The sequence below is a fragment of the Engraulis encrasicolus genome, chromosome 18 (genome assembly GCF_034702125.1).
Source record: "Engraulis encrasicolus isolate BLACKSEA-1 chromosome 18, IST_EnEncr_1.0, whole genome shotgun sequence".
NCBI classification, from domain to species: domain Eukaryota; kingdom Metazoa; phylum Chordata; class Actinopteri; order Clupeiformes; family Engraulidae; genus Engraulis; species Engraulis encrasicolus.
Genome location: NC_085874.1, coordinates 5,095,522 through 5,167,610, shown reverse-complemented (window position 1 = coordinate 5,167,610; position 72,089 = coordinate 5,095,522). Strand labels below are relative to the sequence as shown.

Below are 72,089 nucleotides of genomic sequence, written 5' to 3'. Positions count from 1 at the left end.
ATGGCATAGGCCTACACGCTCTCGTTGACATGGTTGTGTGCATGGTTGCATGGATTCGCAAGACTTTATTGCAATAACACAGTGAAAGCGTGGAAGGGCCGTTCACTTCCTATCTCGGTGTCCTTGACTGAAACAAGTTGCAAAACTCCACACTTCCGAAACCTTTGCGATCGGCACTACAGTGATTGTTATCAGAAGGCTTGTGCCTACGCATAGACATAGACCCTTAAATTACAAACATTAGCGAACATTGAAAAAAGATCAGACAACGACCGTCGGGTAGCATGCTCATGAAAGCGACAGGGGAGAGTGGAGAAGTTCCGCAAACATGTAGCCTAACGTAAGATACTGTGCGACAGTAGGCCTACAGCCACTATTTCATGACTGCATACACTTCTTCGTCATGGATAAATGGGCAACAATACTTTTTCCACCCAGGATTGCACTGAAGAGTAGGCTACTGCTGTTAAAAAAAAGGTCATGAGTGTGCCGCACCGACGCCTGCGTATGTGTGAGGGAGGGGAGGAGAGACGCGGAACAGCTGAGATGAGGGTCGCGACTTCCGAAATAGCAGGCAATTCTTACAATGTTTCAGTGACATAGGCTATTAACAAAAATGCTTCGTATTGGTTTTCGTCTCCGGTGGTAGGCCTATTGTAGTCACATTTTTATTTTTTTTGACGAAAATATAAATCAATAAACTCCACAGAATGTTGAAATTTTGCGGGGAAAATGCGGCGTTACAGGAATTAGGCTACGCGGCATCGTGAAATTATGCGGAATATCATTGAATTTGCATGAATCCACGCGATCGCTGAATCGCGAAAAACTGGAGGGACTGATTAGAATGTATTCATTTAGCTCTAACATACCCACATTGTTAATAAAAAACTCAAATCTCAAGAGCCTGAATGCAGCGCAGAAAACTGATAAATACCCTAAATAACATTAATTAATATTCTGAAACACCACATACATCCTTATATCTTTTCAGAAATAGCTACGTACAGATTTAATAGCCTACAAGTTAGCATACAATTTTTTTTCCAGGTAGGCTATATATGTAATATACAGAGGTGGAACGTAACTAAGTATTTTTACTTCGTTACTGTACTTAAGTAGTTTTTTCTGGAATTTGTACTTACTTGAGTAAAAATAAAAATGCAGACTTTTACTTTTACTCAATAAAATTTTTTGACAATTAGGCCTACTTGTACTTTCTACTCCTTACATTTCTAGAAGAAGACTTTGTTACTAGTTACATTTATCCTAGGTTTTCCTTTTGTGTTTCGTGGATATTTGAGTAGCCTCAGCTGCGGGCAGGGAGGCGGGACCAAGCCCCTCTTCCAAACTGACACCCAGACAAAAAAGATACTTTTAAAAACATTAACAGGACTCCATAGTCATGTTCAAATAGAACTGAAAACCGTTGCAGAAACGTTCTCCTATTGGATCAAGTAGGCAGACATGGAGAAAGACAGCCATTGCGCGAGTAGGCCTACTTGTATACTACTTGTGTACTCAAAAAGTACATTTAAAAGTTAGTACTTAGTACTTTTACTTAAGTACGTTTTTGGGAAACAACTTTTAGCCTACTTTCACTTGAGTAATTCTTTCGCAGGGTACTTCTACTTTTACTTAAGTACACAACGTCAGTACTTCTTCCACCTCTGGTAATATATATGTATGGGGTCCCTAGACATGTGGGATGTCAAAAGAGGGTCCCTGGCCAAAAAAGGTTGGGAACCACTGAACTTGTTTGTGACGAGGGCAACAGCAAGAGTTTATCTTGAGTTTGACAGAAAATATTTTGACAGCCAATACAAATGCAAAGACCAAAGATACAAAGGACAGGTGGGGTTGAGGAGGAGGGGTCTGTAATTTACACTGACAGATGGACCAGGTGTGGAAACACACACGCGCGCGCACACACGCACGCACACACACAATGCACACACACTAACGCACACGACACACACACACACACACACACACACACACACACACACACACACACACACACACACACACACACACACACACACACACACACACGACGCCTAAACACAAATACATGTATACACGACGCGTGCGCACACACACACACACACAGACACACACACATGACGCACGCACGCACACACACACTAACGCACATGACACACACACAACACGCGCACAGACACACACACACACACACGCACACGACTCACACACACATCACATACACACACACACACACACACACACACACTAACGCACATGACACACACACAACACGCGCACACACACACACACACACACACACACACACACACACACACACACACACACACACACACACACACACACAGGTTTTAGCACCTAGAGCAGTGCTTCCCAACTTTGGTGACACCCTTGTCTCATTTATGTTACATATTAATTACATTCAAATGATAAATCCCCTTACACCTAAGAGGGCTTCGCAGATTTAGTGCCATTAAATCTTTGGGAGCATTTAACAGTGTTGGGGACCTTTATTTTCTTTTTAGTTATTGTATGTTTGGTCCAGCACCTGTGCCACTGATGTGCGCGCATTCTTTGACTTTCTGGCTTTGCAGCCTCCCATAGATGTTTGGCAAACCCCCTTGTGGGGTCTCAACCCACAGGTTGGTAACCACAGACCTAAAGCATCCCCTTGATAAAGACAAAAAGTTCTCAGACAAAGTTCAGTGCTTACATGTCACACAACACACGACAAGATCAGATTTGCAAATGGGCAGCATTTATACAAAACAAAATAAAAAGAAGTTGCAAAATAGAAAGAAAGAAAGAGAGAAAGAAAGAAAGAAAGAAAGAAAGAAAGAAAGAAAGAAAGAAAGAAAGAAAGAAAGAAAGAAAGAAAGAAAGCAATCATCTCATTTTTGTTGTCTGTATTTAGCATTACATTCAAAATGCAAAACTCAACATTTATGAAGTTTCTGTCAACCAATGTCATGATAATGGGGCTCATCCTGAATGTTAAATATAAGTGGGTAATGCTTGATTATAGGCCTACTTTTCGGATCAATGTGTATAATAGCTTGTGACTTGCCCTAAAAGACGAAACAATTTACTATGCATGTGATGTGAGATCTTTCCCTTGCAAATCAAACTGGAACACATATAATGCAAAGACCAATACCACCCTCTAGTGGTAAAGTTTAGTCATTACCGACTACATGGTAGGGCCCATAGACATGTCTATGGTAGGGCCTACGTACAGTATATTACAAGAAAGAACTTCATGCCACAGTAAAAATAGGGTGTCAATGTTTCAGCGAAAAAAGTACAAATATACATCCAGATAGAGTATTTAAAGCCCTGTGAATCAATTTACTCGTGGAGTAAAAAGTCAGGGCAAATTTCTGCATGTGGATGGACAACTCATAGTTTACATTGTATTGAATAGAATATAGTGAAAATGTTACTCTGAAAATGTTACTCACACCATAGAGTAAAGTTAACACTAGTTTTGAGTGATTCCAAAAGTTACCTGAATGCAGTTACAGTAGCCTAATTCCAAATATTAAAGTTATATTAACACACTCTCAAATACAAATAGCCTATAGGCTTACTGAGTACCATAGGCTACCTATGGCATTGCTTGTCTGGGCAAAGGGCTTTACATTCTCTAGGTTACATAGGCCCTACTAATATTTTAATAGTAATGCTAAAATGTTAGATTTTTAATTAATTAAGCTCAACATTGTGCAGCTGGAATATGCCCATGTTTGACCGTTGCTGTATACAGCGTAACACGCTATAGCGTGTCCCAATCAGCACGTATTGTTTATACTGAGGGCCAATACCAATTGGCATGGGGACCATTGATGACTACACTATTATGATTTGTTTCTGTTCTTTTTGTTATGCTTAAAATATGACAAATCTGCAATGCAAGCTGTCCAATTTATCATCTGGATGTCTTTACAATGATGATGCCACCGTTGGAACATAGTACAGAATTCAATGTAGGGCCTACCCTTATTATGTCGCAACAATTGAAGGCTTCAAATGAATACACCTGAATAGAGCAAGAATGAACTATAAATTAATCCAAATTCTGAGCCAGCCACTCAGTACCTTAACCTTGACTTTTTTCAAATATCCTATGTCTTCTTCCTAATCAACCAATTTTGTTATTTATTTTGTTGTTGTTGTTCATCTAGCGCTTAAAGCACATTGAGTTATACAAAGTGATCAAAGTTATTGCTATAACATCACCCTCCTGTGTCTTGTCTTTAGTCTTGCAAGGAGGGAGACCATTATTTCCAAATGGAATGAAATATATAACTGCTTCATATCATTTGGCTCAGTCGTGGCTCAGTGGTTAGAGCACTGGGTAGGCAACCCAAGGGTTCCCGGTTCAATGCCCGACAGAACCACGGCTGAAGTGCCCTTGAGCAAGGCACCTAACCCCCACATTGCTCCCCGGGCGCCGCTCAGCAGGCAGCCCACTGCTACGGACTAGTGTGTGTACTTCATTGTGATTCACTAGTCCAAATGGGATAAATGCAGAGAAAGAATTTCCCCTACCTAGGGGACCAAAATTGGCTCCAATCCAAATTGGCTCCAATTGGCTTAATATCTCAGAAACTGTTAACTGTGTACTGGGTATTATTGTTGGATTCTAACCATTCTACTCAAAACCATAAAAATCATTAAAAAAACCAATTTTGCAAACTTATGTATTAGCAATCTGGTGAGTTATTTTAAAAGAGTCGGAGAGCTGGTGTCAAATTCTTGAATTTAGTTATATTTCGCCAAAGTGTCCAGCATATCATTGAATGAAATTACAAAATTATTAAGGCATTGCATAGCCTTTGTAGGCTTGACCTCACAGCAAACACAAGCAGAACTGTCCTCATTCTCCAAAAGCCTGTCTCTTTCTTTTAGGTGACTTGAGATGTCACCTCTTGGTCTTATAGGTCCATGCATGGGGCTTCCTGAGAGATTCTGTTGACCTTTTCAGTTCCTATGGATCCTTATCTATTTCCTGACGTCATTTGGTTTGAATAGTCACCCTTGTGACCCTATTGTTAGAGCAACCCCAATAACTCCAGAACCAAGAATTGATACCCGGTGAGCAGAATTAAGACAATAGAATGAATAGAATTAAGCTTTACTACAAGCCAACATTACTCATTGCTTCACATGAGAAGAATAGAACGTTCCATTAATCACATGAGAGTATACTTGCTATGATTTAAGGGTACCTTCGCATTTACAACAGCTTCAAATACATTCACAAGCACACAAGAGCTATAGATTCAATCAGGGTAGCTAAGCAAGTAATCCAATCAACATGATTACTTTGGACTTTGGTGTCCTACGTGTACACAAGAGGTGAGTAATATTCTTCATCCATGTACTGTACATAGTTTTCTGTATCAAGAATAAGTTATATTATTGTGTTATTCATTATGTGACCACTGCACACAAGGCAGTAAGGGAATTCCCAGGCCAATAAAATGTCCCTACTTTTTTTGGAACTGAGGGCGTTTGTGTAAACAGGCCTATTGGCCATTTGGTGGGTGCATACCAGGGCTTTACACTAACTTTTTCGCTTGCCTGCCATGTGGCTAGTGGTTTTCCTGAGTCACTAGCCATCCAGCTATTCTACTAGCCACAAATGTGAAATTATTTTTTTTCTTCATCATGACACTGTTCATCTTAGCTCAGAAGATGAGGTGTTAAAGCAAGCAGATGAGTGCATAGCTTTCTACATGGAAATAAATTAAACAAATAGAAACTGAGTGACTGATCTTTTTCTTGAACTCAAATAGAAACAACTGATGCACAAGACGTAAAATGCAGAATATATGCTATTCTGATATGTCAAGCTACCCGCCAAATTGGCTAGTGGCACTGTAATTGTTACTAGCCACAGCCAAGTTTTACTAGCATTTGGCTGGTTGGCAGGTGCCAGTGTCAAGCCCTGGTGCATACCAATGGGGGTTGACCATGTTAACAGTGGAGGAAAGAGTCTTCTCACTCACCTCCCAGGTCCACTTGTGGCCGCCAATCGATCACTCTTGAGTGAGGAGGAGTAAAAGCCCTTTGAAGTGGCATCTGTGAGCTTTCAGGCAAAATAATGACAACCATACAACACAAACCCGAAATATTACCAGAAAATGTTAATCATAAATTGCACCACTGCTTCGCTACAGTATATGTAATGTGATGAATCTCCACAAACAAGTCTACTGCATGTAAAGCGAAAAGTTTTCTTTTCCTTTCTTTTGCTATGTAATAGGTCTATGTAATACCATGTAATAACATATTATGTTGTGTTTACTGACATATAAGTGTCTAAGTAAACAAAGAATAACGGAGCGATCACTGATCTCAATCTCACTGATTTATTCACTGGTAAAATACTAGGAGTTCACAGAGTTTTTTTAACAGTAGCCTTTAAGCATATGGTGCAGAGGGAAGAAAAGAACAGACTTGGTTGTGTGGAGAACTGTGCAGAACTTGAAAGCCGGGGAAAGGTGAAATCGGAGATGGGGCAACCCTGGGATCCCATTCCTGGATTCCATGTTGGTGAAACCATAACCAAGTCTTTTGATGACAGCATCAAGCAAATATTTAATCCAGATCAAAACTCAACATTTGATCGCATCATAATCCTACATTCAGAATTCTAACACTTCCTACCAACAATTGTCAAAGTTATGATCAGTAAAGAAAAGCATTGCCTCTTACATATAGGCCTGGGATAGCACTTTTTTTTGCTATGAACATCCTCAAGTTTAAGTCAATAGAGTGTATTACAATTCCAGGTTGGAGAGCCAAGGCAACACTGCACATAAATGCAAGCAAGGCTTAAGTTTTAGTCGCCTGCTAAAGACTTGCTGCATTTTCCTGCAGAGATCCCTGGGCTGTGCAGGCTGACACTACTGCATTCACATGGGTTGCGTCACAGCCTTATGAGTACCCTGTGTTTTCAATTATTCATTTGTTGTTGTGCTGGAGCTGAGGGCACTGCCTTCGAGACAGCAGCTCGACTGTGAACACACACACACACACACACACACACACACACACACACACACACACACACACACACACACACACGCGCGCGCGCGCGCGCGCGCACACACACAGAGGTTGTGAAAACATATAACTACAATACAATACAACATGTCTCTGTATAGCGCAGTATCCCAATTAACTGAGTTGACAAACACACTCAAACACACACACGCGCGCCCGCACGCAAGTGCGCACACACGCACGAGAAAGCGCGCACGCACACGCACACGCACACGCACACACACACACACACACACACACACACACACACACACACACACACACACACACTACGAACTCCCACACCAGTTCTTAAGGCTGCCGCACGGCGCCGATTGTCCGGGGTTCATGCTAAAGACATTTTAGTCCAACTAAATGGTATTTAAAGACAAACACAAACTGAATGCACTAAACAAACAACCTCAAACTTTTAGGTAGCCCAGTTGTTTTGGTCACTAGGTTACAGTCTGTTTTATAGCCTCTAGGCGTTTCTAGTGCCGATAAGGCGCATGCGTGATGTGGCAACACTGCGGACGGAGTCCTCTGCCTGTGATGCTCCCCCGACTGGATTCTTGACCCAGGCGTCACCTCGCGCCCTGGACCTACACACTTTGCAAAGCTATGCAAAGCAAGAGATAACATACTTTCACACACGCTTTCTGGAAGTCCGCATTAATGGGTTTGAGAAATAGCCTTTGAACCAGGCTTGCGCATAGCCCATGGAATCTATTTAGGACTCGGTGTACTGTGTCCATCTGAGTAGTATCATGTCTGCCACGGCGTCGGCCCAGTCGGAGAGATCCCAAAGAGACGAGACGTGTAAGCAGCGCAAATTCTTGTCCTTTCTCTTCTATCAAGCCGTCCGAGACCTCAAGCCAGTATGGATGCTGGAGGACATGCGGACAATGGAAACGTTCTATTGGGAGGAGGATGCTAGCCACAGAACGTACACGCCGTCGGAGGCGCTACTCTATGCTATTGTGCATGACCACCAAGCTTATGCCCAGTATTTGCTTAGTCACTATTCGGACGAAGCCTTGGCGATGCCGGGCGAGCGCTTCTGTTGCTGCCCTTCATCTGCACCGCACTTGGCGATGGCTGTCAGATATGACAGGAGAGATATTTTGGGACTCATACTGCAGGTGGCGCATCGCCTTCCAAGTTTACGCTCGTACATGAACCGCGGAGGGTGTTTTCACTTGGAAGACGGCAAAACTCCACTCCACTTGGCCTGCGAGCTTTTGCGCTCCGAAGCGGTCATCTTGCTGCTCGGCAATGGCGCGTCGCCACAGGCCGAAGACCACAACGGCATGACGCCGCTCGACGTCATTCTGGAACAGCTGTGGGACTCGAAAGTGAACGCGGGGGCGAAAAAGACGTGTCTGGACAGCCTGCTGATGTTCATGCCTGGTATCCGTTTCAAAATGAAACCCTCTCTAGAAAAGGATCCCCTGCGTTGGTCCAAATTAATCGGAGAGGATAAATTCAACTACCTCGTCGGAAAGAATCCTGCTACACTTTTTCTCATTACTATGCAAACAATCTTACAGCAGTTGCCCCCAGAGCAATTTCCCAAGAGTCTAGATGACTTGCCCATCCCGTCGTCTCTGAAACCTCTCCCTGTAGCGTGCAAACAGCGGGGAAAGTTGAAAGTATTGTAGCTTTTAATAGGCTAGCCTATGTTTTATGAACCGACAAATAACCTAATTCGTGGTTTTTAGCATGATGTGTGTGTAGGTAAGCCTGTGTGTATTTATATTTGAATGTACAGTATGTGTGGGGCATGCTTCATGAAAAAGCGATGAATTGCATTAAATCCATGAAATGAGGAAAATATGTTTTAACTGTCCATCACACACTGCCCTGCTGCAGTAGCCTACTAACTGTATGTGCAGTGTGATTAACTTTTTGAATTGTCCAGTAATGAAATTATTTCAGAAGCCATACTGAGCAGAGTTAAAGGTAAAGTAGCCTAGAAGTAGGCCTACTCTTGCCGATGTAAGGGCAACACTAGTAGGCTATGGTAGGCTATAAAAAGTTGAAACCACGTTATATCATGCCACTGGTGGCGTTACATAGGCTGGTGAATTCAGGTAAATTGGGCCACTTTTTTTGCATAGCCTATAAGCAAATGGCCTAAAGTGGCTCAATTCACCTGAATTCACCACATGTAAGAGCAGGCCTACTTCTAGGCCTACTTCTACTTTATACAACTCTGATGCTTACTACAACAACTAAAAGTTGTTTAAAAACTGTTTTAATATAGGCCAGGGGTAGGGAACCTTTTTCATTCGAGGGGGCACATAAAATTCCTCCAAGGGCCATTCAAGTCCTCTGAGGGCCGTACTATGAACACAAACCAGGATATTCCCCTGTACTTTAGGCCTATAGTGAAGGCAGCCACCTTTAAAACATACATTCTCTAGGCCCCCTGAATATAACTTAATTGTATAGAAAATTTAATCAGTAAGATTCCTTTACAAAATATTTCATATTTCATGTGAATCTGCAACATTAAAACTAGGCTATATCGGGGGCCGGATAAAACGGCCTCAGGGGCCATAAATGGTCCTCGAGACATAGGTTCCCACCCCTGCTCTAGGCCTACTAACATGCACTGTAGCTACATTTGATCTAACCTCTCTTAGCTTAACAATTACCTCAAACCAATGTAATCTACTTAGCTGTGTAAATGTGAAATGTGAGCCATGGTGACTTCTGTGAATTTCTTTGAATGACATTTTTGTATTTTATATGTTTTATCTTTTTAAGCAACAAGCTTAGAATGGCCTACTCTAGCTTCTCTAGGCCTATAAATGAGACGTTTATGGTGGGACAAAACTCAGATACCCAGGACATAGAACGATTCTGCAATCGTCATTACGCAAAATTGCACATTTACAGTACATGTATTACGTGATTACAGATCAGGGCAGCATGCAACATTTGGTGCTAACCTGTAAATGTATGTTTTTTTTCCTCTGCAAAACTTTTAAAATGTCATTGTAGCATCCAATGATTTTGGGCTGTTTGGTTTGTGCTCTCTCAGCCACTGTCTGTTGTAAGTAAAGACGCCATGTGGGCTAAATCCAAAATTACCTGCTTAATGTTTGTTTTCTGATAACACATGATACTTTGTGCATGGATAAGTGGTAGGCAGCTGGGCTTGTAACCCATATTTTGCTGGTTTGATTCTCAACAATGCCAATGGGTGATGGGAGTGAACAACCATCTCTCTCCCAATGCTCCTCCATGACTGATGTATCCCGAGCAATATTACTGCTCCCTCAGGGTGCCTGGTAGCCTCGTCCCTACCAGACCTCTGTGTGTGTGTTCTGGAGCCCCCTGGTGGCACTCCAAACACACACTCACAAAGCTGTGCGGAACTACAGGTCGGGCAAGAGCCAAGCAAGTTGCCCCCCATGGGTGAGGTATTATTGGAATACCGCTGTGCACTGTGTGCTGTGTCACAATGGCATTGGGACTGTCCCTTCTTTCACTTCTACATCATGGAAAGCACTTTTATTTACCATTTTTTTTATTAGCCACCTTTAGACCCCAATGGCTGAAATATCAATGTTGGACTAATAACCACACAAATTAGTTTTGTATTCGTTTTTTATTTGGTGAACACAATTTCCCAGCTTCAGCTGCTGCAGCAAATTAATGCAGAACCAGATTGTTTTGCCAAGTGTTTCGTTCCAAACAGAGACAATATTTTAACATTTGGTGTCAATATTTTTTGGTTCCACCCTAAATTTGATGTTCCTGAACGGGTTAGAACAGAAAAAAACATTCCTGAACCAGGTAATTACATTCCTTGACTTTTTAAAAATTCTTTTATTATTATTTTTTAAACGCCTATTGCCTAGTGACTATTGGCTTCTTCTGCCAATAATTGCTACTTACTGTACTATAATTGCTATGGCCAGGAGAGTTGATTAACGTGAACAAATATATTCAGTTCATGTTTGAAAAAGTGAAAGTGAAAGCCTGTTGGGAGACTCCAACTCCCATTGTCATTGTGACACAGCACTCCACAGCACACAAGTGAACACTGCACACAACGAAATTGCATTTTATGCCTCACCCGTGCAAGGGGGCAGCCCTCAGTGGCGCCCCATGGGGAGCAGTGCGGTGGGACGGTACCATGCTCAGGGTACCTCAGTCATGGAGGAGGATGGAGGAGAGCACTGGTTGATTACTCCCCCCACCAACCTGGCGGGTCGGGAGTCGAACCGGCAACCTCTGGGATGCAAGTCTGACGCCCTAACCGCTCACCCATGACTGCCCATAAAACAAAAGACTTTAAAGATTCAACAGACTACACTATATTTACGTAGGCCTGCATGTTATGATTACGACTTGAAGACAGTAGACTTTCTGATTGTTTGGTATCAAACTCCAGCTCTATCCATGCATTGAGTGAAATAGCCTAAACAGGAAATAAACCTCAACAGGTCATCATACACAGAATAGCCACTTCAAATAAATGAACTTAAAATAAATGAATAACTTAAAGTGTTGGGTTGAATGGCTGTTATCAGTATGTGTGTTGCTGTATCATTTAATGATTCATGCTCACTTGTGAGACGTGATGACCTTAACGCGATAACTTCTAATTTTTTTCTGAACTGATTAGGATTAGAACTATTGACGTCAAAATTTACAGATATGCTTCACACAGATATTCACACACAAAACATAACATGTTCAATTAACTAATTTTAGCGCCACACCTGCAAAATAAAGCCTGTTGCCTGCCTAAGCCCTTTTTAGGAAAAGCCCTCTGCCTATTAAAATCTAAATATCTCAGGCAAGCATATAAAAACATGAAATCAGTTGCATTTAAAAGCTAGGACCCTCATCTTGTATTAGAATGTGTTTATTCAGCTTTAAAATACCCACATTTTTAATAAAAAAGCTCAAATCTCAAGAGCCTGAATGCATGTCGCTCCAGGTGCCTAAGGTGAAACAACATATACGCAGCATCTGCTTATTTTCAATATCGGCCCCTCTTGGACTACTGGAAAGCAGTGACCAACTGTGAGCTTTAACGGTGTAATTAGTTGCCAAGATAACTTGCAAAGTCACTTATTTTAAATGTGTTGCTTAATCCTCAGTAGAATTCTACAACAATAGAATTCTATGGGATCTCAAACCCGCTGGGGTTTTGACAGTTAAGTGGTTAAATAACCAGTAGGCCTAGGCTACTAGTTCATTTGATGGTGTAGGCCTACTTCAACTGAAAACACGTAGCCTACAACTATCCTCTGCCCCATGGGGCAGCTGTCATTCTGAATGATGTAAGGCGCAAGTACAGCCCTCCCGTCCCAGCCGAGGCGCCGTGGAACTATGAGTCCTGGTTCTGCATACCCTGCCTGGACACACCCTTTCCTCTGATTCCTGTTGCGCCTGTTGAGGCAGTTGTCTCCTGATCCATCCCACATAGCTCGGCCACCTGAATCTCTCGTAGCATCTTATGTTGTAAGATACTTCTGAACTGAGCAAAATGACTTTTGGAATGATTCTATTGTCCAGCCTAAGTGGGGTAGACTATTGACGTGTGGCAGTTTTGTTAATGTACCACATTTGCAATTACCACATTCTTTGATCAACCATTATATTTAACATTATATTTTATATAACTAAAATCAAGTATGGATATTTTATATAACTAAAATCAAGTTGGACTTGTACAGTGAGTCCAATATGTATTTGATCCCTTGCTGATTTTGCTGGTTTGCCCACTAATAAAGACATGATCAGTCTATAAATTTATGATAATATGTATTCAAACATGGAGAGACAAAATATAAAAAAGACATTCCAGAAAATAACTTAAAATAATATATTAATTTATTAATTAAATTAATTTAGGCAAATAAGTATTTGACCCCTCTAGCTAAAGAAGATAAAGTGTTTTGTGGCAATGCCCTAGTTGTCTAGCACTGAGGTCAGATGCTTCTTTTAGTTGATGACAATGTTTTTGCATATAGTAGAAAAGATGTTTGCCCATTTTCCTTTGCAGATTATCTCTAAAACATGAATAGTTTGTGGCTGTAGCTTGGCAAATTGGAAGTTCAGTTCCCTCCATAGAATTAATATAGGGTTAATATTTGGAGACTGTCCAGGCCACTTCACGACTTTAATATGCTTCTTTTTGAGCCACTCCTTCGTTGCTTTGACTGTATTTTGTGTATTATTGTCATGTTGGGAGATCCAAAAATGGCCCACATTCAGTGTAGTGGTGGAGGGAAGGACGTTTGCACTCAGGATTGCACATTACATGTCTCCCTCCATCCATTCGTTGACGATGTGAAGTTGTCCTGTGCCTTGGTCAGACAAACACCCTCAAACCATAGTGATACCACTTTCATGCATGATGGTGAGGAGGGTGTTCTTGGGATCATAGACAGCAGTTCTCTTTCTCAAAACACATTGAATTGTGTTAATGCCAAACAGCTTGATTTTAGTTTCATCTGACTACAGCACCTCCTTATCATATCCTAAACCAGTCTGATATCCGTTGGCAAACCTCAGGTGGGACTGCACAGGTTCCTTCTGAAGTAGAGGTACCATGTGTGCACTACATGATTTTAAACCTCTGTGGCATTAAGTGCTACCAGTAGTTTTCTCAGTGATTTTGGTCTCAGTAGCTTTGATATCATGGCCTAGTTCATCCCGTACAGGTCTAGGGTGCTTTCTTTCTGTTCTCATGATTATCAAATCCCTACAAAAGGTCAAATCTTGTATAGAACTCCAGACAGGCTGATGGATAGTCATTTTGTATTCCTCACATTTTGGAAGAAATGCATCAACAGTTGGGTCATTAATACCCAGTCTCTTTCTTGTGGCTTTGCAGCCCATTTAATCTTTGATCAGGTCTAAAATCTTGTCCCTGATATCATTTGACGGCTCTTTGGTCTTTCCCATGCTGGTGAGGTTGGAGTGTGACTGATTCACTCATACTATGGACTGATTCTGCTGATTCAATGTGTCATTTATGCATGTTAGTATGTACAGGTGTCTTTAATTCAGATGACAAGTTGATCGGAAGTGCCCAACTGGTCTGTGGGCCCGGAACTGTTATCAGTTGGCAGGGGATCACATACTTATTTTGCTTGATGAAATGGAAATAAATTAATATATATTCTCTTAAGTTAATTTCTGGATTTTCTTTTTGATATTCTGTCTCTCCATATTAGAATACATATTATCATAACATTTATTGACTGATCATGTCTTTGTTTGTTGGCAAACCAACAAAATAATCAAGGGATCAAATAATTATTGGACTCACTGTATATGTGGCAATGACACCTCACTTTGCTAAGTAGCCTACAAGGCTGGTTCAGGTTGAGGAGTTCAACAATAGTTATAATAACAATACTAATAATAGTAAGCATGGTTTGTCAGTCTTCTTATTGATCACACCCGGTCCTCTAGAGCTCTCCTCAAGTGATTACACCTAGTCACAAGTGTAACTTGTCAGAACTCATAAGCGAACTGCACTGAGACCACGTCAATAACGGTTCACTTCCAAGGGGTCTGGGTACACTTTGAAGCGTTTACTTATGCACAGAAAACGCAACACCTTTGGCCTTGCTTCTAGTCAGGCCAAGAGCAATGTGAATATAGTTTCTGATCTCCCGAAAAATTGGGAACTCCACCCACTTTGTCAGGACCCAATCAACCAGTTGCAAACTAAGGGAGGAAAGTCAACAATGCTGTTTGGGAAACGTTAATAGTTATGCTCTCGGTCAGCCCAAGTCTCAAAGAGATTTGAAAGTCGATGATAATCAGGCCAAAAACGGAGCCTTTGGGACATTATTTCAGCTTGGTACCTGTCAGATTCTGAAAGATACAAAATCAGGTGTCATAAAAATAAAGCCAATGGTGCGTGTGGACCCATATTGCCTTAGACTATAGGTGTGAACAAAATATCATTTTTTTTTAGGGTTCAAACTTTTTTTTTTCCGAATCTGAATCTAGCAGCGTCTTTCAGCTCAATCAATCTGTGTACTCTCTGCCAACCAATCTCTGTCATAGGGCTGTGCAATATATTGAATTTATATCATGATATCATTTGTCATTTGTCTATACTGCCGAAAGGTAATTACTCTAAGCGCAATACATTCCCCTCCACTAGAGCCATTGCAAGCACAGAGCAGATGTGCTACAGAACTCATGCAGAACACCACTGTGTGTTTCTCTATGGCTCTCCACTCACACTGCTGAAGGGAAGAAAGATTGTGTAGGCTATTGTTTAGCACAATTATTTGCCTTAGAAATATCGTCCAAAAAAAATGTGATATCAATATTGATTGAAATAATCCTGAAATTGATTTTTCTCCTAATCGAGCAGCCCACTCTGTCAACAGTATAACCCTTGAGGGTAGACTACCAACCACATAGCCAGGGCCGTATTAAGGACTGGGTCAGCTGCCCAGGGGCCCAAGAGTCCAGAAATCAGAGGGCCAGTGGTCCATAGGGGGCCCTTTGCAAACTCCTGGCCCTGGGGCCCATACCCCCTATAACCCACCCTGACTAGAGCACAGAGACAAGTGACATAGCAGAAGTTGGCTATTTGGGCTGGTTGCTCCGGAAAGTCCTGTATTTCAGGTGGTGACAGACTGTATTAGAGCAGAGTGACTTGAGGCGGTGATATTCAAACACCACTCCTTGTATTTAAACTTTGGGAGCAGATGGGTGTTTAAACCCAGAGTCAAACAAGCAGTTTTGATGAGGCAGGAAAGCATATGTAGGCCTACCTTTTGCAGTACAGGCTAAGTCACCGTACTCTTGAAGTTTTTCTGGTCAGCCAGTCCACGGCAAAGTCGGCAGAGACAAATATGATGTCCATGCCACTATCTCCTATTAAGGTAAGGCAAATTCTGGTTAAAAAGGTACACCAGGTAAAATGGGCAAGAGAAATATTTTCATTCTTGCCAATCACCATGAGTGTGTTTTAATTACAGGAAGACCTATTGTATTTACGTTATTTATTTGGATGTCCAAATGTTTCTGTGTGAACGCTGAACAGACAATAACAGAAGAAACTAAATGCTAAGTGTTGTAAAAATAAGAACTTCACAAAGAAAAGATGATCATTATGTCTAGGAATGGTAATTCAGAATAGTAGATTTACCAGGAGAATGACAACCCCCGGCAACAGTCAGCTATTCGTAATGTAATTCTATTCTATTGTGAATTCAAAGATGCAAGGATTCAAATTCAAAGCATCCTTATTGTTTAACATGCCATGATTGAAAATTGTCTTTGATTGAAGGCTGTGTGTGTCTGAGAGGGGGTTATTATGTGTGTGACTTGTGTGGAATGCTGTTGATCTTGTGGAATGCTGTTGATCTTGATTGCCGGCTAGAAGACAATCCTGTTCAGTTTGTTTTTAATGGTAAGAAAGCTGATGTTATATTGCAAGCACTGATAGATGCCACAACAGACTGATGGGCCTTTGAGGTTAAATATGGTTGACTTTTGTTATGCTTGTTCAGGGGAGCAACATGAAATGGAGACGAAAAACAAAATTCAAAGTTAAGGTTATTTATTGAGAACTTACAATACAGACAGTCAAACAGTGTCATGGGGAAATCGTGGGTGTATGTAAGTAAATTATGTGTGTAAATTACAGTGCAAACTTTACCTCCAAGCTATAGCAATTAACATTGAATCCTATGAGACCAGCTGTTAGCAGCTACCTTGGATGCAGAATCTGCACTGCCGTACTCAGTGAATGGATGAAATTACAGGAGAAAGGTACAACTCAATCATTACCTCAAGGGGAGGTGTAAAATGAACTTCTTTCCAAAAATGGCACAATATGACTTTAACACTAAATAATACCAGTGCATTTTAAAGCTCTACAAAAATTTAGTGAATAATTTATTAACACGTAACCAGAGGATGTAGAAGTGTCTGGTAGGCAAGCTAGGTTGTATTGTTAGCCTTATCCAGCAAGAGGCGATTGATTCCCACTCGGCTGTGAAGGTGTAGGCCGTTTTTCTTATGTGTACATACAGTCTTTACTGATATTAACTTAGTATTCCTTAATAATTTACAAACACTTGTAATGTATCGCCATTATAATTATGTTACCTCTTCACTTATTTTACCTGGCCCCCGAACACCCAATGATTTTTTCCTATTTAACCCTCTTGGTACGGGTTGCAACCACCGATGGTACTGCAGTTGAATAGCAGAACTGGTGTTGATGCTCTCCTGTATGTGCCTCTTTCTACACCAGGCTGCACTGCTGCTTCTGTTGGTGACCGTCATCATTCACATAATACTCTTTCTGGGCTCAAGACGAGTAACCAGTGGCGCTTACTTGACCGAGGAGAATGGTAAGCTCAAAATCTTCAAACTTTTAGCTTTGCCAAAATGTAGACATCAGCAGTGCTTTTTCATAATATAAAATCCTTTTGTCCATAATGTAAACTCATTTTTCATAATCAATAACATTTTTATCTTGGTAAGCCAGACTATGAAGTAGAAAGTGAGGTCTGACACCACGTTTTTCAGAAAACTGCTGGCCGTGGGTGGGATCAAACCATTGTCATTCAAGCTGCCTTTGCACGCTATGACCTACAGTATGAGAACAATATGCGTGCACAGATAGGGACGAGGTCTAAAGCAGCTGCTCCTTTTCCCTATTAGACAAAAAATGCCCATTTTCTTACATCCTTTTTTTCACAATGTAGTCTACTGTGGTCCATGTTGACATAATCATCTTCTACAAATGCTTGATGATGAAAAGCATGTGACAACTAGAAATGCACTCAGAGAGTGCAGACCTTCGCCAAGGAAGTTGTTTGATAGAACATTTGACTATGTTTTACCCCATATTTTGCAAGTCTTTTTCAAGTTTCAAGTCTTTGTCAAAATTGTCCCTATACCGCAATGCCTGGATCCGGGTCACCACCAAAATTGAATAACTAATTCCTTTTGTCATTTCCAAAAATCCGTTCATAACTTCTTGAGGTATCCTGCTGACAGACAAACAGACAAACAGACAAATCAACGCGACCGAAAACATAACCTCCTTGGCAGAGGTAATAATGCTCAGATATGACAGATAGCCTCTGGGCCTATAGTCTTGTAAGGGGCCGCAAGCACCTGTCCCTCAAAATGTCTGTGCACGCCACTGAGAGCAATAGTGACGAACCTGCCACCCAACGGTCACTAACCTGTCCCAACAATTCAAACAGGGCAGAAAAAAACAACCTTGCGTTGTGATTGGGGGACGGGTTTGCCATATTTTGTGTCTGACCTCCAATGGTACTGGACACAGAGGTGGTCAAAGTAAAAGCAGAAGTAAATGTATGGTGTAAGTACAACACCAGCACATGATATTAGCTGTTACACCTGTTATTCCATTGTACCTCATGAGGTGGCTAGACTTTATTATCACTAAAAAGAAAACCGCCAAATCATTTGCATCGTTCTAGTAACTGTAGACCAGTTCCTGAGTGAAGTTACTTGTGTTGGAAGGAAACTATGGTGTGTTTTGTTTTTTACTTCTACTTGACGAACTCGCCAAGCAAACATATTTTCAGCTTGGTGGGTTTGTCTAGTTTACTGGGCTACTACTTGTATTTTGTTTTTTAAAATATATATTTTTAGGGGATTTTATGCCTTTATTTTGATAGGACAGTCTGAGATGGTGACAGGAAGCGAGTGGGACAGAGAGACGGGGTGGGATCAGGAAATGACCACGGCCGGACTCGAACCGGGGTCCCCGTGGGCATGCACGCCCAAATGTGGGGGGCTTAGCGCGCCGCGCCACAGCGCCCCCGCTACTACTTTTATAACAATGTATACCTGTACATGGCTCCTAGATGATGCTCTGCCTAATATATATACTGTACAATATAGGGACCCTGAAAAGACCATCCAGTGCACAAGGTTCTTCACATCGAGGTCGTCTCCAGCACTGCAAAAGTTCACGTGGCCATCGATGGAACCACTGTGAGTGACGTTTCTAAAATGTCCTCTTCTTGTCAGTGAAACTGTTGGCATGTTGTCATCTGTATGTTTTTTTTTGTCCATGTATGAGCAAAGCAAGCAGTTTAGTGTCTAAATTGTATTTTTTTTCCAAGGACCCCTTGGAGGGGATTGGGCCCGGCCCAGCCATGTACAATGACCAAACACAAAACATCACATGCATTTAGCATTGGCTCGAGGTCAAAGTTGCCATCATTTTATGTTTTTATGTTTTTTTTTAATTATTATTATGTTATGTTGTATGCTATATGTGAGTATTGTATGTAATGAAGTGGGTGAAGCCCAAGACAAATTTCCTCCTGGAAAAAAATATAGGTAGCCTACACTTTACTCTACTACTCTTCATCTTTGATTGCTCTTCTTTACTCTTCTTAGATTCATGAAGATGGGATGGTTGAGCATGGGAGAGGGATCCATGTGATCGTCCTGAACCAGGTCACAGTAAGTGCAAACTGAAAATTTGAGAGGATTTGAAGTGAAAATTGTGGAATCAATGTTGTGGGTTTATGCTGACAAACAAAAGTTGTATTCATATTTCTAGGTAAAACCACATGCAAAACTGCAGTTACGGCAGTTACAAGTACACCCAAAGACTTGATTGACCAACACAACAAGTGCAACGTAATATAAAATACCATGCTAATCTTGAAACAAGACATAGAGGTGACAAGAATGACATTTAATATGTAATATGGTGAAGGTGTTTTGTTTCACCAAAGTTCCCGTGCAGGGTTTAACCAAAGAAATCATCCAAGAGGCAAGTGATTCGTAGAACATTATATTTATTATTATTTATAGTAAATGTTAAAGGAAAGAAAGAAAGGAAAGACAAGTTGAGGCTTCTGGAAGTTTTACAGTTATTGTCTCAAAGTTAATGCAGTGGGCTTCACTTAAACACAAAAACTGTTTGACCCCCCCCAACCCTGTTCTAGCCAATAGTGAAGACACTGCACTGTACAAAACCCACATAGTAACCACACAGTGGCTTGCAGTACACCCAGTAACCCACAGCAAAACAAGTATGTGTTTTATGCACACATCAATACTTTGCAAGGACAAACATGAACCCTTGCTGTTGGCCAGAGCCTCCGTTCAAAGAAAGCAACGAAATAAAGGGACTTCACATAAACTTAGGCACACACTAAAATACGTCCTTTCACAAACGGTCACTTGGCTTGGAGGTGGGCTCTACGTAAGGGGATAACTCTACGACCAACTGAAAGGGAAAACTATAAGAAAAGTAAAAGCGAGAGGGGATAAAGCGGCACAACACTCATGCGCGCTAGTGCCGCTGCCACCGTGGAATCTTGATTAACGCTGTGGGTGCCTGGGAAGACAACCCGTTCAAGCAAGCAACCATTCAATTGAGATCAGAGAGTGCAGCCCAACCACCATGAACGGGGATGAGGGGGCATACATGCAGTCTCACACCTGGACCACCATCCTGAAGCCACAACTCTATCAGCAGGAGGTGTGACTAACCTGTCAATATTGACAGGAAGGTCACACCTCTATAACATCAGCTGTTTTAAAGCACGTCACACTTCAACATCCATGTGACCCTCTGATGAAGACAGACGTGTCACTGTCAAAATACAGTCACTTAAAAGATAAAAACTTGAAACTTGAAGAAGTGATGAATACAGTTGACGTATAGCCCTGTACATAACATAGTGTATGTGCGCTGTTTTGGTTTTGTTTCTTCGCAGGGTCATGTTATGGCTATACGGATGTTCGACACCTACATCCCCCATGAGGACGAAGGCATGGTCCACTTCCTCCAGAGTTTAATGCCTGGCCGGATCCTCATTTTCACCATCAAGGTCAGCATTAGTGATGGGATTTCTGTCTCTTTACACCCAGATCGTTCCTTTCAAAGAGCCGTACAAAAAATTGGCTCTTGGGAGTGTTAATATAGTGTTAATTAATAATAATTTATTCAGTGACAGCATTTTTGACTTCACCTCTAGGTCATTTGTTTCAGACAACAAATGATTATTTTCTCCTCCTTCTAAAGACTGTTTCTGCCACTCTCTGAGGCAGACATTTGTGTGTTTGTATCCCTTGTGTATATACTGTAAATGAGAGAGAGAGAGAGAGAGAGAGAGAGAGAGAGAGAGAGAGAGAGAGAGAGAGAGAGAGAGAGAGAGAGAGAGACTGGATAGCATCATGTCTGAAGGTATCCTGTCTCTCACAACTGTCCTGTCTTTTTAATAAAGGTGACAAAACTCCTAATCTAATCTAAAATCTAATTCCAAAAATTCAGTTTTTCAGATTCAAATCAGATTCAAATTCAAATCAAAGGGGCACAATGTAGGATGACGTCATTTGCGCGGTGCCTGTGGCATGCCTGTCTAAAAATCTACACAATCATGAAAAAATGCTGTTTAAATAAACACGCTGTGTTTTTCATCACAGAATGCCAGCAGTTGATACAAATATGAATACGGTATGTAAATCGATTTTTCGTATGAGAGGTGTTGCCACTACACTCGTAGGGGACTGTGCTGTCAAAAGTTTGGGGTTTTCTGACAGTGGACTGCGGAAGAGGTAGCTGACGGAACCGAAAGCAACGCTTCTCGAGCGTGGGTCATGCCAAGGCAAACACAACACACGTCATGTGTGTCAGCAGCTGTAATACCGAAGCTACAGCCCCATGGGCATGGACGGTCTTCCTGTGGAGGTCTGTTACGAGAAGCCTTACGTCCAGCCATCATATACACCACTGGTCTCCAACGGCCCGCGGGCAGCAAACTTGTGGCCCGCCATGAGGTCCTTAAAAATGAAACCATAAATGTGCCTAGGCCTATTTGTGGCCATGCGCGATTTGCGATCACAAAAACGTCAGTGATCTCTCCTAAGCATTCACATATAGTTAAATCTTATACTAACAGTCTCATGACAGACATTGACAATGAGGGAAAATGGTGAAGTGCAAATCTTTTGTCTGCTAGACATCTAGACTAGCCGTTATTTATCATTGCGTCGACATCGGACATCACACCATTCGCAATTGTGCGGTGTCGAAGCACCCTCCTCTCTTCAGGTTGAAAATGAGGACAATTCTCTCCTTCCCTATTTTCATGTATTTAGGAGGCCAGATACATTTTGGCTTTTGTTTACACACATTTATTTTAAGTTTGGATGACAATTATCCCGTATTTGGAGGTATCATTTATGCAAGGTGGCCTACATGTAGACTAGAGACGTTAACGCAACTCAAGCTCCAGAGAACAGTCGTGACCAAAAGAAGATTTGCTGAGTATTCCTGAAGGTCAACGTTGCCTGGTTGCAGCCTGCGCGCCGAGGTGAGCCGCGCCCTTTCTATTAAACCTGGAGAGTCATGAGGCGCAAAGCGCACAGTAATTTAGGCTAAGCCGAGTCGTCAGAGTTTTCTCAACTCTCTTCTGTTTGCCGATGCAAACGATTCTCCTTTGCTTCTATTGTATGTCTTTGTTATATCAGCTTTGCTCTGTCTTGTACTCGTGATATTCAAGGTCTGGCTGACCGTATCTGTATTGAGGAAGTCGCAGTATGCGAGGTAATTTATCTGAGAGCAACGCGCCACGCCCATCTGAGAACAGTAGGCTACCTTGCCCCACCCTACCCCTAACCCGAATTTCAATTGGTCTTTATTTACATTCCTTCCTGGCACTATAGTGCAACAGCTAATAATAATTATATTAATATTTCAACAGTGTATTAGTATTAGTAGGACTATTGTTATTTATTATTCATTTATTTTAGTTTTTCGTTTTTGGTGGGGGGGGGGAGGGGGGGGTCTGGCCCGCGGCCTCGCTTGCTCTACATTATTTGGCCCTTGGGAAAAGTTAATCGGAGACCACTGATATATACCGTTGAGGGATAGGTTGCTCAAGTGAACCTTTTATTGTAGTTTTATTGTAACAGTGACGAAGCGAAAACTACGGAGTTTGCCGCAGCTAGCACTGCCTCCGTTAGCTTTGCTAGGTTAGCCAATTTGCTGGGTAGCTAACGTAACCTTACCACAAGCGGATAGGCTTGGCGTTTCCTTCGACGGAAAACCCACAGGGGACAAGTATTTGAATTCGCTAGTTGGGCGAAATCCTTGTGTTAGTTCAGGGTAACCGAAGGGTATCCAAGTAGTAGTAGCAAACACGGGGGTGTATGTGGTCAAGGCTAAAGGGTGGTTTATGCCTCGAGATCAGCGTCCCTGCGTCGTGATGCAGTGAGCCGCGCAGTTAACGGAGTGAAGCCCCCCCCATCACGCAGGTACTCAGGGGCACCTCCCCAAAATTGTGTCTCGACGCAGGGAGCGACGGCGTGAAGGGCGAAAATTGGTCTCTGATTGGTCCTCTCGACCAGCCTGCTCTGTCCTCGAGTCGAGAGCTACTTCCTTGTTCTAACCTTCGTCGGTCTACGGACTGTGAGCTCTTCATTAAATAAGTTGCCCGTGCTTTGTCGTTTGATTTATTTACACGGACCAAAGACAACACGTGCGCTTGCAAGTTACCACGCTGAAGTTATTTGGACAGTTGAACAGTGGTTCCGAGGTCGAGGAAACATTCCGCTTCGTCCTCGACAAATGAGCCACTTCTTTGTTCCAAACTACCACGGTGGCTGCCAGTGCGATCAAACATGCACGTGATATAAAGATGTAATGTTTCATTTTCATTGTCGTCGAGTCTATGAAGCCACAAAAACAACCGACACGTCTAGGTTACTCTTTGTATTGAAGGCAGTTTGAGCGTGGAATAACATCGCGCAGACCGTGCTTCAAAACAGGGCATAAACCAAAATTAACTGCATCATGGCTGCGACAAGCTCACTCTGTGGCCCCAAGTAGGAAGCATAACCCACCCTTAAGGACACAATGAAGTGCCAACTGCTAGCCTTGTGAGGATAGCTAATAGCTTTGTCACGCTGAACCGATGTACGGCGACAATAGACTATTAACCTTTTTCTGCTGAAGCAAAAATAACCTCAGACCATTGACAGCCTTCGCTTTTCGTTTCAGATAAGCAAGTGTGGCCAGGAATTAAGAGACAGCACCAGACTACTCTTATTCCTAGCAGAGAAGAACGCTGGTCTTCGGTCCAGTCTTCAAACTTGCCTAATTCGCTGCTTTCGAAGATAGTCCAGGAGGTGAAGGCAAAAGTTTTACTTTGGTAATCCAGCGTCCTTAACTGTTACCACCCAGGCAAGGTTCTCGTCGGACAGTTAAAACGGAATTACGGGAGATAAAGTAAATCGTGTTGTCTCGTGAAAGCGCAGGATGGAAAGAGGATGTGCGCAGGTGCGCGCTGCCTTTTACAGCCCCAGAGGGCGGCGGGAAAGGCCAGCCTTTTTGCCTTCGGCGGTGATGGCAATTGTATCCGGTGGATTGTACTCAGTAGGATGAGTAAACCCGTAGGAGAGCAGTCAAACAAACAACTGAAAGAGACCCTGGAATCTTAGTCTTTTTTTCGGTTACATACCACCAGTCCGACATACTGTCATTCCGACATTGTATTTTTATTGCAAAAAACATTTTTCCAGCTTGCAGGAACTGTTTTCAGACCCTTCCTGTAAGGGCATTTGGACCGTGACAAAATTAGACAGTAAATTATACACTAATCCTGTAGCCTAGCGCAGCCAGACCCGTACAGCAAAAAGCTGTACCAGGGTCTAGGAGGGCTGGGCGGCAGTGTGGGCGGGATAAACGGTTGCTTCTGCACTCAACGTCATGCAATAGGATGGTGGAACAACCAATCCCCACACACTTCTGTCGAACGTCACAGCTGTCTTTCACAACGTACACGCGACACGCCCCTTTGTAGGTGTAGCGGCAACTTCGAGCCGTCGTAGCAGTGAATTTGTGTGATGACCACAGCCACAAACAAGTTTCCTAATAAATCGTGTTTTCACTTATACAGTTCAAAAATGCATCGTTTTCAACCACATGGCCCTCCTTGATCAATCAGCGAAATGTCGAGCAATGTGGGGCTTGTTAAATGGTTATATTTATGATTGTTGTCAACATGGCATGTTCGGTGTTAGCTAGCTAGCTGTATACCCATAACTAATACATGGCTAGCCGCTAGCTCGGTAGACTAGGTGTCATTCCCATCTATTTAGTAAGCGACTTACAGACTTTCAAAGCTCCCAAATGTCTTGTTTTTAATGACATGGATCTTATTAGAATTTGGGGCAGGCATATAATACAAGGCTGGATACCTAGCTCTGTTATTGACGACAGGTTAGCTAGCCACTAGCGAGGGCCTCTTTGTAGGTGAAGCGGCAACTTCCAGCCGTCGTAGCAGTGAAAGCGTGTGATGACCACAGCCACAAACAAGTTTCCTAATAAATCGTGTTTTCACTTATACAGTTCAAAAATGCCTCGTTTTCAACCACATGGCCCTCTTTGATCAATCAGTGAAATGTCGAGCAATTTGGGGCTTGTTAAATGGTTATATTTATGATTGTTGTCAACATGGCATGTTCGGTGTTAGCTAGCTAGCTGTATACCCATAACTTTCCCTGATTGTCGCTCCCAACGCAGGACGCTCCCCGGTCAGCTCGCTCCCACTAGCCAGACTATCGATCCCATCTATTTAGTAAGCTACTCAAAGACTTTCAAAGCTCCCAAATGTCTCGTTTTTAATGGCATGTATCTTATTAGAAATTGGGGCCGCAATTTTATTCTACACCTACAGTAGTGGTCTGATAATAGCGTGTGACTATCTGGTTCTGTAAAATGCTCAACTTAGCTTACCGAGCTAGTTTAAAACATCGAATGATCAAATGGTAATGTGTTGAGATCTATTTGTGTCCGATAAGTTCATGGTGTATTATTACATCAATCCATGTCAGCCACGAAATGTATTATCATCCAGGCTTTTTAAACTTTCGTGCTGTACGTAGCACGGACGGACACCATGCTTCTAAGTTTCCTGTTTACTAGGTAGCCCGGCCCCCCTCGCGATTTGATTGGCCCTGTCATCGGATAACTTTCAGCCTCGCAAAACGACCAGGGTCCGCTAGACTGCCCCCGGGAGCAAATTCAATTTGCGGTCGCTAGGGGCGTCTAGATTTCTAGGCAACTAATCCTGTAATTGCGCTGTCATTCTCTCCACTTCCGCTCATGTAGCAACATTGTTGCAAATGTCAATTGAGTTAGAACGTTGTTCATGCGCCTTAAAGTTTACGTACTTGTAACAATGTTCAAATGACTCGAAATGGCTCTGAATGACAATTAAACACTGTCGGAATGTCGGTTGCCCCCTCTTTTTTCTCTGCAAGTCTGGAAACAAATTGAATCATCTGGGGCCTTATGTTTGACACCCCGGCCTTGATGTACACCCAGAGGCGATTCTAGGGTCAGATGGGGCCCCAAGCGAAAATGCTAAATAATGAGCATTTGAACCAAAATCGCCACTACTGTGGTAAAGTGTGGGCTGTTATCTGCTATCTAGGGGCTTGGGGGCCCCAAGCGGCTGCCTGCCTTGCCTGATGGCAAGATGCGCCTCTGCCTGAGCCCAAAGGTTGGGAACCACTGTGCTAAGCAAAGTCAATGAGAGAAGTCAGCTGACGGAACCAGTGTGCAACGGGCCCCTTACCCTTTTTTTATTTGTAGGACGAGGGCGCGTTCCATCTCAAGAAGGCTGCAAAGACTCTTCTGAAAAACATGGGCAGTCAGGTTGCCATGGGCCTCGACTGGAGAGATTTGTGGGCCCTAGTTGTCAAGAAAGGAGGTGAAGTGCATCCACGCAGAATTGTATAAAGTAGAGATGTAATTACAACACTAGTACAGTATGGTGATATTACAAAGTTGAAACCATGTAATATCATACAAATGGTGTTATAATTACATTTGTACATGTGTGTTTTCTATTTTTTATTATGATTAGTATTATTAAGCCTATTATTTCCACACAGTACACATCAGTAAACAAACCATGTGAAAAACTGTGTCAGTTAGCCAAAATGGCTATTCCACATATTTTTTATCCATGGACTGTTGTGAGCAAAAATGGCTGTTATACATTGGTTGCCCATGGTGTTTGCAGGTCAGGGGGAAAAAAAACTAAATATTTTACATTAATACAAACAATTATAATACATTAGTCGCATGTCGTGCACATACAGTCCAGTTGTCATTCACTTACTCAGGGCTGAACTGGCAATCTGGCATACAGGGCACTTTCAGGGGCAGATGCGGTAACACTTTATATTATTGTCTGCTTATAAAGCATGAATAACACATAGTAAATAATGAAAAAATGATGAAGAAAGTATTAAAACATGACTGTAAATGACTTGTAAATGTGTGTAAATGACTATTAATGCTCTGTTAAAAGATTTGTGAAATCGTCAACATATTATTTGTAGATATTTTATAACGTATGAACAAAATGTCGCTGATAATAAAAACATTTATTAATGTTTTGTTCATCATTAGTTAATTGATTACTAAGTCTTTACAAGCAGACATTAATATAAAGTGTAGCCGCAGATGCTTTTGTTTTTTGTTTGCGTCTTTAGAGGGCACATGCGGCCCGCCTCCTCACTCAATGCGGCCCGTAGATAAAACAGTAGGCCTAATTAAGAAAATAATTACCATATTTTTTAAAACAACTACTGAATGAATCTTGTAATTATACTGTTGGCCAATGGAGTATTGAGTATAGAGTATTCTATTCCTTCCAAACAATATGGGCAGTCAGTGAGCAACCAACTAGCCTACACCTCCAACTCAGATGGGAGTCAGATCCGTGGTCATGTGGCCCTCCGATTGTGGCGATGAAAAAACGTGGCCCTCCTCATCAAAAAAGTTGCCCATCCCTGATTTAGATGGTGTGGCCCATCGGTCCATTCTTAATATACAGTGGACTGAGCAGATCATAATTGTAGTATGGTGGTGGAGCTGAAGGGCTGGTCTATGCCAAAAATGCACTGACTTGAATACAATCTTAAGCGCTTCTGTAATGTTGTTTTTGTGTATCTTGTGTGTTCAGGTCAGGTGTATGGAGAGACGCACTCTAAAGTTTCGGACGTGAACTGGAATGCCAAGACAGCGGCTGTGATCCTGAGGGCAAAGGTGCAGCTTGTAGCATCAGAAGGTACGCTAGTCAAAGTTGACCACAACCGTATTTGGGTATACCGTAACAGAAACAAAAACCACAACATGGCTGACAGATAGGGTTTTCACACCTGGTCCCTTTCGGCCATTTAAGTGACCTCAGACATGTGACTCAGCATTTTCTGTGCATATGTGAACGCTCCAAAGCAGTGGTCACCAACCTTTTTATGCCCGAGATCCCCAACCTCTGCCATAGTGGCAAGCAAGATCTACCTCTTGATGCGTTAACAGAAATAAAAATCCAGACAAGACTGTTTCAAGTTGAGGCTTTTTATTTAGCCTAATTTAACCTGAATGATATTGTTATTAATAAAAATATGCAAATAGCAATCACATTTTTACTTTTTTCCTCACATTTTGTTCTCTTTTTTTTGTAATATTTTTTTTCCTATTTTGATATTTATTTATTTTTTGGCAGTCAAGTCCTTCAGGTGAAAAATGAATAAAGTGCAAATATTGACAAATCTGCAATGTAAACATTAAGCAGGTATAGCACAGGCACAGGCACAGGTGCGCACAAACACGCACAAACACACACAGACACACACACACACACACACACACACACACACACACACACACACACACACACACACACACACATTTTGTTTATGAGCCATTGCCACTCTCTCACTCTCTCTCACTGGCTCGCTCTTTCACTCACACACACACACACACACACACACACACACACACACACACACACACACACACACACACACACACACACACCTGTATAGTGAGAATGCCTCATGTGCTGTCATGGGCACTAGCTTGCTGAAGATGTTTTTCTGGCAGTTAAGTCATTCAGCTGGAAAATGAAAAAAGTGCAAATACTGACAAATCTTCAATGTAAACATCAAGAAGGTATAGCACAAGCATATGTGCGTGCACACACACACACACACACACACACACACACACACACACACACACACACACACACACACTCTCTCTCTCTCTCTGTCTCTCTCTCTCTCTCTCTCTCTCTCTCTCACACTCACTCACACACACCTATATAGTGAGAATGCCTCATGTGCTGCCATGGGCACTAGCCTGCTGAAGATGTTTTTCTGGCAGTTAAGTCATTCAGGTGGAAAAAGAAAAGAAAAAAAAACGTGCAAAAATAAAAATGCAAAGAGGGAATGTAAATGTGGTGCACAATTGTGAGGTCCATGCATGCACAGGTTGGCTATGTTTGGGTTTGTCAGTAAGTAGGGCGTGCTATGGGAGTTAATGCGACGGCTGTGACTGAACACCTTCAGTGAGTGCCATATAGTTGGGCTCATAGGCACAGACAGCCAGTCTCAGGTAGTCAGTGAGGTGTCTGTCTGTCGACCCCTGTGCTTTCACTTTACTATTTTCATTTGTGAAAATGCCATTTCACACATATAGGTAGACTCAAAGTAGGCCTTCACTTTAAGTGCACATGCAGTGATGACAGGGAATTTCGCCTTTCCGCCGCGAGTTTGTCCAGGTGCACACAGTACTGCTCGGGGTGAAATTCAAAATTGCGTTTGATGGATTTGGACATTTTCTCCAGGTTGGGGAAGTGTGTCAGCATCCACTTCTGTAGCTGAGCGGTCCAGATGGTGAGTTTGGCCTTGAATGCCTTCACCGAGCTCAGCATGTGGAGCAGTTGCTTACCTTTCCCCTGTAATTCGCTGTTTAGTGAGTTCAGTTTAGCTGTCAAGTCATCCCAGATCCAGTAGCCATGCATCGTCGGAGAGTTCATTGCAAAGATCATTTCTAGTTGAGAGAAACATCTCGATCTCCGGCAGCAAGTCAACAAATCGCTGGAGCACTTTGCCACGATTCAGCCATCGCACATCAGCATGGAGAAGTAGGTCTCCGTACGCAGAGTCGAGCTCATCCAGTAACACCTTGAATAAGCGGTGTTGAAGGGCTTTCGCCCGAATTGAATTCACCACTTTCACCACCAGCGTCATCACATGTGAAAAGTCCACAACTTTCCAAAGTATACCCAGAACCCTCAGAAGTGAACCGTACTGAGACCTTTATTGACGTGGTCTCAGTACGGTTCGCTTATGAGTTCTGACAAGTTAAGTTACACTTGTGACTAGGTGAGTCACCTAAGCAGAGCTCTAGAAGACCATGTATGATCAAAAACAGGACTGGCACACCATGAAAGCCTAACAGGACTAGAAAGAGTAGCCAGTTCTTTTTGTAATACAGTACAATCACAATACTAACAAAAACAGAACTGATTCCTTTTGCTGTCTGTCACTTTTTGGTCCACTGGACTGAGTTTGGTTCACTACAGGGATCTAGGTGTGAAAATACCCATAACTGACAACTGTTGGTTGTTTCATTGCTGGCTTGTCTGTGTCAGCCTGCAGTTTAAGCTCACAATGTAGTAAAACTTGTCTTTAAAATAAAGTATAAATATACAAATATTTCTTTAATGTTTATTCTTGTGTTTTAAATCCAGAACAGATGTATGAGGTCAAATCGTGATGCACTCAATCTGGATCTGATTGGTAATCATCAGACCAGATCTAAAGAAGCTTTTAGGGTGAAAGTCAAATGTCTCCAAGTTCCAAAGAGACAGTCCTTAGCTTGTTCGACTGCCATGACCTAGATATGAATATTCACCGACATTCCACATGGGCCACTGTAATTTAAATTAGTTCCATTCTTCATAGATATTTGTTGGGAGCAGGGGCGGATTAAGAAATTATGGCCTTGGGCCAGCCACTGTCTTGGCCCCCCATACCCGCCCCCAAAAACACACCTTGACCCTGCTAATCAGACATGCTAAGAAAACTACACACAGTGCTCAAAGATAGCAGGTAATTGGACACTACGATACACATGCTATAGAACTATACTGTATGCGTGTATGGTGTGAAGGCAGAGGCACAGCAACACATTTTTGGCAGGGGGTGCTGTTGGTGGGTAGACAATTTGTGTAGGGGGGTGTGGGCGCATTCCCCCAGAATTTTTTTTATTTATTAGATGCATTTTCCTACATTCTAATCAATTTCAGGGCAAGGAATGACAAATCCCATCTGACTCACTCCCTCAGATTTGAGATGTTGATATGACAAAATTATTGTCATACGTCCACGCATGTGATGCTACGCTGATATTACTATTCATCAGTCATTATGACTGAAAGCCCAAAAACGCAACTTTAAAGGCTAAATCCACTAAACAGTAGGTAGGCCTACACACAAGTCATTGTAGCAACCACAATCAATGGTAGCAACTCATGAACTCAAATAATTGGAAAGATAATTATTGCAAAGGTGGTTTTGAAGACTGGATTGGGTCGTGGCCATGGGGCCAAGTTGGTCTGGCCTCTTGGGGTCTTGGCCCTTTGGCCCCCTTGAGTCCCCCCACACTTGGACCTGACTTGGCCTGTGGGACTATACCAGTTCATTGTACACTATATTGGCTGGCACATGAAGCATCTTGGAAAGATTATTATTGCAAAGGTGGTTTTGAAGACCGGTTTGGGTCGTGGCTGAGGGGCCATGTTGGCCTGGCCCCTTGGGGTCTCTGGCCCACTGTGGGTCGAGGCCATGGGGCCAAGTTGGCCTGGCCTTTTGGGGCCTTGGCCCTTTGGCCACCTTGGGCCCCCGGACCTGGCATTTTTTAGCAACCACAATCAATGGTAGCAACTCATGAACTCAAATAATTAGAAAGATTAGTATTGCAAATGTGGTTTTGAAGGTCGATTTGGGTCATGGCCGTGGGTCCAAGTTTACCTGGCCCCTTGGGGCCTCTGGACCCCTGGGCATGGGCCCGGTAGGCCTGTTCATTAATCCACCCCTGGTTGGGAGGTATAGCTTATGGCTTCTCATTGGGAACTTATTGGATTATTGAGTGGTAGGGACAATGGCGCTTCGGGGAAACGTCATGCTATCCATTTACTTTTGCCTGAATCTCTTCTTAGCTCACCTCCATGCTGTCTTCCTTTCAGAGGCCGAATGCCCTTGGCCAGACACAGAGGTGAACCGCAAGCGAAAAAAGTTCTGCAATCAGCTTGAGGGTTATGGTAACCTTTGCAGCTGCAACGATCCAGCACCCCTCGAGTTTATCCCTAACCCGGTAAGTTAGATTTAGAGTTACAACTACCGACACACCAGGACCTATCGTTTTGTGGAATATTTCAGAACATAAAGTACTCTGTTCTCGTTTTAATTATTGGGTCAAACTAATGTAATGCATGCATACCAAACTGGGGGAGTCATGGAGGTACTGCAAGAGGGTCTCAAAGAGAAGGGACTGAGTGCTTAAAACCTTGAATAAATGCTTTCATACTGTATGAAATAACAATTCCATAAATTGGTTAGTGACAGTATTCATTGACTTTCATGATCAATACTTTTCCTGTGAATTTCACATGATTAATTTGTGATAATTCATGATAATTCATATATTGTGAAATTTTGTTTTGTCTTTTCAGCTGCCTGTTAATCATGTTCACAATGTCCCAGTGGCAGTCATCGCTGGAAATCGGCCAAATTATTTGTATAGGTAGGTGGGTGACTTAAGGGGTTTTCACATCTGGTCCCTTTCAGCCATGTGAACTCAGACCTGTGACTCAGTATTTTCTGTGCATATGTGTACCGGTATGTATATGTATATGCTTCAAAGTGTACCCAGACCCCTTGAAAGTGAACCGTACTGAGACCTCTATTGACGGGGTCTCAGTACGGTTCGATTATGAGTTCTCTGACAAGTTACACTGTAACTGGGCGTAATCACTAAAGGAGGGCTCTAGAGGACCGGGTGTGATTAAAAAGAGGACTGACACACCATAAAAGCCTAACAGGACCAAAGATTATCCTTTTTGTAATACACTCATAATATGAACAAAACCAGAACTGAATCCTTTTGCTGGCACTTCACATTTTGCTCCATTTACAGAGGGCTGAGTTTGTTTCACTTAAAGAGGACTAGGTGTGAAAATGCCCTTATTTATTGCAGGGAATAAAGCGAACATTTCAGACAGGGCCTATTTGCTGTCAGTATTTAGCATCATCTAACCACACCGTCATGATTTCATTCAGGGGGTCTGGCACTGCCGAATTTAGAAACCTTTGCTGATGGGAAGGGAAAACTCGGTTGAAGTTTGAAACGTGTTTCACTAACATTTGGTCATGATATGAAGTCGGCTTACACAGGATACCGTACTGTTTTTGCAGGATGCTAAGTAAGCTGCTTTCGACTCCTGGAGTCAACCCTGAGATGATCTCCGTCTTCATAGATGGTCTCCATCAGGTACCTAAATGCATTTAGTTTGCAGTATGTATGTAGTAGTGTAAAAGTACCTGTACTCCAGGGATACATTGTTGATCCTGATGGAAATTAAGATGTGAGTAGTAACGGTAATAACCAGGCTTACTCGTATTTTCTGTAATAACTTTTAGGAAGCACTGAGAGCATGACTGGAGAGCAATGAGCTGGGAAAATGTTTGTTGTAACACTACTCACCTTTATTCTGTCCTGGCAACACGTCTGGGGTGTTGTTTTGACAGATAGCGAACAAAGTAAGACTCAAGGCGTGACTCCAGTTTGAATGCTTTAGTGAAGACATCTTGAATCATACAAATTTGTAAAACTGAAACAGAATGAAATACAGAGGATACATTAGGAAATAAAATGAATAAAATGCTCAGGTGGATACAATATGTTTTCCCTTCACAGGTACTAACCAAGGTAAGTATTTTCTAGGATAGGTTTTAGCTTTAGGTCAGGAAGTAGGCAGCACTGTACTTTAAAAGTTAAAGCAGACAGGCGAATTTTACCATTTAACATATTTCTTATCAAGGACAAAACACAGGCAAGTTAACAGTAACGTGTATCAAAATATAGTGACTAGGAAAGTTTACATGAAAAATACAAGGCACAACTGAACACAAACGAAGCAATACAAAGATTGAATGACTAGAGAATTTAGCTAAGAGGCATGCTAACGATCGTAATTAGCATATTTCACACCTTCAATAGCGATCTCAGTAGAAGATGAATTCAGCGTTTTTGTCACTACGGTTCACATAACAATGACTTTAAACAACGTCTACATAGATTTAGGTAACTTACTGTTAGTTCCATTCGTAGGATTTTAATGATTGAACTATCAGGTGAAGAACATGGCAACGGCTTTCCTCAGGTTGGTTAGAAAGGAAGTGTATCGCGTAGCAACAGGAAATCTGATCCTTTAGATGCAGTACCCAATGTTAACACCAGGGGGAACATTTACACCCAACAACTGACAAGACAGCACACTCCCCGCTTGGTATACAGTACTTGTATACCACTATTTACTCTTTCTGACGTGGCATTAGTAAACCACAAGGGTAATGGGAAATGGTTTAAAGGTACTCCTTGACTACCTTTTGGCTAAGACATTTTACTAAGTTGCTTAACTGTCCCGTATCAAACCATGCCACCTTACTGACGGCTGGGCTTCTCTGAAGTCCACCTCCCACGCAGTGGAAGTGCGGCCAGGTACCCCGAGAAGCAGCAGTAGGAGCCGGCTGGTGACAGTGCGCCGCAAGAGCAGGCGGAGTTGGCTGAAGACACCGCGGCACAGGAGTGGGAGTCGGCCGGTGAGACCAAGGAGCAGGAGCAGGAGCTGGCTGGTGACCCCGTAGAGCAGCAGCAGGCTGAAGACACCACAGCGCAGGAGCAGTAGATGGCTGGTGACCCCGTGGAGCTGGAACTGGCTGGAGACTGCGTGAAGCAGGGAGCAGAAGATGGCTGGTGACCCCGTGGAGCTGGAACTGGTTGGGGACAGCGTGGAGCAGGGGCAGGAGCTGGCAGGTCACACCATGTCGAAGGAGCAGGAGCTGGCAGGCGACACTGTGGCGCAGGAGCTGGCTGGAGGCCGGAACTGGAGGTGACACTGTGGAGCTGGAGCAGGTAGCTGACTGCATGGAGCAGGAGCTGGCCGGTGACCCCGTGGAGCAGTAGGTAACGGCGTGGAGCAGGAGCAGGCAGGTGACACCGTGGCGTAGGAGCAGGAGCTGGCTGGTGACACCGTGGAGCAGGAACTGGCTGGTGGCGTGTAACAGGAGCAGGAAGTTGACTGCGTGGAGCAGGAGCTGGCCGATGGCGCTGTGGAGCAGTGGGTAACGGCGTGGAGCGGGAGCTGGTGGCAATGATATCTTGGCGAGGGAGGAGGAGCTGGTAGATGACACCGTGGTGCAGGAGCTGACTGGTGACACCGTGGCACTGGAGCGGGAGAAGCTGGCTGGTGACACTGTGGAGCCGGAGCTGGCTAGTGACGCCGTGGCGCAGGAGAAGAAGCTGGCTGGTGACACAGTGACGCAGGAGGAGGGGCTGGCCAGTGACACCGTGACGCAGGAGGAGGGGCTGGCTGATGACACCGTAGCACAGGAGCTGGCAGGTGACACCGTCATGCAGGAGGAGGGGCTGGCTGATGACACCGTAGCACAGGAGCTGGCAGGTGACACCGTGACGCAGGAGGAGGGGCTGGCTGATGAAGCCGTAGCACAGGAGCTGGCAGGTGACACCGTCATGCAGGAGGAGGGGCTGGCTGATGACACCGTAGCACAGGAGCTGGCAGGTGACACCGTCATGCAGGAGGAGGAGCTGGCTGATGACACCGTAGCACAGGAGCTGGCAGGTGACACCGTCATGCAGGAGGAGGGGCTGGCTGATGACACCGTAGCACAGGAGCTGGCAGGTGACACCGTCATGCAGGAGGAGGGGCTGGCTGATGACACCGTAGCACAGGAGCTGGCAGGTGACACCGTCATGCAGGAGGAGGGGCTGGCTGATGACACCGTGGCGCAGAAGCTGGCTGGTGACACCGTCATGCAGGAGGAGGGGCTGGCTGATGACACCGTGGCGCAGAAGCTGGCTGGTGACACAGAGATGCAGGAGGAGGGGCTGGCTGGTGACACCATGGCGTAGGAGGAGGAGCTGGCTGATGACACCGTGGCGTAGGAGGAGCTGGCAGGTGACACCGTGGCGAAGGAGGAGGAGCTGGCTGATGACACCGTGGCGCAGAAGCTGGCTGGTGACACCGAGATGCAGGAGGAGGGGCTGGCTGATGACACCGTGGCGTAGGAGGAGCTGGCAGGTGACACCGTGACAAAGGAGGAGGGGCTAGCTGATGACACCGTGGCGCTGGCTGGTGACACCGTGGCGTAGGAGGAGGGGCTGGCTGATGACACTCTGGCGCGGGAGCTGGCAGATGACACCGTGACGAAGGAGGAGGAGCTGGCTGGTGACACCGTGGCGCAGGAGCTTGCTGGTGACACTGTGGCACAGGAGGAGGAGCCAGGGCTGTTGCAGGAACTGGAGCTGCTGCTCCAAGAACACGCGCTGCATCGCTGGTGTGCCCTTTCGCTGTCGCTACCTATCTCTGTAGACTTGGCAGTGCTTCAACACCAATCTCCCCGCTTTGCTCTCTTCCTTGCTCCCCGCTCTGGTCTTTCCCAGGTGAGTGTCCAGTGTGCCTAAAGGATGACCACGCCACTGGACCTGGATGCATTGCTGAGGTATGCTTGCTGCTGCCACACACTCTGTAGATGGCTGCCTCAGTTGATGCTGCAGCTGCTGCTTTCTCTTGCTGTAACACATGAAGACGAGCATCTATTTCAGCAATTCCTCTCATTATTGCTGCCTCTTTCTCTGCAAAGGATAGCTTGGCTTTTGCTGCTTCAGCCTTAGCTCTGGCTCTCGTTGCAGCGATGCTGGCAGATGTCCAGGTTGACGATCTGGAGGATTTGTGTGACGCCGAAGTTCGGGATGTTGTCCTGAACTGAGACTGGCGCTCCTCTGTACCGGCCTGGCCCATCTTGGATGCTTCTGCGTGCTGTTCACCGTCATTCGACCGCTTATCCCAGCTGAGTGGTTAACATTTTACTATTCTGTCCTGGCAACACGTCTGGGGTGTTGTTTTGACAGATAGCGAACAAAGTAAGACTCAAGGCGTGACTCCAGTTTGAATGCTTTAGTGAAGACATCTTGAATCATACAAATTTGTAAAACTGAAACAGAATGAAATACAGAGGATACATTAGGAAATAAAATGAATAAAAATGCTCAGGTGGATACAATATGTTTTCCCTTCACAGGTACTAACCAAGGTAAGTATTTTCTAGGATAGGTTTTAGCTTTAGGTCAGGAAGTAGGCAGCACTGTACTTTAAAAGTTAAAGCAGACAGGCGAATTTTACCATTTAACATATTTCTTATCAAGGACAAAACACAGGCAAGTTAACAGTAACGTGTATCAAAATATAGTGACTAGGAAAGTTTACATGAAAAATACAAGGCACAACTGAACACAAACGAAGCAATACAAAGATTGAATGACTAGAGAATTTAGCTAAGAGGCATGCTAACGATCGTAATTAGCATATTTCACACTTGTAATAGCGATCTCAGTAGAAGAAGAATTTAGCGTTTTTGTCACTACGGTTCACATAACAATGACTGTAGCCCCTTAATGCGCGCCGTACCTCCAGTGGCACATTGTAATAGTCATTGAAATGTAACTACCATAGCACTACAATACTATGACACAACACAGGGCCTTTAGTAATGCACCACGACTTGGTCATTACCATACTGGTAACAACAAATGTATAAAGCCGCGTCTTAAGGGGTTATACAACGTCTACATAGATTTAGGTAACTTACTGTTAGTTCCATTCGTAGGATTTTAATGATTGAACTATCAGGTGAAGAACATGGCAACGGCTTTCCTCAGGTTGGTTAGAAAGGAAGTGTATCGCGTAGCAACAGGAAATCTGATCCTTTAGATGCAGTACCCAATGTTAACACCAGGGGGAACATTTACACCCAACAACTGACAAGACATCACACCTTTATTTTTTGCTATTAATAAAATAATACAATTTAATCTAAAGTACTTCCGTGTGTCCATCGCATCCGTGTCCAGGGGCACGGAATTTTGGCAAAATCTGTGAAACTGACAAGGACTCCGTGTCCCAGAGATGCGTGTCCATTCCATAGAATTCGGAAGGATTAGGCTAAGGTGGGGGATGGGTCTGTCGAGTAACGCCACCTCTTTTCCCAGTCAAATAATCATAGCTTCACAAATGCTGTGGTCAAACAACTCTCTCTCTTCAATTACAAACAGTGCAAGTACAAATAAAAACTCACCAGGAGCCAGGGGCGCCGCCAGAAATTTTGGGCCCCCTTACGGGCCCCTGACAGTGCTGTCAGTGCTTGGGCCTTTTGAATCTGTAACACCTCCCCCCTCTAGCGACACCCGTACCAGGAACACTGACAAAACTGGCCACCTTAATCCAAGTGTCATTTAAAAAAAAGCATCTGTGAAAAACGATCAGTAGATGTGACACCACCAAAATCAACTACGCTCCTCATTTCATTTTTTTCAACTAACCTCAACTTTATCGCCCGGCCCCAGGACAGTTACTTACTCCTCACACCAATGGCAGTTCAGGAATCAAACTAAATTTAATGTTGAATTTGTGTGTTCAGACAAACCTTAGATCAACCCAACTAACTTAAAGGTACACTGTGCAAGATTTGTAGTTATTTTCCAGAACTCATGCTAGCTACCCATTCTCTAATGTTACCTTTTTCATGAATCCTTACCACCACCATCAAATTCTAAGTATTCATCATGACTGGGAAAATTTCACTTTTCATGCATGAAAAGGGGGATCTTCAACATGGTCCGCCATTTTGAATTTCAAGAAATTGACATTTTTAGCTGCAAAAATAACTGTACTTGGGCCATACTAGAAAATATTAGTTTATTGCTTAGTAAACTTTCATGTAAAAATCAAATTTGACAATAGGCAGCCCAGTTTCAATGAGCAGCATAGTTGCAGTACATTTTTTGACCATTTCCTGCTCAGAGTACCTTTAAGTTAATTTGAGCAAAAGCTAATCGTGCTGAATCAACAAATTTGCTTGGTGTTTAACAGATGGGATTTAAAATATTTCCCATAATTTTCCAAGGTTAATTCAACAAGTCCTTGACTGGTGGGCCATTGTTAGTTTCCTGGTGAACCAGTAGCCTGTAAGTAACAGGCTACTGGCACACTGCCCTTTCATGCCTCTCCGCAGGCGGGGTTTAGTCAAAAGATGCTTGCACGCGGTTGGAGCAACCTCATATGAATGACATGACACTTCGACCACTCACGTTGAAGCTTTGTGACGTAGGACGTGTCGTCACGTAAGAGCCGCCAGGTCGGGAACCAAAACAGAACAACGTCCTTTAGAAAATCAACTTGAGGTATTTTGGATAACACCGCTGAAATTGCTGCTTCCATCCCGACGCATGATAACTCCTCGCACGCCGCCATTACTGTTGTGATTCAGGGAGGGGGCGGGCACAGCCGAACTACCCTGGGGGAGGGTGTTGCGTTCCATAAACGTCATACCCACTGAAATCCCTCCCTACGATCCTGATTCGTCGTGCTGCCCCGGTTATTTCGAAAACGGAGGAGGAGAGCGAATCACAGGTGTACCAGAAGGATTGTGTAGCCCAGCCCCCTGGGCGTCAACACATAGCTTCTGGTTCACCAGGAAACATTGTTAGCCAGGTAGGAACATATTTGTTACTAAGGCTAGAGCCCACGACAACGGTAACGCTAGGTAAACGTGGAACATTTGCACAGATGTGCCTATCTTGCACACAGCGACGTTCTTAGGAGTTTAAAACATAGAAAACACAAACACCCTCCAAAGTGGAGATCTTGAAAACTTTCCAAATTGTTGTTGCCGTTGGAACAGTTCAAAACACAGAAATGAGTTTTTTGCATGCCCTTGGAGGCTCCACCCCCAAATCTGACAGCCTGCTTTCAGGGAACATCATGGATGATCATCAGTAGCAACATTAAATGCCTGCAGGCAAAGAGACTGGATATTCATATATAGATAGGCTATTCATTTCCAGTCTCCTTGATAGCGATTTTCCTCATGTGCGTTTCATGGAGAAAAGGACTACACAGTAGCCTCTGCCTGGCCCCATCGATTTAAGCAATAAGCCAAAAGAGGCCGTGGTTTACGCTCGATTGATAACGGCCAAGGGGAGTGAAGCAGAGTGCCGTAAACGTCCTCTTGCCCGTTATCAATAGAGCGTAACCCACAGACTCAAGTGGCTTATTGCTTATCTAACACTGTTACACTTAATCGCTGACCAAATTTCTTGAAAAACGCTTTAATAATGAGTTCGTTGCGTTGCCAGACACACACTTCGCTACAAAAACTCATCAAGGGGCGATAAACACTGAAGGAATGAAATGTCTTTCAAATCACACTGATACCCCACACCACAGATGTTGCAAAGGTGTGCTCTTCTTGCAGACTCCCTACCCCAACTGCAACATATTCTCATTAGCGACGTAGATGCGCTGCGTCTAATTTAGACGTGCATAGAATCTTCAGGTGGAAGATGTAGGTTTACGCTTGATTGACCACGGCTATCAGCCAATCAGAATCGAGAACCAGGACGCACATTGTTGGATGTGTCCTTGAGCAAGAAACTTAACCCCAAGTTGCTCCTGGTGGCAGGGTGGTACCCTGCGTGGCAGCCACTGCCACCGGTGTGTAAATGTGAGTGTGAATGGGTGAATGTGAGACATACAATGTAAAGCGTTTTGAGTGCTCGAAGGAGTGGAAAAGCGCTATATAAACACAGTCCATTTACCATTTTAATATGGGTGTCTGTCTGTAGGAGGTAATGGATGTGGTGAAACTCTTTGGCCTCCCGGCTTTTCAGCACACCTCCGTCAGCAGACTGAACGGGCGCATATGTCAGGTAAGGTCTGCACTGCTGCCAAACTATTTACAAATGCTACAATTCACTGGCTTCTTTTGTGATTTCCATATTTTAAAAAGTTTGCCCTTTCACCAGACATGTTTCAGCGGAACACTTCCGTCTTCATCAGCTGTCCCCACCTTCTACTGGACTAGTTTTAGCTTAGTGCTTTTCTGTTTGTTTTAGTATTTGTATTTAAGTTTAGTTTTGATAACATTTGTGTTCTAAATTCTTAGTCTGGTTTTTATTATTCAATTTATTTTTTATTATTTTAAAATCAATTTTAGCTTAGTTTAACCCTCTTAGGACATAGACCCTTTTATAAATTAGCTGTTACCAGAATGGCAATGAACAACTCAAAATGTATTACTAAAGGCCTTAAGTACTGTCATAGTGGTGTAGTACTATGGTAGTTACGTTTTTTTGTGTGTCAATTACAACATTCCAGTGGTGGAACGGTGTGTGTTAAGGGGCTTTGTTAGTTTCTATTAGTTTTAGTAGTAACACTTTAGAATAGGATTCACAGGTTATCCACTAATGCATGCTAATTACTGTCTGTATAAATGACTTATAAGACATGTGTTATCAATAATATACAATCTATGTGAAGGCCTCATCAGCAGTGAATAAGAAATTTGTGAAAACACGCCAAACAAATGATTGATTTGTCTCAACACATGTCTTATAAGTCACGTATACAGACAGTTAGGCACATATTAGTGGTTACTATGTGAACCTTAAAATAAAGTGTTACTTTTTACCCCTGCCAAGGAGGTTATGTTGTCGGTCGTGTTGGTTTGTCTCTCTGTTTGTCAGCAGGATAACCCAAAAGGTTATGAACGGACTTGGATGAAACTTTGTGCACTTGTTGGAAATGACAGTTGTTGGAAATGACAGTTCCCATGAATAAACTAACAATTCAAAAAAGACAATAAGTGATTTCCCCACCTATATTGCTATATTTTTAAAGTGGGAAGGGATAGACTGATGCCGATTCTGCTCATGTTGGTGTGGCTCAACTGAATTCACTGTTTCCCCTTACTTGAACTTTTGCCTGTCTAATATGTACGTAATAGTTTCTTCTACAGTATAAACAGAAGGTCCATCTGTCCTGTTTCAAATATAAGTATAGAAGGACTTGACAAATTATCTCTTTCTGGGATGTTCCACAGCACTACAAGGCCAGTCTGACTGCTTCTTTCAATCTCCACCCGGTGAGTCACCTCTTCTCAAACACCGCTGTGCAAAACATTTAACACAAAATTAGCCACACTACTATGCTTTTGGGAAATGCATCCCTGGTCTGCATATTATGGGCAGTTAGTCTGAATATTGTGAATCAGCACACACATGGTTTCTTATTGTTTTAATTATTTAAATTAGAGATGTACAGGATCCAAGATCCGGTTCCGGATCCGGCAGGATAATAGGGTTTTTCAGACTATCCGGATCCGGCAGGATCTGAAGCCGTGGATCCGGTATCCGGCAGTTACGTAAAAATCAGGATCTGGGGCATCTCTACTTTTTACGTAGCCTAGGCTTTTCAGTCAGTCTTTCACAACCCCAATCGCTGCATGGAGTGAAAGCCCTTTGGAAGCGGTCGTTGAAGGCAGTGTGGCAGTAAGCCAATGAATCTTAAAAATAGTTTGCGCCAATGTAATAAAAAGGGCCCATGTGTGTGAGTTGGCTATGTGTTTCGACCCTTTCGTAGGATCCGGTATCCGGTTCCGGATCCGGCAGGATCTTAAGCAGTGGATCCAGTATCCGGCAGGATCCTAAAAATCAGGATCCGGTGCATCTCTAATTTAAATTATATGTGCTGTTTTACTCTGTGAGTTCTTACTGTTCTATAACAGCCTGCGTAGCGACCGCTGAGTCCTGTCAGCTACACACAGTTTTGATCTAAAGTGAACTTCAATGTATATGCTGTATCTAATTGAAGAAACGTTCTAAAAAAATGTATCCAATATGTGTTAAGGATGCAGAGTTTCTCATTATTCTGGAAGAGGATTTGGAGGTCTCCGTAGATTTCTTCAGGTAAGAGCTTGCCGGAGGTACTGAAATTAGTTGTTATGGAATTTAGTCCTCAATATGGGCCAGTAATTCAAATACAGTACTCAAAAAGCTTTATTGTCTAATATGTTGCCTTATTAGAAAACCGTGTGTGTGTGTGTGTGTGTGTGTGTGTGTGTGTGTGTGTGTGTGTGTGTGTGTGTGTGTGTGGAGGTGGACTTAAGATCAGAAGGTTGCAAGTTCAAACCCCACCCGTACCTCTCCCTACACCTCCATCCATGGTTGAAGTGCTTTTGATCAAGGCACTAACCCCACATTGCTCCAGGAACTGTAACCAATTCTCTTTAATGTAATAACTGTAAGTCGCTTTGGATAAAAGTGTAATGTGTGTGTGTGTGTCCAGTTCAGTCTAATAAAGGTGTCAGGTGATAGTCAGCTCTGTGGAAATGGTGACACACATAGATGTGGAAGTCTTGAAACACTGGCATGAGATGTCCTAGAGAGGGCATTATTGAAACATTCCCAAAATGTGCTTTGCCACTGGTGCATTGTCAGGGCGCCTTAATACCCATTTTAATTGCGTAATTGATTGGGAATGGAAATGCCCCAAGTGTTATTGCCATTTATGTAATAAAAGCAGTGGTGCATAGAAATGTTTTATTATACAGCCAAGGCAGTGTATAAGTGTTACTTTTACCCTCGCCAAGGAGGTTATGTTTTCGGTCGTGTTGGTTTGTCTGTCTGTTTGTCAGCAGGATAACCCAAAAAGTTATGAACGGATTTGGATGACACTTTGTGCCGTTTTTGGAAATGACAAAAGGAAGAAGTGATTACATTTTGGTGGTGATCCAGATCCAGAATTTTTATATTACTGCAGATGGACCCGCCAACGGGTCTATTCACTCTTTGCTGAAAACACTCAACTATATCATGAGAACATTGCTATGACAATGCAGAGAGATTCATCAATGCAACAGATTCATCATTACCATTTTGGTCATTGCCATTTTTGGTCATTACCATTTTGGTGACAATAACATCATAACAGATTCTCTGCACTAAGGGATTAAACAGTGCTTTGGAATATAAGGGTTGCAGATGGAATGTGAACATATGAGGAAAATGAAAGTAGTATGTGCCATATAAGAAGTCCATATTTTGCATGTATTTGTTGTTGTCTTCTATTTTTGCTATCCATCGCCTTATATTTGTCTTATATTTTTGCTATCCAACGCCTTCCCATATTTCTTTTTCCAGCTTTTTCAGCCAGACCATCCAGTTGTTGAGAGAGGATGAGAGTATCTACTGTATCTCAGCTTGGAATGACCAGGTTAAATGCGCTCTCGCTCTCTCTCTCTCTCTCTATCTCTCTCTCTCTCTCTCTCTCTCTCTCTCTCTCTCTCTCTCTTTCTCTCTCTCTCTCTCTCTCTCACACACACTCTCACACACACTCTCTCACACACACACACACACACACACACACACACACACACACACACACACACACACACACACACACACACACACACACACACACACACACACACACACACAACATAGTTTAGCTGGCCTTTAGCGGATATGTTGTCTTGTGCACAATTTGCATTTTCAGAATTTCACTTCACACAGTCACTTCACTTCAGTTGTATGCATGTGGAAGGTTTCGGATTACAGACTATTGAACATCAGTGCATTGCATAAGGGAGAACTAGGATTCCTCTGCGGCTGTCTCATGGGTTGTGTTCTGGGGATTTGTGTGTGTGTGTGTGTGCGCGCGCGCACGTGCGTGCGTGTGCGTGTGTATGCGCGCATGCGGGATTATTAAAGGCATACTTACTTACTTACTTAGTATTTTACGATCAGGCTGGGGAATGTGTGTCAGTTGAAACAGCATTACATTACATTGCATTTGGCAGACGCTTTTATTAACCAAAGCGACTTACAATCGAGGACATAATCATAGCCAACATCACTAGTAGAAACAAAGTGCACAGGAAATATACAGAACAATAAGTGCAGGTGCAAAGAATTGTGAGGGTTTTTTTATTTTTAAGTTATATTAACACACTGTTAAGTAGAGTAGAATCTCACACATACGCACCAGTTCAAACAGCATATCTCTGTGTGCTATGCAGGGCTATGAGCACTCTGCAGAGGACCCGTCACTGCTTTACCGGCTGGATACGATGCCTGGCCTTGGCTGGGTGCTGAAGCGGAGCCTCTATAAGGACGAGCTCGAGCCCAAATGGCCCACGCCTGAAATGGTAACTTACCTCACTTACCTTAAACATCCTGAGATCTGGCCCTACCGTGGCGCCAACGATAGGGCACTCGTCTGCTATGCAGCCGGCCCGGGACCTTTGCCAGCCCCTCCCCCCCTTCCAGTCTCTCTCTCTCAACTCGCTTCCTGTCTCTCCTCCACTATCCTGTCTCATAAAAACCTTGAGGCTTGAAAGCCCCTAATAAATCATTAACAAAATGGCCTGAGATCTCACAATGAACGCTTCTGAGATCTCATGCTTTTATTTTCATGTGTGAAACAAAATTCGAGGGACAACAGGCTCTGATTAGACAACTAGGTTGGCACATGTCCCACTTGGGATTTTGGCCCATTTCTTCTCTGTAAATTCTTCTAGCTGGTCCAAATTGCATGGATGCAGTCCATAGAGATTTGCCACAGACTCAGTGGGATTGAGGACAGGACTATGAGCGGGTCATTCCAGTATCATGGATTTAGTGTCCTAGAAGAACCTATGAATTAATTTAGATGAATGCTTTGGGTTACAATGTTGTCGGAAGACCCAGCAATCCAGATCCAGACCCAGACTCAGTTGCCCTCATTTATAAAACTAGTGTAAGACAAAAAGCATGTACGTGTACGTGATGCGTACGTTGTTTTCTACGAAGGGTTGATATTTATCAAAATCACATCTTAAGCGCAAGAAAGATGAAATCACTACGACAGGTCTGACAGCGTGTACACAAGTTCTCAAGTTGGACTTGAGATGACTATGATCGCTAATGTTAGCAGCAGTTGTAGCGCAACAAATAATTATCGTAAATTGTCGTATGTCCTAGATAATTAAAAAACATTTTTACATTTTATACTTTGGCTATACTAGGAATGTCAAAAAAGATGAGGCTCACACAAGGCTTTCAAGTTAAAAATGTATATTGTAAAGAAGTCACAGGACTAAGCTGGAGCTACAGACGTTTCGGACCGAGTCCATTACCAATGTCTCCGTTCTCCAAGTAGGTGAGTGAGCGAGAAGCAAGCAGTGTGTGTGAATGTAGCTTTAGACTAGTTCTAGGGAAGGGGGAAAGGGATCTCCTCCAATGACGTTGCAGGGAAACTTGTATCTTTGTTTCAAATACCCACGACTCAATTTCCAATCATATTTTAATAAAAATATGACAGTGATGTCTTGCCTAAACTGACTTGAAATCATGAGAGGTCTACATTGAGTTCAATGGAGTGCTGTCAAAACTGAGTTCTGTCCGACCTCGTCCTGTGATTGGTCATACAGCATTTTAGGGCAGGCCTTAGCCAAAGGTGAATTTTGTCAAAATCAATTTTGAGTTTTCACTACGATGTCACAACCACTCTTTGGCATTTTTCACAGTTCTATGGGAGCTGTAGAATGTTAAAGTAAAGTTCTAGAAGAATTGCGAGGGAAATCCTTACTCCTCAAAGGGTTAAATCAGAGAGAGTAGAGATCTGTATAAGATCTGTATAATCTCTATGATGTATGTATACTATATAATCTCTGGTTAAATGGTACATATGTACGTCCTATATGTTGCAGTTATGGGACTGGGATATGTGGATGCGTGAGCCTGAGCAGAGGAAGGGGAGAGCGTGTGTCATACCAGATGTGTCTCGGACATACCACTTTGGCATCAATGGCCTCAACATGTTTGGATCCTTCCATGTGAGTACAACCCCCTCTTTTAAAAAATAAGTAATAAAAAAGGATTGGGCTGGACAGTGGAAAACAGACAAGAAACAAGTGGTACGACGAGAGATGGGGTACAGTTGAGATTTCTCGATTGGAACCTGCGTCCTCACAGCCAGTAAGCCAGTTCATGCACAGGTGTAATAGTGTGGTCTGTGTCATTGGTCCGAAAGTTAGTCCAACATACCATTAGTCCGACCACACACACGTTAAAACTATGCCCAAACCCAAACAATGGGATGTCGAACCAATGGGATTCTTGTTAAGTTCCTCTATGACTTATTGAGCTTCTAATGGGCTGGCTAACCAATGGGCCGACCTCAATAGGGTGCCTCTCCACAGCACCCCCATACATATTACTGTGCGTTCCCTCTGAAATACTGTATGTAGCCTTCTCTGTACCATTCTACAGTGCATGCCAAAAGAAGCATACACACTTTAAATCATCATAAAGAAAGTGTTTATAAAATGTAATTTTCAATTTTGAAACAGAATTACCTGATAACTTCAGCCAATTTCAAAATACAGTTGTTATGCTCACACTACCCTGGACTTGTCAGTACCTGAGATTTTTTGTTTTTCAGCCTTTTCCGAGATCCTGGTCATTGTAATGGGGGCAGTTTGTTTGTTTACAAAAAAAACCCCATCTTGATTCATTCCCAAAAACATCCAAAAGGTTATGCAATTTCACCAGACAACTAGCAAACAGCGATACCTTTTGGGAAAATATTTGGAGTAGGCCTATGTTAAGAATTCTTTAAATGTAAACAAAATCTGCCCCCATTAGAATGGCTCAGATCTTGGAAAGCTGAGGCAAAAATGCAGCATCACCGGGTACTGACAAGGCAAGGGTAGCGTGAGCAATACAACAGCATATTGAAATTGGCAGAAGTGCTCCTTTTATTTACAGACATCAATTTGTTGTTTTTTTCACCTGCTTTTCTCAAATTGGTCTGGACACCAATGACAACGCCAATCACACACTACTTCCTTTTTCCTTGTGTTGGCCATAATGATGATAATGATGATGATAAGTTTTTGTTCAATATCTTTACAGATGATAATGACAAGTATTCAGTGATTACTTTACTTTTTTACATTGGATATCGAAAGGGAAATGCTATCGGAAGCTGCCTAACAGCAGGGAAACCCAACAAATAAAAACAACATAGGCAGACACATAGGCATAACAAACAACACAGCCTTTTTTTTAGCAAAACAAAAAGCCTTTCCATGGACATAACAAACAAAACCTTGAGTCTTCCCATAGGTGTAACAAACAACCTAAAACTCTTAATAAACAAGACCAGACTAATAAAACAAAACAAAAACCCTTCCAACCCCCACCCAACCCATGAGACCGTAGTAGAGGAGAATTTGTGTTTGATAATTCACTTTCAATGGCTCCAATGGCATCATTTTCAGTGACTGTTTCAGGTATCATAGCATAGACTTTAGTCAACAGTTTGAGAATTAAGTGGTTAGAATTAAGTTTTAGAAAACACCTACTTTATAGTGATATAAAGTGTGTACGTATATATATATTTTTTTTTGGAACACCCTGCATAATTTCAAATATCCAGTACATTTATTAGCTATTTGTAGTATGCTTTTGAGTTATTCCCTCCAGCAAATAGGCTATGTTTCTGTAAGGGTTTAATAATTTTGTCACGAAAACAAGCCGTTCTGGAGTTTTTACAATAGACTGGCATGAATAATGGCTCAATCTGATATTGTGATAAACTAATCCACCTTGATGGAGGTCTGCACTTGTAAACACCTATTTTTGCTCTATGGTGCGCGGTTCGATCCTTCGTGTTCAATCCCATGATCATCTACTTAAACTATCAAAGTGTTTTTGATCATACCTTTTTTTTCCCTTGTGTAGGAATCACATTTTAAGAACCACAAGCTTAACACTGTGCCAAACGTCCAGCTGAAGAATGTGACTAGGTTTGTATAGTTTTTTTATTCTTTATAGTACTGTATATACACAGCTGTACACTATTTTTGACTTGTTGATTTAAATTGGAGAACTAAAGCAATACATGCATGTCTAATGTCCCTCAGTCTGAAAAAGGATGCCTACGAACTGGAGATAAAGAGGCTGTTAAGGTAAGCACTTTGAAAGGGTTTTTTCCACACCTAGTTCCCTCTAAGTGAACCAAACTTAGTCATGTTTAAGTGGACCAAAAAGTGAACCGACAGCAAAAGGACTCAGCTCTGTTTTTGTTCGTATTGTGAGTGAATTACGAAAAGAACCAGCTGCTCTTTCTGGTTCCGCTAGGCTTTTATGGTGTGTCAGTCATCTTTTTGATCACACCCGGTCCTCTAGAGCAGTGTTTCCCAACCAGGGGTACGTGTACCACTAGGGGTACGCGAGCACACCTCAGGGGGTACGCAGAAAAATGTAATAATAGCAAATATATTGAGTGTAGTCACATTGGGATAGAGGAACAGAGCATGTGTGAGGGCGAGGGGGTACTCATCATATGACAAAATGGCTTAGGGGGTACGCAGGACAAAAAAGGTTGGAAAACACTGCTCTAGAGCAGGGGTGGGGAACCTATGTCTCGAGAGCCGTTTGCAGCCCTTGAGGCCGTTTTATCCGGCCCCTGATATAGTTTTAATGTTATGCAGCTTCACATGAAATATGACATATTTTGTAAAGGAAACTTAGAAAATACATTTGCAATAAAATTAAGTTATATTCAGGGGACTTAGAGAAGGTGGGGTCTGTTTTTAATAGGGTTTTCACACCTGGTCCCCTTTAAGTGAACCAAACTCAGTCCTCTTTAAGTGAACCAAAAAGCGAACCGACAACAAAAGGACTCTCAGGGGTGCCACGGAAACATGGCTGATAAATAAATTATGTAATATAATACATATTTGTCTAAATTGATAAGTTAATGCTAGTCAGTGGAATCTTTCATCTACCATTTACGCACAGTAAAGTAAATATAGGTCGCCCCAGTCAGCTGCAACTTCGAACGTAGGTCGTGTGACGTCTCCAAATGTGTTACTTTTCTAAGCTTGTGTGGTATCGGATGCGATGCCACGTTACGGCTTGTTGGTTTGGGCTGCCTTGACATTTTTCATGAATTGAAAGGGTACCTCGCCTAAAAAAGGTTGAGAAACACTGATCTAGAGCCCTCCTTAAGTAATTACACCTAGTCACAAGTGTAACTTGTCAGAACTCATAAGCGAACCGAACTGAGACCACGTCAACCAAGGTCTCAGTACGGTTCACTTCCGAGGGGTCTGGATACGCTTTGGAGCGTTCACATATGCGGCAAAAATGCCGTCACTTCTCCGAGTTCGCTTAGGAGGCTGAAAGGGACCAGGTGTGAAAAACCCTCAAAGGGTTTTTTCTTTTTACAATTCGGACCCTAATGCACCGTTGTGGTCGTACCCTTCTTATCCTTGTGTAGTCTCTTTCAGTCATGAATCGACAAGTTGGCCAAGGTTTAGCTTTCACAGACTTTCACAGTCTTTGCAGTCCGGATGCACTATATATGTACCCCTATCTCCCCCTACACACAAAGCACCTAACCCCACAATGCTCCAGGGACTGTAACCAATACCATGTAAATAACTGTAGGTCGCTTTGTATAAAAGGGTCGGCTAAGTGTAATGTAATGTAATGTAATGTAATATAATATAATATAATGTAATGTAATATAATGCAATGTAATATTCTACAATTGTTTGGCTCACAGGGATGCGCAGGTGGTGAACCACACCAAGCACCCCTGCGAGGACTCCTTCATCCCTGACACTCGGGGCAAGACTTATGCCGTGTATATCAAGATGGAGAAGGTGTCCGACACCGACACGTGGAGAAAGCTGGCACAGGTGGGGCTCATGACTACTTCACATAAAAGGAACTGGAGCTGAATACCAGTGCTTCGTCTGGTAACCCATACATACAGTACATATATACATATAAATATATATATACAGTATATACACTTACTTAATAGCCCATTCACACCGCCACATGAAGAAAGCTGGCACAGGTGGGGCTCATGACTAATGTTGTTTATATAAATTTAGTTCTGGAGGAAGTCCGAGAGTGATTGACAGCTGTCATTACTAGCTCCCGCCTTTGTGCAAATTTAAATCCTCCTTCCCTCCTTCACCTGTCATGCATGCACGAAGGCTGTCCGAATTGTCCCACTACCTCCCCCTACTCCTCCATTTCACTAGGTCATCCAGCCACATTTCCCCTACACTTAGGGGGTGGAAGCGGATCTCATCCTGCATGATCTCCGCTTAAAGCATCCCAGGACCGAGGCAAGCTAACAGGCCACATTGATATGCTATTTCCTATGCCCACCATACATATACTATGCAGTGTATACACACACTGGGCTAGTTTGTAACTTTATATATATTGGATCATTTTGTATATAAGATTTTATAAAACTGTTATAGACATTACACAGTACGTGTGGAGGTAAGCACCCCATTAAATGCCCCCAGTGGTTTTTCACAGATGTGCAGATGCTGCTGTAGTGAGGTGGATTAACGAATTCACCATTACGGAAGTGACAAAGACACAGTAGGCCTAAAGGCCTATTCAGAGATAAGGTGCATACGTCACACCATTTGGCTCGAGAACCATTATGACATCATCAAAAGTGCCAGACCGTTCATGCTCACAAGCGCCATATGCGCTCCATTAAACAGTTCTGCTTGTATTTTCGGAAGTGTGCCCTCTGCTGTTCATGAGAGAAACTGCACTCTGTGGCGGCGCAATTCCTGTTCTAGCGATCTAGTTCTAAAAACAGATGTACTGCTATAGACCAACTGAACGTCTGACTTATCACTTATCACAATAAAACAGATTTTTGTTGCAGCCTACATTGCCATCATTTCAAGGCCAGGTGAGAGCATTGTTCTGGCTGCATAATTTAAAAATAGATCGTCAAACACAACGTGCTTTACTGAACAAAGTAAACAATTGTTTCACTGAACCAAATTTAAGTGAGAAGATAAAATAGCTCTCTAAGACATTATATTACCCTCAAAACGATGCAGGGTCCCTTCTGTAGTCCAGTAGCTGTATCTTGGCTACTATTCTATAGGCAACTGTAGTCTAGTCGTCTCTTGCCCTGTCTGCCTACCTGGTCGCTGCTGGTGGACGGGCGCCAAGTTAGAAAAAATGTTGGGTGCAGGACTACGCGCCACACCATTAATTTTGAGCTTGCGAAGGGGCGCGTGGCGTCATTTTGGGTCACGTGATGGCGGCGCTACGAGCGTGCGTGAACTATGCCCGAACCACAGCCCTTATAAGAACAGCCTAGCCACTCGCTATTAAGCCCTATTGTACCAGTTGTTTGTATTAGTTTGTATTAGTTCTATGGTTCGGAGACCAGAATGAATGGGACCCAATGGAGCAAGATGCTAAAAATCTTAATTTTCACCCAGGTCTCATCAACAAAGCTCAGATTTGAATGTCGTTCTGGAGATTTCAATAAGGGTTTCACTCAACAGTATAATAAAAAAACACATATGTCCGTTTGATTTGTTACAGGAGGCGTTTTTGTTGCTCACTACTCGCTAGCATTTTGCTAAGGATGTGACGTCATAGACACTTAAAAATCACTTTTTAAGCATATGCGTGGCTCAAAAGATCTAAAACTCAGCCGTGGGTATTTTCTATATATAGTCTTTCGAAAGCAACATCCGAATTACACAAGAAAAAATCATATACTGAGATAAAGGCACCATGAGGGGTTGTGCGCCATAGGACTCCATTCATTCTGGTCTCCGGGCCACCACGTGGACAAGGGTGGAACTGCCCCTTCAGTTCTAAATCTGCCATAGAACTAATACAAACCTGCCTCGTTTCGGCAACCGGAAATACACCGTGAAATCAACCAGTGGCGTATCTGGTCTTCCTAGAGTATCTGTGCCCGAACTCCCGCCATGATGATTACTTGCTGCAGCACTGCTGTTGCTCTTGTCAGACTTGTGTAGTTCCACTTTGCTCTGCTAGGAGGCTCTATGTGCTACACACACGTCTAGTCCTGTAGGAGAGGGAAGTTCTTCAGCCAGGAACTTGCCGACGCAATTGTTGTTTCAGTAACAGTGGCGGCTCTCATCGACGAGTCATGTGAAAACTGTATTGTCGAAGCTGTGACTTAACTACAACAGGTCTGGAGAGAGGCTACCCTAAGGCCAACCTTGCTATACAATTAAACCTTGATTTCAGTCAGTGACGTGTGTGTGTGTGTGTGTGTGTGTGTGTGTGTGTGTGTGTGTGTGTGTGTGTGTGTGTGTGTGTGTACCTCCTCAGTGTCTGCATGTGTGGGACCTTGACATGCGCGGGTTTCACCAGGGCGTGTGGCGGCTTTTCTTCAAGAAGAACCACATACTGGTGGTGGGCGTGCCCGTCTCTCCTTACACGTATGTACCACACTTAATATTAATACATGAATCTTATATACAGTGCCCTCCATAATTATTGGCACCCCTGGTTGAGATGTGTTAAAAGCCTTAAAATAAATTCAGTGTTTATTGCAGAAGAATACCGTCACACTGAAAATTGTAGGAAAATGTAGCCTTCAACTCAAATGAATTGTAAGAAAATAAAAAAATCCCTGACTAAAAAATAATTATTTTTCATTAAATCACCAGTTCCACAATTATTGGCACCCTTAACAATTCCCAGGAAATAAATATAATTGAAGCATTTCTGTCATTTCTACAGTAGTTTACAAAGTTTACCAGAGTATGTAGGAACATTTAATTAGTAATTCATCACTTCCTGTTTCCCTGGGGTATAAATATGACGTGACACCGAGGCCATTTCTCTTATCCACTCTTAAACATGGGAAAGACAAAGGAACACAGCATACAAGTGAGGCAGATGTGCGTCGACCTTCACAGGTCAGGCAGAGGCTACAAGAAGATTGCCACTCAACTGCAGCTGCCCATATCCACTGTGAGAGGAATAATTAAGAAGTTCAAAACAACTGGAACAGTGGTAAACAAGCCTGGACGAGGACCCAAGTTTATTTTGCCACCACGCACAGTGAGGAGGATGGTAAGAGAAATCAAATGATCTCCAAAGCTCACTGTTACAGAATTACAACAAATGGTAGCATCCTGGGGTCACAAAGTCTCCAAATCAACCATCAGGCGCTGTCTACATGCCAACAAGCTGTTTGGGAGGCATGCACGGAGAAAACCTTTCCTCACTCACAATCATAAACGCAAGCGTCTGGAGTTCGCCAAGCGGTATTGGGGCTTCAACTGGGACCGTGTGCTTTGGTCAGATGAGACCAAGATTGAGCTTTTTGGCAACAAACACTCTAAGTGGGTCTGGCGTACCACGAAAGATGCGCATGCTGAAAAGCACCTCATACCCATTGTGAAGTATGGGGGTGGGTCAGTGATGCTGTGGGGCTGTTTCGCTTCCAAAGGCCCTGGGAACCTTGTTAGGGTGCATGGCATCATGAATGCTTTGAAATACCAGGACATTTTAAATCAAAATCTGTTGCCCTCTGCCCGAAAGCTGAAGCTGGGTCGTCACTGGGTCTTTCAGCAAGACAATGAACCCTAAACATATGGCCAAATCTACACAGAAATGGTTCACCAGACACAAAATCAAGCTCCTCCCATGGCCCATCTCAGTCCCCTGACCTCAACCCCATTGAGAACCTGTGGGGTGAGCTGAAGAGGAGAGTACAGAGGAGAGGACCCAGGTCTCTGGATGATTTAGAGCAGGGTGTCAAACTCATTTTGGTCCGGGGGCCGCATACAACCCATGTGGACCTCAAGCAGGCCGCATTAGTAACATCGCAAAAAAAAAAAAGGTAAAGTAGAGTATTAGTGTTCAGTACTATCACGTTTTAAGTGTGTTGAATATGTAGAAAGCAATGCAATACTGATAATCCTATGCAAAATTTCCTTGACTTCATTCATTCATTGCCAACCGTCAATTAATTAAATATGGGACAGTTCATTTTGGCAGGGGGTCTGGGGGTTTTCCCCCAGAAAATTTTGTATTTCTTATATGTAAATTACTAATTTCCTGCATTTTCACGCATTCTAACACCCTGTTTCCAGTTTGAGCTTAATAGGAACCAATACAAATCCAATTATATTTATTATTTAATTACAACCAATACCAATACAATACGAATAAGAAGTATTAACATTTTATCTCTGTATATGAGGTCTATAATATATGAACTTTATCAAATGCCTGTTACAGTAAAAATTCACTATTTATAATAGAAGTGTGATCTGCACTTTACTACATAACTTATATACAGTGTAACAGAGGGACCATTGGGTTAATGTCATGCAGGTCTCGATTTTGCCCCGAGGGCCGTAATAGCGCATTTCGGTTATTTCATTTAAAAAAATAAAAATAAAAAAAAAAGTAAAAAAAAAAAAAAAAAAAAAATTTTTTTTTTTTTTTTACATCCGGGCCGGATGGAACCCTCTGGCGGGCCGGATGCGGCCCGCGGGCCGTATGTTTGACACCCCTGATTTAGAGAGATTCTGCAAAGAGGAATGGCTGAAGATCCCTCTTTCTGTCTTTTCCCATGTTGTGAAACATTGTAGGAGAAGATTAGGAGCTGTTTTGTTGGCAAAAGGGGGTTGTACAAAATATTAACACCAGGGGTGCTAATAATTGTGACACACATTATTTGATGTCAAATAATTATTTCTTTATGTGGGATTTTTTCCCCACTGAATAAATGCACTTGTATTGAAGGTTGGATTTTTCTCTTTTTTCCATTAAGGTCCCATATTATTTAGAAAAAAAATAAAATAATTGGAAGCTAAAAAACACATCTCAACCAGGGGTGCCAATAATTATGGAGGGCACTGTATATACGGTAAATAACATTAATATATATTATTATCATTATTACATGGCTTGACGTCATTCTGTAGAATGCGTCGTTCACTTGCCTGATGGGGCTCCCCAATGTTTGCACGTCTATTATTTCTGAATAACAGTGTGCCTATAACAACACACGGTCAATGGCAACGGTTGTGTTGTATTGTAATCTGATTCTGGCGCCTCTGCTCCTTATATCACCACATTTTGGGTTATCTCAAATAGTATAAGTGTATAAATAGTAGGGGTGTGCAAAATAATCGTCATATCGATGCATCGCAATACTTACTTTCACGATACAATGCATCGATTCATGACAAGGTATCGTGATACTTATTTTCTCAATATACTGCATGGATTCATGACAATTGATTATTTGATAACAATAAAATTCTATTTGCCACGGGTTAATTTTGTTCAGTAGAGAGTAGGTAATATTTCTGTTGTGATGTAAGCTCTCTCCCAGATGATAACATGCTTAAATAGAATGAACTGACTTATGAAAGCTACACAGCAACTGACAAATAAGCTGTATTTTACACATTTACTGAAGTAAATATCGCAATGCATCACAGTAGTACATGAATCGCAATGCATCGTGATAGAATCGCATCGTGGCATGTGTATCGTGATGCGCATCGAATCGTGAACCCTTTGCCAATACCCACCCCTAATAAATAGTATATACAGTATGTATACGTATATTTCAATAAATAAATAAACAAATATAGATATTTTTTACATTTTCTTGTATGTTTTTCTGACACCTCTTCTCATTTTTGGTCTTGCTCCAGGTCGATGAAGCCCCCCCACATCACCCCCCTCCACTTTCAGCGCCCACCCAAAGAGTAGCACCTGTGGAACAGGTCTGGTGCCCCACATCCAGCTCTCCTTGCCTGCCCTATTCAATAATACAAGTGTATTGACAATATATGAAGAGTTCAGATGCAAAACCCCCTAAGTGCCTTTTCAGAAAATAATCTTAATTCATTTTTATTTAATACAAAGCTACTAAAATTGCTTATTTTGTAATTTTATTTATATAATATAACTATTTATATGTATTATCAAGTACATACATGTAAACCAAACCAACAACGGGGTTCTCTAAAAATATAGAATTGCAGGTCTTCAGAAATGGAGTTAGGGGGTTTTGCATCTGAACTCTTCATATTTTCATCTAATCTAGTCTAATTTCTTAAAATAATGAATTGGTCACACAATAAAAAAATGTAGTTCCTGTATTAGATTGAGTAATGTAACAGTTAATAGAAAAAATAAATGAGAAAGATGAGCACATTATTCTATCTGCATTACTTTTTGAATTACTATATGGTGAGCCTCTGCATACTTGTGACAAGGTGTGTGAGTTGTACACGGACGGGGGGAAAAATAAATCTTAATTTCTTTTTTTTTTAAGTGACAGCTGGTCCAGTTAAACAGTATGTGTTTTGGATGTGTGTGTTTGTGGATATACATATTTGTGTGTGTGTGTATGCATGTGCGTGTGACTGTGTGTGTGTGTGTGTGTGTTTGTGTGTGTGTGTGCGAGTGCGTGTGCGTGTGTGTGTGTGTGCATGCGTGCACGTTCGTGTTTTATTCTGTGCTGAAAGGAGATGTAGAGCAATTACCCCAGAATGCAGATCTCATTCCGCCAAAAACACAAACAGTTTAGAAACACGTCCCGAGTTTGTAAAATTTTGCTCAATATGTTGCATCATTGGGAGCCTTTTCATATGGAAACGCAGGTGCCACCTTTATCCTTAGAACATTATGAGCAGAAGATTCTAGTGCTGTATAGGACTCCAAATTTGGATTGTGCCATGATAAATGTATATCTGTCAATACAAATAAAGAAGTAAAATGTGTGTGTGCGTGCTTCTGTGACAGTGTGTGTGTGTGTGTGTGCATGCGTGCGCGTGTGTGTGCGTGTTTTATTCTGTGCTGAAAGGAGATGCAGGGCAATTACTCCAGAGGGCAGATCTCATTCCGCCACAAATACAAGCAGTTTACAAACACGTCCCGATTTTGTATTGAGAATGTAATTTCTAAAGTTGTTGCTGCTGTTTTTGAGGAATTCACATCATATTATATGAAAAGAACTGCACAAAAACTTGCAAACATGCTAGTCATGCCTCTAATGTCAGCACAAATGGTCTTCAGCAAAGACGGGTGTGCTGTGCACTTTGATCAGACTCAAATTAATTTTATTAACCTATTTTTAGTTGACCTTTATTTATCCTGTTAATGTATTTTTAAAAAAGTTTTCCAGGAAGTCTTGGCCAAGATAGCGTAATTTAAAACACAAATATGTACTAACTATGTACAAGGCTTTGAACTACAGACAAACAAGGAAAGCACATGCAAACATGCATAAACCACAAACACAGACAAGGGTGCAAGCCTGCACGTAATCCGCAGAGGCTGACACACAAGGTAGGCAGGAAGCAAGCAAGCTGTGGAAAAGAAACAAGCATGCAATTAGGGGTGGGCTATATGGCAAAAAATATCATACCACGATTTTTTTAACATAAAATCTCGATTCCAAAAACCCCCATAAAAACAGGCATTTTATATACTTGCAATTTGTAATTAGCAATTGATTAAATGTTAACACACTGATACCATTCATAAAGTGCACAATTGGAGTATAATAATGTGAAGAATAAAAGTGAAGACAACAACACTAAGTAGACATCACTCTGGTACTAGTAGAGTCATAATTGGAGGTTCCGTGACCAACCTCTGGCAACAATGTTTTGATGATTGATTTGACCTCTATGGACCCTTTAAAAAAGATTTAGCCCCCATGTCCCTCGCAAAAATCCCGGGCTTTTTTGCTAGAGAGCCAAATTCAAAATGGCGTCCGGCGGCATCTCTAAAAAATAACTTTTGATCTGAATGACCTAGAATCATGTATGAAGGCACTTTTTCATATGAGTCAACCATGAGGATTCCAAATCTGACATCATTTTGGTTATAAAACTTCGTTTTGACAGCGAAATTCAAGATGGCCGCCATCTAGAACCGTTATTTTCTACCTTTTTAGGCCGTCACCGCCCAAAATGATCATATTTGGACTGGGAACCTCCCAATTTGTGTGACTCCATTTCTCATGTAAAGATAATTGAGAGAATAGCTGATCTACAAGCCCAGAATTCCTCACATTGGAAGGCGTAGTGGGCTTGTAGATGGGCTATTTTAACAATGTGTCTTTTTTTAGTAGGCTATTATTTGACAATTTGGCCGATATTTTAGCATTGTTTGATTACTTTGGATGCATTGATGGTCTTTCACTTTGAGTCCTTACATCATGACCCCACCCCCCCCAAACAGGGGGTCTTGACCCACAGGTTGAGAACCACTTATCTAGTTTTTAAAAAAGACCTTCACGTTTCACATTTTCCAAGCATTCTTGCACAGAGAGGCCCGTTGAGGAACTCGAGGCAAGAGCTGCTGAAATGGAAGAAGTGCGCTCACAGCAGTGATCAACTTGGTTGAAGACAGTCAGTTTGTGAAGCTCCCCCAGCTGCAAGAACACTGTGTTGTTGAGGAATGTGTGGTCTTATTCAACACCAATGGCACATACAGGAAGACGCAGAAGAGTAAGCTCATCTCGAAGATCTCCCTCCACCCTGTTTTGATTTAAGAATCCTATCTTGCTCTAATTGACATAGGCATGATCTGGAGCAGGGTTTCCCAAACTGGGGTGTGTGCACCCCTAGGGGTGCGCAGCCTGCCTTAAGGGGGTGCGCAAGCTGAATAGAGCAATGGCGGATATGGTAGTTTTTTATCCAGTATTAATGAACATTAAGTAGTTTTTAATTGTATGGTGCATTGTATGCTGGAAGGGTCCATCTGAAGTGTAGTTTAATTCCAAGGCTATTGGAAAAGAGAATTCCCCAAAAACGACTGTGCTTAATATGCAGTGAATGAGCAGTGAATCCATACTTGCGTGGCCATCAGCACACCTAAGTATTCGCTTAGGGGGTGAGTAGGCGAACCACATTGAAATATACAAGGGGGTGCGCAGAGAAAAATAGTTTGGGAACCCCTGATCTGGAGGACGGGAACTCCATCAGCAGAAGATTGGCAGACACAGGACGGCACCCTATACAAGTAGGTTGGGCTATGCCCAAAAGCTGTCATCCATCATCCTTGCCTTCTCATGCTCCCAGTATCATCGGTGCCAATGATCCATACGATACACTATACTTAACAAAAGAAGACGAACGAGACCTGCGCATACATGGTAAGCTAATGCACATACATGCACATGAAATTGACAAGTTCCCATCTGCCAAGTCTTTCAAAAGGTTATTGTGTAGTGTCAAAAACAAGAAAAAGACTACACCATTGAGCAGTCTGAAGCTCTTCACTGTTAATGATGGTCAATGACAGTCAGGTTGTAGTGGCCCTGTTGTTATTGATGCAGCTGATATACCGATGTCTACGGTAGCTTCCTGGCATGCTAAGCATTAACAGAGACAAAGAGACGGTCCTCTTCTGTGACCTTTTGACAGAAGAGATGGCAGACAGCCTATAAAACAGTGTAGCTGCACAATGCCATGATGCCAACTCAAGGTTCTATGAGAAAGGAAAATCATCAGTGTATGAGCTCCCAGGGTCAGCCCTATGTTGCCCAGGAGCTATGTTCCCAGAGTCCTATGTCCCCCCGCCACCGGGGAACTTAGAACCCTTTTTTCAAAAAGGGGTTCTATTCCTGCTGCTTCCAAGTAGACTGCTGCCGCATGACTAGCGAGGGTTGTTGTTAGAGTTACGGTTAGGGTTAGGCTGCCACTGTTCGCAAACTTGACATGAAATACGCATGGCAACCGTTCATGCAAGAGATATGCATGTGAAGCATCCTGGGCCATACAATGCGGGGAACATGGGACCCTTTTGAGAAAAAGGGTCGGTAGTTCCTCAGTCCCATACAAAGACCGGGGAATACAGGACCCGGGGAAGCTATACGCTATACTCTCAACCATGTTTGAGTGGCGATGGGTGGTTCTTTAGTGTGGGGTGGCACACTAGATACGGCAAGTAGTTGGGACAGAGTTGGCATAAGCTGTCTGCATATGGAGGGAGACAGATAAAAGACTTTCTCTTCATGGTCTTCGACTTGGAAGCACAGGCTTCAGCCATGGTGCTACTTTTCTTGTCTGCATAGATCATCTGTATCGTGAACACAAGCAGCTGTTGTACTCCCTCTTCAAGGTGAACAGAGAGCAACCGAGAGTTGCTGCCTTGCCACAGAGCTCTTTATCACCTTATCATGTACTGATGATTTTCCTTTTTCATAGAACCCTACAGGTAAGTTGGCATCACAGCCTATAAAATAGAGAGCGCGGAGGCATCACAGGGGGGGCGTGTGACATCTGCCAACCCCCCCCCCCCCCAAAGATTTCCTATATGGCCAATAAGCCAATATGTTTAAAGCCCCCCTCACCAACATTATATTATTCATTGTCATTGATTTGAATAGAATAGGAAATGAACACACATCTGCACTGCATTCGACTGTTTTATCTCACCTTTCCTTTAATTCTGCGCAGCAATCGCAAAATCAGTTTGCGCAAGTACTAGTACAAGTACTAGTACAAGTACTTGCTTAGAGCAACCATTTATTTACTAATTTACCTCAGGTCAGACATAACTATGATAGCGCCAGCCAAAAGTGATTTTTACCCCACAAAAAGGGGGAGGGGCCACGGAGGCATCCAGACCCTCTGAGGGGCAAATGATGGGAAAAGTTTGAGAACGACTGAATTAGAGCAAGATAGGATTCTTAAATCAAAACAGGGTGGAGGGAGATCTTCGAGATGAGCTTACTCTTCTGCGTCTTCCTGTATGTGCCATTGGTGTTGAATAAGACCACACATTCCTCAACAACACAGTGTTCTTGCAGCTGGGGGAGCTTCACAAACTGACTGTCTTCAACCAAGTTGATCACTGCTGTGAGCGCACTTCTTCCATTTCAGCAGCTCTTGCCTCGAGTTCCTCAACGGGCTTCTCTGTGCAAGAATGCTTGGAAAATGTGAAACGTGAAGGCCTTTTAAAAAAAACCTAAAACTAGATAAGTGGTTCTCAACCTGTGGGTCAAGACCCCCTGTTTTGGGGGGTGGGGTCATAATGTAAGGACTCTCAAAGTGAAAGACCATCACTGCATCCAAAGTAATCATCAAACAATGCTAAAATATCTGCCAAATTGTCAAATAATAGCCTACAAAAAAGACACATTGTTAAAATAGCCCATCTACAAGCCCACTACGCCCCACAATGTGAGGAATTCTGGGCTTGTAGATCAGCTATTCTCTCAATATCTTTACATGAGAAATGGAGTCACACAAATTGGGAGGTTCCCAGTCCAAATATTATCATTTTTGGCGGTGACGGCCTAAAAAGGTAGAAAATAACTGTTCTGGATGGCGGCCATCTTGAATTTCGCTGTCAAAACGAAGTTTTATAACCAAAATGATGTCAGATTTGGAATCCTCATGGTTGGCTTGTATGAAAAAGTGCCTTCATACATGATTCTAGGTCATCCAGATCAAAAGTTATTTTTTAGAGATGCCGCTGGACGCCATTTTGAATTTGGCTCTCTAGCAAAAAAGCCCGGGATTTTTGCGAGGGACATGGGGGCTAAATCTTTTCTAAAGGGTCCATAGAGGTCAAATCAATCATCAAAACATTGTTGCCAGAGGTTGGTCACGGAACCTCCAATTATGACTCTACTATACTGATAGTAAACATCCTCACTGCAAGACAATCTATACGATTTTTCCACTTTGGCAGATTCGAGACGATGTTGTACTCGTTTTCGATTTAATATGGCCATATGCATCGCCAACCCCTACATGCAATAGACACCACTCTGGACCACGGCAGTAGATAAGGGGTCTATACTACAAAGCTGGTTCAGGAGTAAACCAAATTAAGTTAAGAGGTAAATCATCCAATAGAAGAGTCTTCTATTAGACGATTTACCTCTTAACTAAACCTGGTTTACTCCTGAACCAGCTTTGTAGTATTAGCCCCAGATGACATAGATTATGACAAACATAATGAAAGTGTCAGATGGCTTATCTCTGTATTAGCAACATGGGTGTAGCAACAGACATAGTTTGAGTAATTATACATGCCAAATATGTGTAAGATCTAATATGGTGTGGAACAGCAGGGACCGAAAAGATTTAAGTAAGAGGATATTGTGGAATGGAATACAACACGACATGACAAGCTTGCTTATTAAGGGTTAATACACAACAGTATGTGCACACTTCCTGGTTAGAAGCGGAAGCAGGGCTGGACTGCTCATCTGGCATACAGGGCATTTTCCCGGTGGGCCGACCATTACTGTTTGTGTTTGGTTTGTTTTGTGTGTTTGGATGACACCCCAGTTTAGAGGGAGCAGCCCATTGTTCCATCTTCAATATAAACATTGTGTTAAGTCGAGCACGATATAGAGCGAAAATGGCTTGCATGTGCGAGGGGCCTGTTTAAGCCAACTGCCCGGGTGATTTTTCACTTCCAGTCCAGCCCTGGGTGGAAGTGGGACCAGGGGTGAGTTTCTCAAAAGAGAAGTTGTTAGCCTGTTAGCAACTTCGGTAGTTGCCAATGGGAAAATGCATTGAAAACAGCAAAGTAGCTCATGTAGTTAGCAACTTTGGTTTTGAGAAATTCACCCCAGAAACGTCACTCAGTAGTTCAGTGAGTGGTTCCTAGGAAACAACTCAGTTTTCAGTTTTCATCCATCACCCATGCATGTGTGTCCTCCCCTCAGCACTCAGATGGAAAGGTTAGTGCTGCCAACTAAGATTAATTTATTTGTCAATTAAAGCACATTAGCTGGTTTAGTCCTCTTGGGCTAATACATTTGCCTTATGATATGTTTACCATGCTATGCTTTGTTAATGTCTAATTGAGGTTACCAAGTTTGCTATGCAGTGAATGTTATGGGGCTCTTTGATATACTCATAAATATTTAGTACAGGTACGTATATCTTTGTGTTATACATGTCACCACGTCATTATTTACTGCTTATTTAAAATACTACATACAGTATTTTGACTTACACTACTTTGAGATTACAATCATAAATCTGTAGCCTATAATATATAATTATAAGTTGCAATGTTGACCCAGATGTTTAGTGTACAACAAGAAACGTATGTGATTTTCTATACAGGGCTGATTTCCACATCGTAAACTGTATTATATTTTCATTGCAGCATAGAATATAAGGTTTCCAACTTCTGCTTTTGAGGATTTGTAAAGACATTATCTTAGATCTAGCACTATTGGAAATGTGATGACTTCCAGTCAGTCCTCGTGACTGTTCACACAGCGCTGTTGCGGAGGTGTTAAAGCTGGCGTGTTTCAACTTCCAGGCAGTCATGGATCAACTATATCAAAACAGTACATGTCATTTGTTTAGCACTATTTGCATTTCTCATTGCCTATAGCCTACCACAAATGCAGAGCCCGCACAGTGGAGCTCAGCAAAAGAACAGGTGGTCATATCTCATAGACCTATTTGACATTTTAAGTCATTTTTCAACAGCACGAGCTGCTCAAAGGCACAACTGTTGTAATTCTTTGGGAAACATACCTTTCTTCTTTCTACGCAGAATGACAAAATGGATGTTGGTTGTTGCCCTAATTTGTGTCCTGGTTGGTGAGTATAGTGCAGTCATGTAGCTCTGTGTGTGTGTGTGTGTGTGTGTGTGTGTGTGTGTGTGTGTGTGTGTGTGTGTGTGTGTGTGTGTGTGTGTGTGTGTGTGTGGTGTGTGTGTGTGTGTGTGTGTGTGTGTGTGTGTGTGTGTGTGTGTGTGTGTGTGTGTGTGTGTGTGTGAGAGAGAGAGAGAGTGTGCGTGTGCCCGTGCCCGTGTGTGTATTGTGCATGCCATGTGCTTTCCTCCGGCTTTCTCTCTGTCTGTGTGTGTGTGTGTGTGTGTGTGTGTGTGTGTGTGTGTGTGTGTGTGTGTGTGTGTGTGTGTGTGTGTGTGTGTGTGCGCGCGTGTGCGCGCGTGTGTGTGTGTGTGTGCATACAGCACTGAACCACAACTCAACCAAATCCACCAGCCATGAGGTGAAGGGGAGCTCCGTCTTTCTCACACCTCACACTCTCTCGCCCTCCCTCTCATTCTCTCTCTCTCTCTCTCTCTCTCTCTCTCTCTCTCTCTCTCTCTCTCTCTCTCTCTCTCTCTCTCTTCCTGTCTCTGTGGTGCGTGTGTGTGTGTGTGTGTGTGTGTGTGTGTGTGTGTGTGTGTGAGGTGTTTCATGAAATGCAATTTGCACTTGATTAGCATGCACACTGTGGTAAACAGTTGAAACCAGACGTTTCCATATACACTAAAGACACACAAGCCTTTTCCATCATTGTCTGACATTAAATCAGATCACGCTTTTTTAGATGACTCAAAGTAGGCTATCCGGAGAGTTCAAAGTACTATCCGAACCAGAAACGTAAAGGAAACATTGCAAAATCGCATATAGCACAAGTAGCAATCGGTATTGAATTGCATCTCAAAGTGGATGACAGCGGATGGACCTAGTATATCAGAAGCATGTAGTGGAAATGGCATGCCAAAAAGGCAAATTTGTTCTCAAGTATTGAAAACCTGAAATTTCAGACAACTGCAGCATCTTTGCAATGGGCTAGAGATTACCTTTTCTTGACATTCTCAGTTTCTTTCTACAACTCTGGGTCCAGATTAAACCCCATGTTGGGCCGTATCTGGCCCCTGGGCCTTATGTTTGACACCCCTGCTCTGTACGAATGAAATGAGTACCGGCTAACACTAACCCTGCTTTTAAACCTGCATTTCCCCACATGTTGTATGCATTGTACACTCATTTGTAAGTCGCTTCTTATAAAAGAGTCCGATCAATGCAATGTAACGTACAGTAAAATGTTATGTAAATGTCTGCCACTCCTCACTTTCTTATAAGACATCTGATTGATGTGATTTTGCTCTATACTGATGGTATTCATTCCCAAACATGCAAAAAAACAGCCCAATATGCATTCAACTCTGGATTAGCCCTTTAAGTTACATACAGTAATGAGGTGACAGATTTCAGAGTGAAATTCAACTCTGCCAAGTCAAAAGCCTGGTTACATCGAAGCTGCTTTCACATGTCCCCCTTTTACCTTTAAAACAAAAGGAGTTTTGGAGGCCCCTCCATATTTAGATTCAAGATTCAAGGAGTTTATTGTCATTGTCATTGAAGGGGCGAAATTATGGGTGGAACAACAAGCCAAAAGTAGTAGCCAAAAGTGCTTGGACCCCCCCATATAAATTCATAAAGTATATTATAAAATGTAATGTAAAATACATTACAGTAATGATAAAGTAATAATATGAGTAAATAATAAATAAATAAATAATACATTAATAAAGTAAATCAATCAATAAACAATAAATTAGATCCCCCTCATCACAACCCGCGTTGTTGATATTTTAAATAGGGTGCACAACAACACACCCCCCTCCACCCCCCCCCCCCCCACACACACACACACACACACCTCTCTCTCTCTCTCACTTTCTCTCTCTCTCTCTCTCTCTCTCTCTCTCTCTCTCTCTCTCTCTCTCTCTCTCTCTCTCTCTCTCTCTCACACACACACACACACACACACACACACACACACACACACACACACACTCACACACACACACACAACTATGTATAAATTAACAAATCAATAAGATCTTAAGTGCCAATCCCTTAAAAAATAATCACAGAAGAACACCAGTCCAGAGTGTTATGTGAGGCTATAATTAAGCAGCCTAATGGCCTATGATACCATGAATTTATTTATGGAGTTTCTACTCTATAACTCTTTGATGATGATTATTTCTTTTCTTAAGTGTTGTACCCAATCAAAACTGGGCATGGTAGAAGTGCGTTGGGGAAAACTCACGCTTCTGGTGTGTGTGTGTGTGTGTGTGTGTGTGTGTGTGTGTGTGTGTGTGTGTGTGTGTGTGTGTGTGTGTGTGTGTGTGTGTGTGTGTGTGTGTGTGTGTGTGTGTGTGTGTGTGTGTGTGTGTGTGCGTGCATGTGTACATGTGTGAGCTTGTTTCAGCAAAGAGTGTACCTCTGGTATGTGTGTGTGTACTTGTTACCCATCTAACAGTCTCCAGCTTCAAACTATTATGCTAATATTAACCCTTATCAAAAATGTGACAATGAAACAGATGATGTAAGTGGACAAGGCGACAGAGAGAGAATGGGACTCGACAATAAGGTTTAAATTGTGTCATTCAAACAGCTGCAGTGGTCTCCTTGCTGTGCATCCATGCACATAAATAATGACATGCAAATGTCACTAATACACCAATGTCATCCTGAAAAGACACTTTGCTGAAATAACTTTGAATATGTTGATTTAGATCAACAGAAGAGTTGGTAGAGCGCTACTGGTATCCCTCAAAACCAACTGATGCCTTCATGAAGGCTGCAGCGCCGATACGCGTTGGTGTTTTTTTTTAATGCATTTGCCTGTTAAATAATGGTTATTTTTTTACCACATTAATCAACTGAAGGACCAAGGATTTTTTTTCCTCCAGTCTTTTTTGAATGTTGATTTGGATGTTTGAAAAAGCGTGAATGAAAATGTCCGCTCTTGAATTTATCTGAGTTGTTAGGCTGGTTAATTATAATATAATATAATATAATATAATATAATATAATATAATATAATATAATATAATGAACAGATACACTTCCCTTGCCTTGGTTTGAATTATATAAATTAAAAAAACACAACATGTCGTATGAAAACTTTCCAACACATCTTTCGTAGACTAAATAATCATTCAAACAACTGCATTGGTCTCCTTGCTGTATGTTCATGCACATAAATAATCCCTTGAATAATGCTGTTTTACTCTCAAATGTCAATGACATGAAAATATCAGTAATGTACCAATGTCGTCTTGAAAAGAAACTTTTCTGAGATAACTTTGAATATGTTGATTTGGATGTTTGAAAATGCGTGAATGAAAATTACCCACCTTGAATGTATAGTTTTTACAGGCTAGCTAATAATATAATATAATATAGCCTAATATAATATAATATAATATAATATAATATAATATAATATAATATAATATAATATAATATAATAAACAGATGCACTTCCCTTGCCTTGGTTTGAATGATATAAATTAAATAAACACATGTCTCATGAAAACCTCACAACACACATCTTACAGGCTATGATAATGGGAGTATCGGAAATCAGAGTGTATTTCACTTTGCTGAGTCATGGAGGTAGCCTACTGTACCTTCATATTTAAGATGCAAAATGAATCAGCTATTTATTGCAATTTATTGGCATATGGCTTCGCTATAGTATGCTGAGTCAAAAGCCTGTTTACCTCAAAGGCACATTTATCACACTTGTCTCCCATTTACCATTAGAACAGAAGGAGTTATGGAGGCCCCTCCATATATAAGATGCTAAATGAATTTGCTCTTTATAGAGTTTCTACTCTATATCTCTTTGATGATTATTATTTCCTTTCTCAGGTGAAAAAGGATCCACTAAGGGTTCCTCTAGACCAAATCCCAGACCAGAATCAGGTACTTCGCTATTTGGCAGCTTTTGTTTTTTTTTACTTCTACTTTTACTTTGGCCAGCCCTCGGGTGCATTTCTCATAACCATAGTCGCTAACTTCATTAGCTACTTTGTCGTTTTCAGTGCAATTTCCCATTGGCAACTACTCAAGTTGGTAACTCGCAAACAACTAGGCCTACGCTTTCGAGAAATGCACCCCTGGTTGTTAGGCCTACTTACATTGGGGAAAACCCCAACGTTTTGCGTTGAGGAAAACGCTTCTGGTGTGTGTACATGTGTGAGCTTGTTTCGACAAAGAGTGTACTTAAGGTGTGTGTGTGTCTCTGTGTGTTTGTGTGTGTGTGTGTGTGTGTGTGTGTGTGTGTGTGTGTGTGTGTGTGTGTGTGTGTGTGTGTGTGTGTGTGTGTGTGTGTGTGATTTGAGCCCAACTAACCGCTAATAGCTGTCTCCATCTTCAAACTAATCAAAAATATGACAATGAAACAGATCATGGAAGTGGACAAGGCCACTGGAGTACCAATAACAAGGGAAAGGGAAGATGTCGACAAGCAAAAGGACAAGATTTCCACAGTAAGGTTTAAATTGTGTCATTCAAACAACTGCAGTGGTCTCATTACTGTGCGTCCATGCACATACGTAAATAATATCTTGAATAATGCTGTTTTACTCTCAAATGTCAATGACGTGAAAATAAGCACCCATCATCCTGAAAAGGAACACTGCTGAAATAACTTTGAATATGTTGATTTGGATGGTTGAAAATGCGTGAATGAAAATGCCCACCCTTGAGTTTATCTATAGTAGTCATTGGCTAGTTAATAATAAGCGCGTACTTGGTTTTTCTTTCATATAGATACACGTCTCTTGCCTTAATTTGAATTATATAAATCATTAAACAAAGCCATACAATACACGCCATGTCATTTTCTAATCCACTGAATCTTTTACTCCAGACAATGAATCGTCTCGCTGTCAAAAACAAAAAGGAGCAAACATCGAAGATGCAAAAGCTTGTATGGAAGACATCATAAAGCTAATGAAAGACAAAAGAAGACACTGCAACACTTTGATGAAGTTTGTAGCAAAGTTGTAAAACATTAATTTATTGGCATATAATCCATCAAGTTACATGGGAATGCAGAGATCAGTTTCCCTTGCACAGCTTGGCCGTCCATTCAGAATAGCTAGTAAATGAGCCTTGTTGATTGTCTTCGCTGTAGGCATGTGAAGAAAATGGAGAAGCTTTTGGAAATCACACAAATAAAGCAATCAATGTCACTGTCAAAAGATGAAATCGCTATGCATCTCTACAAGCCGAAAAAGACATTCAGGGGTCTGCATCTTGAGGCCAATGACACTAAGGTAGGTATCAACAAAGAGGTAGGATGCCAAGAAACGTAAAATAAAACTGCTGTTAGCTTGGCAAGTACAGTAGTTTGTAGCATGTAGCAATAGTCATTGAAAAGTGAACTACTATACTGCCCTACAATTTCAGAACGACCCATCACTCCCACCAGACACATTTGCAGCGTACACAATAGGATGAACTACTACCTGTGAAAATCTTGAGTCATTTTTTGCCCTTTTAAGAAAAATAGAAAATGTTCCAATCTGGTCGGAAACGGACTACAGCTCCCAGCATGCTGTCCTTCGCGCCTCTTTGACAACACAGAGAAACAAATGAACGAGAATGAACGCAAGTTCTTTGCATATCTTCACATTCTTGTAATCCTGTGAGTTCCATACTGTCCTCTTATTACACATATATACATGCGATTATTTTGGTTTGGTTTTAATTTCTCTAGTAGATATGATGGCTTCTGTGGTGACGAGTAACCACCTCTCTGGCTCATGTTTGGCTATGCTAATTTGGCTAATTACATGGAGTAAACACGTCACACATGCGAGTCAGTGTAGTTCTGTATTAGCTTTTTTAAGAATATTAAAATCAGTTCAGATCAGTGAAAAACCGAACATTTTACCACCTGATTCGATAAAATGGGCCAACATGCATATTATATGACTGCCACTACTTCTACTTCGTCGTCAGGGTCGAGATGTAATTTTTCAAAGAAAAAACCCATTCATTTGATGCAGGGGCTTGGAACGTTGCCAGCAGGGGGCGATGAGTTACTTTCCCTCCCATTTTACCATTTTACCAGCTAGCAGCTGTTTTCAGATCCTACCAAAAAGCTCAAAATTAGCTAACTCCGTAATGCTGCGGCATTTCCCAGAATGTCTTATCATTAGACACATTATGTGGCATGGCCAATCGATGGTGAAACTTTCATTTTACGCCGGAACTATCCTTTAACGTCAACACAATGCATGAAAGTCATGAAGGTTTTGCAAAGGTCGTGCAACACCGTTGTCCTTTTTTAAATTGTTGCGCGAGTAATTACAAGCAATATCGCTGGTTAACCATAGAGAGGCTGTTTTTTTTAATGCTATGGGTGTCAATCTGTGATTGTTGAAGGAGTGTCTCAGTTCAAAGGGTTTGCGTTTCAAGCCCTACACCTTACTGCTCCGTTTGAAGGGACGAGGGGCAAGGGGAAGGCGCAGGCGTAGGGATAGAAATTAGAAAGGGGATTCGGCCTTACTGTACATTTAAGCAGTTCTGTTTCAGTTCTCTTGACTTTATACACTTCACATTAGCGTAGGCTAACGTTGGTGTAAATGGGAGATACACTTGGCCTAGCGTAGTTCTAAATGGGACATACGCTAGGCCTATAGGTGTACATGTAAATGTGACATACGCTAGGACAAGCGTAGATGTAGTTTGGACATAAGCCCTTTTGCCTCCAACACTGATGCCTGATTTCTGATATGTATTTCGGGTACAGTTATCATCCTTATAATAATGTGGTCAACTTTGGTGTGTCATGCTAATTTCCATGCAACTTTATGGTGCATTCTTCACTGGAAGAAGTATCCACCATAGTACTCACCATAGTTTTCAAAACCCAATGGAGTACCCTGTTACTTGTCATGATCTGTTATGGCAACAGTTTACCATGCTGGTTTAGGACTTGACTGTGAGGGCTGGGATTGGGGTTCAGCTTGACTGTGATGGCTATATTAGGCTTGGTTTAGCGTATGACTGTGATGGCTGAGGTAGGGATTACACTGGTGCCACGACCCGGATGGGAGCGAGGTTTAGGGGGGTGAGGGTAACGAATGCCATAGTAGAGTCCAACGGTAAAATGTTAGTAGACCTCCCTCCTGAAGCCTCATACAGTGTCGTGAAGATGACGAAAAACATCCCAGCTGGTGAGAGTCAGGTTAACTTGGGGTAGGGTTTCACTGTGATTGCTGGACTTTGTGATTGGAGTGGTGGCTGGAGTTTTATTTTACTAGCTGGAGTAGGCTTTGGCTGTGGTGGCTGGGGTAGAGGTAGGGTTTGATTGTGATGACTGCGGTTTGATTGTGATGGCCGGAGTCTGATTGTGACTGCTGGGGTTTGATTGTGATGGACGGAGTTTGATTGCTGCAGGCTGCCGGGGTTTGATTGTGATGGGAACTCATAAAAACTAGGGTACTTCGTCCGGGCGTGCCTACGTCACTAGTGATGCGCGTCCTCGTTGCCGAACTGCAGTGGGCACTGCACTGGGACTCACTAGTTTCAAACAAGCGATTTAGGGTTAGGTTTAGGGTTAAGGTTAGGGTTATGGTTAGGTTTAGGGTTAAGGTTAGGTTAAGGGTTAAG

General features: G+C 42.5%; 3 protein-coding genes across 5 annotated transcripts in view; all 3 read left to right on the top strand.

Moving 5' to 3' along the window:
• Positions 1–7,532: 7,532 nt before the first annotated feature.
• Positions 7,533–9,147, top strand: zgc:112001 (uncharacterized protein LOC550384 homolog). Its single transcript, XM_063222289.1, has one exon. It carries the CDS (start codon positions 7,827–7,829, stop codon positions 8,718–8,720), a length of 894 nt encoding a protein of 297 aa, XP_063078359.1. The 5' UTR covers positions 7,533–7,826; the 3' UTR covers positions 8,721–9,147.
• Positions 9,148–17,341: 8,194 nt separating this feature from the next.
• Positions 17,342–56,742, top strand: LOC134468361 (protein O-linked-mannose beta-1,2-N-acetylglucosaminyltransferase 1-like). Its single transcript, XM_063222288.1, has 20 exons — positions 17,342–17,423; positions 18,955–19,047; positions 19,459–19,524; positions 20,793–20,906; positions 26,678–26,795; positions 28,059–28,163; positions 32,133–32,260; positions 32,619–32,689; positions 33,361–33,436; positions 40,868–40,951; positions 42,124–42,165; positions 42,930–42,988; positions 44,222–44,294; positions 45,100–45,228; positions 46,771–46,896; positions 48,809–48,873; positions 48,991–49,035; positions 50,640–50,775; positions 53,225–53,334; positions 56,581–56,742. Exons 3-20 carry the CDS (start codon positions 19,474–19,476, stop codon positions 56,636–56,638), a joined length of 1,590 nt encoding a protein of 529 aa, XP_063078358.1. The 5' UTR covers positions 17,342–17,423; positions 18,955–19,047; positions 19,459–19,473; the 3' UTR covers positions 56,639–56,742.
• A 6,803-nt stretch (positions 56,743–63,545) lies between these two features.
• Positions 63,546–72,089, top strand: part of LOC134468918 (adhesion G-protein coupled receptor G5-like) — a 31,609-nt gene continuing 23,065 nt past the window's right edge. The window contains exons 1-6 of one of the 3 annotated variants that reach the window (XM_063222850.1): positions 63,546–63,587; positions 64,421–64,467; positions 68,334–68,387; positions 68,870–68,953; positions 69,337–69,457; positions 69,604–69,745. In XM_063222850.1, coding sequence (XP_063078920.1) covers positions 63,550–63,587; positions 64,421–64,467; positions 68,334–68,387; positions 68,870–68,953; positions 69,337–69,457; positions 69,604–69,745 — 486 coding nt within the window. In that variant the 5' untranslated portion in view covers positions 63,546–63,549. Of the gene's footprint in view, positions 63,588–64,046; positions 64,468–68,333; positions 68,388–68,869; positions 68,954–69,336; positions 69,458–69,603; positions 69,746–72,089 lie in introns of those variants that run through there. The other 2 variants (XM_063222851.1, XM_063222849.1) reach the window with 2 other exon arrangements.

What these genes read in the sequence shown, in the direction of transcription:
- zgc:112001 (XM_063222289.1), top strand. Translation starts at nt 7,827, where the DNA reads ATGTCTGCCACGGCGTCGGCCCAGTCGGAGAGATCCCAAAGAGACGAG.
- LOC134468361 (XM_063222288.1), top strand. Translation starts at nt 19,474, where the DNA reads ATGGTTGAGCATGGGAGAGGGATCCATGTGATCGTCCTGAACCAGGTC. An exon ending in CCTAGTTGTCAAGAAAGGAG is followed by an intron (nt 26,796 to 28,058) that starts GTGAAGTGCATC and finishes TTGTGTGTTCAG; the next exon opens with GTCAGGTGTATGGAGAGACG. An exon ending in GTCTCCGTAGATTTCTTCAG is followed by an intron (nt 42,989 to 44,221) that starts GTAAGAGCTTGC and finishes TTCTTTTTCCAG; the next exon opens with CTTTTTCAGCCAGACCATCC.